At 40.4% G+C, this 67,415-nt stretch overlaps 3 protein-coding genes across 13 annotated transcripts in view; 1 reads left to right on the plus strand and 2 right to left on the minus strand.

The window, feature by feature from the left end:
• The window catches only part of LOC131365051 (uncharacterized), a 6,512-nt gene extending 862 nt beyond the window's left edge, over positions 1-5,650 (minus strand). The window contains exons 1-4 of the mRNA XM_058408644.1: positions 5,576-5,650; positions 4,661-4,939; positions 3,452-3,676; positions 1,690-1,785 (exon numbers count right to left, since the gene is read on the minus strand). Of these exons, the coding sequence (XP_058264627.1) occupies positions 1,690-1,785; positions 3,452-3,676; positions 4,661-4,939; positions 5,576-5,639 (664 nt within the window). The 5' untranslated portion in view covers positions 5,640-5,650. The remainder of the gene's footprint in view (positions 1-1,689; positions 1,786-3,451; positions 3,677-4,660; positions 4,940-5,575) is intronic.
• Positions 5,651-26,248: 20,598 nt separating this feature from the next.
• LOC131364349 (uncharacterized) lies at positions 26,249-35,715 on the minus strand. 8 transcript variants are annotated; one of them, XM_058407479.1, is made up of 10 exons: positions 35,605-35,715; positions 35,262-35,429; positions 34,517-34,597; positions 34,348-34,386; positions 31,577-31,705; positions 31,416-31,481; positions 30,332-30,406; positions 30,184-30,249; positions 27,710-27,775; positions 26,249-26,837 (listed from the first exon to the last, which is right to left on the minus strand). In XM_058407479.1, exons 1-10 carry the CDS (start codon positions 35,663-35,665, stop codon positions 26,779-26,781), a joined length of 810 nt encoding a protein of 269 aa, XP_058263462.1. In that variant the 5' UTR covers positions 35,666-35,715; the 3' UTR covers positions 26,249-26,778. The 8 variants fall into 8 exon arrangements, with proteins under 8 accessions (XP_058263462.1, XP_058263461.1, XP_058263460.1 ...); XM_058407478.1 differs by having other exon boundaries at positions 34,508-34,597; XM_058407477.1 differs by having other exon boundaries at positions 35,151-35,429.
• An 11,815-nt stretch (positions 35,716-47,530) lies between these two features.
• On the plus strand, positions 47,531-60,400 carry atf6b (activating transcription factor 6 beta). Of its 4 annotated transcripts, none has more exons than XM_058408466.1 (17): positions 47,531-47,893; positions 48,956-49,020; positions 53,263-53,344; positions 53,489-53,548; positions 53,873-53,955; positions 54,879-55,038; positions 55,245-55,340; positions 55,449-55,612; positions 56,712-56,891; positions 57,047-57,129; positions 57,213-57,413; positions 57,512-57,619; positions 57,709-57,808; positions 58,230-58,300; positions 58,409-58,508; positions 58,624-58,708; positions 58,810-60,400. In XM_058408466.1, the coding sequence occupies exons 1-17, from the start codon at positions 47,821-47,823 to the stop codon at positions 59,070-59,072; spliced, it is 1,974 nt and encodes a 657-aa protein (XP_058264449.1). In that variant the 5' UTR covers positions 47,531-47,820; the 3' UTR covers positions 59,073-60,400. The 4 variants fall into 4 exon arrangements, with proteins under 4 accessions (XP_058264449.1, XP_058264452.1, XP_058264451.1 ...); XM_058408469.1 differs by having other exon boundaries at positions 58,233-58,300; XM_058408468.1 differs by having other exon boundaries at positions 55,452-55,612.
• The last annotated feature ends 7,015 nt before the right edge of the window (positions 60,401-67,415 follow it).

Genomic DNA, 67,415 nt, shown 5'->3' on the forward strand with positions numbered 1-67,415 from the left:
GACCCCTGTGCACCACCGAAAGCACCAAAAAAGCAACAATGGGCACATGGTCATCGGAACTGGACCACGGACCAATGGAAGAAGGTGTCCTGGTCTGATGAATCAGGTTTTCTTTTCCATCACGTGGATGGCCGGGTGCGTGTGCATCTCTCACCTGGGGAACACATGGCACCAGGATGCACTATGGGAAGAAGACGAGGTGGTGGAGGCAGTGTCCTGCTTTGGGCAATGTTCTGCTCGGAAACCTTGGGTCCTGCCGTCCATGTGAATGTTACTTTGACACGTACCACCTACCTAAGCATTGCTGTGTTCACACTGCACGATGGATCGGTTTCACCCTCCGTGACTTCACAATAGAAAGAATCGCCACCAACTCTGTCTGCTCCGCAAACTGCGTTTCACAACCAAATGTACGTGAGAAATAATAAGGAAATAACGCAAAATCACACGTGAGAACTGATGTGCCTGGTCAAGCAAATGTTTCTGCTTTATTTCTCTTTAATGGAATTATAAAGCTTATTTATTCTGATATAAATTATATTTAAGATGTTTTTGTCTGATAAAAACCTATAAACTGCCCTGTATCTCGCTCTCTCATTGGCTGTAGGTCATCACCGAGGAATTTTTCAGTCAGAACTCCTTTCACACTGCAGACTTTGAGTCCCAGGATTTTGAATCACTCATCAGCGATTCTCTCAGATCGCGTCTTTGGTAATTCACACTGCACGATTGTCACTCGCGTGCACGAGCTCCGATTTGCCTCCGATTTCAGGCATTTGTCTGCGATTTTGCTAAACCTGTCAGTGACTGAAAATTAGGGCTAAAATTGTGCAGTGTGAACAAGGCATAACATTAACCACAGACATTTCCTCTGTTCTTTCCTCCTGCTTCACACAATGCTTTAGGGTTTAGTGCAGAAAATAAAACAGCACAAATAACCAGACACTACACTACTGAACACACTGCACTGTGCCTGAATTCCACCCAGACCCACTAGATCCAAACTGACCACTGCCGAGGCCAGACTCCCCAGCATTAGCCAGGAGACAGTATGTGTCCACCAGGGAATTGAGATACTCCTTCACCTGCAAAAAACTCACATTTTTACACTGACTTTTTTTTCCTACTTTTGTGATTATTTGTATTAATGAACCTCATGCATCTGCATCCAACCTCCAAGCATCTGCCTCGAGACTAAAGGAAGTGATTTATGGGAATTGATTTCACAACAAGGAAACAGTTGATTATTTTCCTGTAACATCACATGATGAAGTTTTGTATTTCTCCTACACCACAGTAATTTTCCAATGATTACAAATTTATTTATTAATATTTTGTACACATATAGCTACGTTGCTATGTTAACCTGTTTCTGTTCTCTGTGGTCACTGTGGCATAAGTTGTGAAAAAACAAAGCGTCATGCAGAGATGTGGAAGTTCACTGGTGTGAAAACCACAGAGACTGGTCCACAGATGTAGAAAATAAAAAAGGATATCATCCTTCAACACAACGAGTGTGTGAGTGTCTGTGAGAAAACACTACAGGACTGAACACTTGTTGGGTTTGACTGAACAAATCCTGATAATCCTCATTATTTTACCCAGAGAATATCAGGCTGTAGTGTGCAGTCAGACTTTACTGGATGTTTAACACTGAACTGTAGTCCTGATACCTGCCTTGTTTTTTACCTGTCTGGTTTTTCCCTGATTTCGTTTCCATTGCCTTTGTTGTGTGTGTCTGAGTCGGTGATGTTTGTCCGGTCTCCTGATTCATGACCGTCGAGTCTAGAACATAAAAGTAGATCAACATCTGAACTGGTCATGTTTGTGTCTGTTCCTTCACATTACATCAACATGCTTCTCATTAAAGAAATCAGGACCTTAACTGGATTTGTAGTTGGGCAGGTGATATGACAGAAATATCACAAATATCATGACTATCAAAGACATTGCAGAGGTGTGGACCGGACCTGGGTCTTCAGCAGGAGAACTTCTGTTCTACTCATGGTACACAGCTCCAGACCCAAAGGCAAGATAAAAATCAGACTGAGGATTTAATTAAGAGAATAACTAAAGCTAACTAACAGAGAAGTACACTAAGGAAAAAGGAAACAACTGGAAAACTGAACACACAAACCAAAACCATGAGACTGGGGACTCAAACACAAACTAGTACTGATTAACAAAGACTCAGCAAAGACTAACACAAAACAACAGGTATATACAGTATAGAGGAAGCAATCAGGAGAACCTGAGGGACACATGTGCATTGGGGTGGGGGTGGGGGGTACAGGATACAGGATCGGGGTGGACAAACACACGTGGAAACACAAAACATAAACTAAAGCACATGCTACAAAAACACAACAGTGACAGATAAAGTCCTGCTAGGTCCCCATCAGGTGGTCTGACAGGAAAATGTCCAAGCAGTCTATGACAACAGTGCTGATTGGTCAGAAGGTGTTATTATCAGCTCATGCACTGGGATGTGTAATTTTGATAACATAATAAATCATTGAGTAACAGATTTAACAGTACAGTAAACTTTTCTGTAGGAGATTCCAGTTCAAGTCCAAAAAATTATTCTTAAAAGTGTATCTGTATTCTGTACACAAATGGTTTTACTGTTAAACATTTAGGAAACGGTCACTGATATGGGACGTTAGCTGATGATAGAAAGCAGAAAGCTCAGTGAATTTATTCAATTCATCTACATACATCAGTTCCATGTGATAGTTTGTTTTCTCACATCCAACATGATTTCCTCTTATTCACTAATATTCTACTGCACTCTAGTCATGCTAAATTAGTCATGATAATTAGCATTAGACATACAAATTGCTAAGTGTGACTAGCGCTGCAGAATCTAGTAGTTACTCAGTGGTTTGACGTGTTATACAGAAGTTTTACAGTCTCACACGTCCTACACATACACTCATTAAAGATGGAAGTGAGAAATTTCATTGATTATTATTAAGTCTCTGTTATACACACTTTAGTGATGAATACAACATTATTTATTTATTTATTTATTTATTTATTTTTGTGAGAGGTTAGTTTCATAAAATGGCCGCCTCTGACTCCATTTCCCATCAGCCACCACCACTTCTAAACCTCTGACTCCTGATTAAACTCCAGTTTTCAGTTTCCTGCTGATTAGTTTGGTTATTTCTAACCTGCTGCTTGTTAAGTCTCTGGTGTGTGTTTGTGTTTCTCGTGGTTTTGTTTTGTTCATTTTATAAATTGTTTGTTTTGTTCTGAATTAAAATAATCTGCACTTGATTCAGTCTCGACGCCACTGATGTTTATTTTCAGATGATTTTACACAGGATTTATTTTTGCTTTCATATTTCCAGTGTGGTTTTAAACACAAACATGTTGAAATGTAACTTTACATGTTTTTCACACACGTGATTATGTTTAAAAAGTCTACAAGGTCTCTCATTCTCACCTGTAGTCCTGATACCTGAAGATCCTTCATCATCTTCTACACTGGTCATGAGAATGGTGTTTGGAGAAGCTCCATGTTCACTCTGAGTCACTCTGGTGCTGGTCACTCTTGCTGTAGTCGTCTGTGTGGACTGGTTCTTCTGTGTGGACTGGTTCTTCTGTGTGGACTGGTTCTTCTGTGTGGACTGGTTCTTCTGTGTGGACTGGTTCTCCTCTCCTACTCTCTCTGTAGGAATATAACTGAGTGTGAATACATTATTGAGAATGAACAGATGATGTGTTCTGAACAGATACAGATATGAACTGGTATTGCTGTGTGACTGTGGACTGGAATCCTGCTGAACACAATACAATATTCACTCAAGTGGGACGACTTTTATGTGAGTGTTAGTGATCAGAGGACAAACTACACAAACCACCATCATTATTACTCAAATAATATTCATATCTGTTTAGATAAACACTTTATCTGTTTACTCTGAATGATTTTATCATGATGTATAACATGTAATGTAAAAATGTCTGTAAGTATCATGAGGTGATATTTGTGTCATCACACAGCCCTAATACACACAATCACATTACTACACTCTTATTCACTCTTATATTTCCAGTTTGGTTTTAATTCATGTACAAACTGAAATCCTCTAAAACTGAAGCACTGTTAGTCATATCAGCTTCATGTTTTAATCCACATTAACCACCAACATTAACCACAGACATTTCCTCTGTTCTTTCCTCCTGCTTCACACAATGCTTTAGGGTTTAGTGCAGAAAATAAAACAGCACAAATAACCAGACACTACACTACTGAACACACTGCATGTTCACACTCTGACTACACTTAGAACACTGCTGTTGTGTGTAATGTCTTACATTGTGTTTATTGCATTGTTCAGATGTGTGTATTATATTTTGTGCACTGCTGGTTTTTACACTACATTTTGTTGTGGTAGTGATTTCTGTGTGTGTGTGTGTGTGTGTCTGTGTGTGTGTGTGTGTGTGTCTGTGTGTGTGTGTGTTCTCAGTCTGTATTTCACTCTACTGTAGACTTACAATGACAATAAACCTCTCTAATCTAATCTCTATCAGAGAAAGATTCACAAACAGCTGTAACCATGGTAACATGTAATACACACACACACACATACACACACCTGTGTGAAAGGAGAACAATGCAAAATCACACAGTTATGGACATTACACCCACCTTTTAACGGAGTGACCGTCAGATTGACCACAGGAACAGTGTTACAGAAGTAAATCCCCGAGTCTGAGGGAGACACTCTCTTTATCAGCAGTGATAAATCACTTAACACACTGTATCTGTGATCTGGATCAGGTCTGTGTTTAACAGTGATGTCTCCATGTTCAGCAGTGAGGATGGAGCTTCTCCCTTCATCAACACCTTTATCCCAAATCACTTTACCATCATTTTCACAGTAGAGAAACGTGTTATTCCCCTCTGTGAGACTCTGATTCAAGACGGCTGTAAAAACAAAAATACACACAGAAATGTGATCAGCAGAACATGACAAGAATATCACCATAGCAACCATCTTCAGATTTTACACAAAATTATAAATAATCATAAATACAAGACTCTTCATGTGCTTTACATCCTGATAATGTTGATGTTTATAATTCATAAAGTTTCCATTAATAATAACATCCATTAATTCCATTAATAACTACGGTGTGTGTGTGTGTGTGTGTTACATTAACATACTGAGTAACAGGGTGGTTTGATAAAGCAGAGTTACTGTTAGCAACCTGAAGTGGATTATTTTCCTGTAACCATTAATCCACGTCCCCAAGTGTTTTATTCCTTTTATACCCCAATTTTTATTTATTAAAGAATTACAGCTGACTTTCTCCATTTAAAGTTTCATGTTAATGTTGCAGAATATCAGAGAAATGAGTTACTTCCTGTTCTCACTAACATTACAGCAGCTATAATCAGTCAAATCCCTCAGAAAACTTCACCATAACCGTTCCACATGTTCTTTAATCTGTGATGGAGCTGTGAGTTCATTAACGATAACGTATCAGAATGAGAACATTGATCTAAACCTACATCAGTGGGAACGTGTGCTGTGTATAAAGTGTCTTGTGGTTTACTCACCGCTGTGAGCCGTGTGTACAGAGACACAGAGCAGGAGACAGGTTACAGAGAGAACCCTCATCATCTACTGTCTTTAGGAAACTGACCTGAGAGGGTTTGGGGTTGAGTTTTCAAACCACTAAGAGGAAGTGACATCAAACAGACTGCTGCACTGTGTCTAAAGAACAACATTCTGCTGGTGCTTCTGTATGAAGATCGTGTCTTAATTTAAAAAAAATAATAAATTCTACACATGAATTAGCTCCCACGAAAATATGTTCCATTTCACCTGGCCACATTTCACCAAGATAAAATTTTTTAAATTTTAAAAGTTGTTTATGAAACTTTTTAAATATTTTTAAGAATTATTATTTGCAACCAAAAGAAAGGATATTTAAATGAATTTGTGTAAATTTGCATATAAGGAAATTTGCCTTCAAGTCGTAAAAGGTCTGAGTTTATTTATGAAGAACACATTCTAGTTAAATGATGCTTGTGCTATGTAGTGCAAGCATTACTGTTATATTTCTGTCTTCTTCTTTCAGACATGTCCAAGTGTTTGGCTTTGTCCAGAGAATCAGGAAATCCTGTTGGGGAATTGATCCCACATGCAGGTAACCTGGAAAAGATTCAGATTTCACACTGATGTAGGAGGAGTCTAGAGGAGCAAACTGAGTCCTGTTTAGATCTCCATAGGGAAAATCCAACACATAACTAGTCCTGCACTGTTTGACTCACAAACATGGATCATAATCATAAACACTTCAGCTCTCAGGAAGTGTGTGCGATTCATTTTCTCATCATTCCCACAAACGTAAGTTGTGAAATTCCCCATTCACACTAGTTGAGAAATCAGTAGCAGGACCCACAGAGCATAAAATGAGCATAATCACTGAAATACTGCAGCCATGTCACTTGACATCATGTCCTGCTCAATAAGGAGAATACACTTGACTCTGAGTGCAGAATTGCATCATGGGTCACACGATGTCATGTGCATGTCACCATAAAACTGAGAGTTAACGTGAAACCACTGACACGTACACACATGATATATCAAAACACTCAGCTCAACGAGGAGAATTATGGGTATTCTAATGACATCACCTGCATGCGACAAGACTGCTATGAAGCCTGTTATATTAAAAACTCAAGTTAAGTAGCTCCCCCTACTGACTGACACATGCTGCTGCATGTCAGTGTCCAGTTTTGTACCACTTACACCAGGAGTGTCCTTATCCACAAAAATGGGTCAGGTTTTCATACTAATCAAGCGTAAGCCACACCTGATTCCACCTGTTTATCAGCTGATCTTGGCTTTTAATAGGCTCAGGTGTGGCTTCGTGGTTACGGCAGAGTCAGTGATGGAACACCAGAAGCAGCAGCTGATGACACACGGATGGAAAAAAACAAAGGAGATGTGAGTTGGTTGATTCAGTAAATTAGCTCAGGTCAGGAGAATCATATTTACTGTCTACACCTGTTGATGTTAGCCTTACATTGACTGAGCTAAAGTTAACGTACACTGTTGTTGCTAGGTAATTTCAGACTGTTAGCAAAATATTTAATGTAGATTAGAAGATTTTGTGTACCATGAAAACAAGTTCACTTTAAACATTTGAGCATTTCCTGTCAGGAAATCTAGCCATAGGGGTCACAGTCCAGTGACTTCTGTGCCGGTCCCAAGCCCAGATAAACAGAGAGGGTCAGGAAGGGCATCCGGCGTAAAACATTGCCAAATTTAACCATGAGAATCGTCAGTACTCTGAATTTCATACCGGATCGGTCGAGGCCCGGGTTAACAACGACCGCCATCGGTGCCGTTGACCTACAGGGCGCTGGTGGACATTGGGCTACTGTTGGTCAAAGAAGTAGAGGAGGAAGGAGAGTGCGTAGACAGAGAGAGAAGAGGAAAGGTAAGAGTGTAGGACTGAGAATAGGAACTCTGAATGTTGGTACTATGACAGGGAAAGGTAGAGAGCTGGCTGATATGATGGAGAGAAGGAAGGTGGATATACTGTGTGTACAGGAGACCAGGTGGAAGGGTAGCAAGGCTCGTAGTACAGGAGCAGGATTCAAGCTGTTTTATTATGGGGTGGATAGTAAGAGAAATGGGGTAGGTGTGGTCCTGAAGGAGGAGTTTGTGAGGAATGTTCTGGAGGTGATGAGAGTGTCAGACAGGGTGATGAGTCTGAAGTTAGAGGTTGAAGGGGTGATGTTGAATGTTGTTAGTGGTTATGCCCCACAGGTAGGTTGTGAGTTAGAGGAGAAAGAGAGATTCTGGGGTGAATTAGATGAGGTGATAGAGACTATTCCCACGGGTGAGAGAGTGGTGATAGGAGCAGATTTTAATGGACATGTTGGTGAGGGGAACACAGGTGATGAGGAGGTGATGGGCAAGTTTGGAGTTAAGGAAAGAAACCTTGAAGGGCAGATGGTAGTGGACTTTGCTAGGAGGATGGACATGGCTGTGGTTAACACTTACTTTCAGAAGAGGGAGGAGCATAGAGTGACTTACAAGAGTGGAGGTAGGAGCACACAGGTAGACTACATCCTATGTAGAAGAGGCAATCTGAAAGAGATTAGTGACTGTAGTGGTAGTGGGAGAGAGTGTAGCCAGACAGCATAGGATGGTGGTGTGTAGGATGAATTTGATGGTCTGTAAGAAGAAGAGGTCAAAGATAGAGATGGAGAAGAAAACCAAGTGGTGGAAGCTGAAAAAGGAGGAATGTTGTGAGGAATTTAGACAGAAGACAGGCAGGCTCTGGGTGGTCAGGTAGTGCTGCCAGATGACTGGGAAACTACAGGAGAAGTGATCAGGGAGACAGGAAGAAAGGTGCTGGGTGTGTCATCTGGAAGGAGGAAAGAAGATAAGGAGACTTGGTGGTGGAATGAGGAAGTTCAGGATAGTATTCAGAGGAAGAGGTTAGCCGAGAAGAAGTGGGGCATGGACAGGACTGAGGAGAATAGACAGGAATACAAGGAGTTACAGTGAAGAGGGAGGTGTCTAAGGCCAAGCAGAAGGTGTATGATGAGTTGTACACTAGGTTAGACACTAGAGAAGGAGAGAAGGACTTGTACAGGTTAGCTAGGCAGAGGGATCGAGATGGGAAGGATGTGCAGCAAGTTAGAGTTATTAAGGATAGAGATGGAAAGGTGCTCACAAGTGAGGAGAGTGTACAGAGGAGATGGAAGGAGTACTTTGAAGAGCTGATGAATGAGGAAAATGAGAGGGAAAAAAGAGTAGAAGAGGTGAACTCTGTGAAACAGAAAGTAGATAAGATTAGAAAGGATGAAGTCAGGAAGGCTTTGAAGAGGATAAAAAGTGGAAAGGCAGTTGGTCCTGACGACATCCCGGTGGAGGTCTGGAAGTGTCTAGGACAGGCGGCAGTGGAATTTTTAACTAGTTTGTTTAACAGGGTTTTAGAGAGTGAGAAGATGCCTGAGGAATGGAGAAGTGTATTAGTGCTGATCTTTAAGAATAAGGGTGATGTGCAGAGTTGCAGCAACTATAGGGGGATAAAGTTGATGAGCCATACAATGAAGTTATGGGAAAGAGTAGTGGAAGCTAAGTTAAGGAGGGGAGTGGAAGTTTGTGAGCAGCAGTATGGCTTCATGCCCAGAAAGAGAACAACAGATGCAATTTTTGCTCTGAGAATGTTGATGGAGAAGTATAGGGATGGTCAGAGAGTTGCACTGTGTGTTTGTAGACTTTGGATGCTAGTTTAATGTTAAACTCAACGTGATCTCTGTGGTTTTCATATCAGAGGACAGATGAGGTGGAGCTGCTTCAGAACAGAGAGGGTGAGACAGGGAGAAGCAGCAGCAGCACAACATTACAGGTAGGTTATTTACTGTATGTAGGGTTACATGATTTGGATTTGTTGGTGATAAAAGTGTACATGATTAGTAGTGAATACAGTTTGAATATTATCAAATTAAATGCTCTTCTTGTAGGAGCCAAAGTGTGTGTTTAGATGTTTAGAATATTTTGTTAACATGGTCATCTTCACATGGGTGTGGTTTCATATTATTTACCTGCTCACTTGTGTGGTGGGAGAGAAACAAAGAGTCGGGCCCTGATATTTTTTGTTGACTGTTTCCATATTGTTTTAGTTGTGATGAACTTTTGTTTATTTTTATTTGTGTTATGCTTTCATATGATTGGACAGATAAGGTGAAGAGGCTTCAAGACAGGAAATGTCAGTTCATAAAAGCTTTCTGCTGTTTCTATTCTAAACCCCTGGGGTTTGGTGGATGTGTCAGATGTCCTGTACAAGTCATTTATTTTACATTTTCAGCTTCAGCTCTCAGTTTAAAATAAAAGTTTGTTTAACAGTGGAAATTGAGGTTCATGTTCTTTAAATTTATTCTACACACAAAACATTAATGGTGAACATTTTTGACTTTATAATATTATCCTCTCAAGTCTTGGTGATCGTCCACTGTTAAACAATAAAGAAAGTAAGACATCTTTTTTATATACAAAGTTTAATAACCCACTATTCTTTCTGGCAGAATTATTATTATAATAAACCTAATTATTTCCTGGATGTTGTATCACCATAGTCGCTAAATGTATGTAAATTCAGGAAATGGAATTAAAATCGAAAACATTTTCCCCCATTTTGTGCCCCCCATAGAGTCTTTCTGTTTTTGCTTAATGCAGTTCTTCATTGCAGTTTTCCAATTAGATATTTTTGATCCCGGTTGTTTGCACTGCATGTTTAATATCTACAAACAGACTTTCAGTGAGGTTGCTTTATGTGACAAGTTCATTTTTACTCTTTAGCCCTTGCTCTGTGTCTTTATGTAGCTCTGTGTCTTTATGTAGCTCTGTGTCTTTATGTAGCTCTGTGTCTTTATGTAGCTCTGTGTCTTGATCTAGCTCTGTGTCTTTATCTAGCTCTGTATCTTTATCTAGCTCTGTGTCTCTATGTAGCTCTGTGTCTCTATCTAGCTCTGTGTCTCTATCTAGCTCTGTGTCTTTATCTAGCTCTGTGTCTTTATGTAGCTCTGTGTCTTTATCTAGCTCTGTGTCTTTATGTAGCTCTGTGTCTTTATCTAGCTCTGTGTCTTGATCTAGCTCTGTGTCTTTATGTAGCTCTGTGTCTTTATGTAGCTCTGTGTCTTTATCTAGCTCTGTGTCTTTATGTAGCTCTGTGTCTTTATGTAGCTCTGTGTCTCTATCTAGCTCTGTGTCTTTATTTAGCTCTGTGTCTTTATGTAGCTCTGTGTCTTTATGTAGCTCTGTGTCTTTATGTAGCTCTGTGTCTTTATGTAGCTCTGTGTCTTTATCTAGCTCTGTGTCTTTATGTAGCTCTGTGTCTTTATCTAGCTCTGTGTCTTTATGTAGCTCTGTGTCTTTATCTAGCTCTGTGTCTTTAAGTAGCTCTGCGTCTTTATGTAGCTCTGTGTCTTTATATAGCTCTGTGTCTTTATCTAGCTCTGTGTCTTTATCTAGCTCTGTGTCTTTATGTAGCTCTGTGTCTTTATCTAGCTCTGTGTCTTTATGTAGCTCTGTGTCTTTATCTAGCTCTGTGTCTTTATGTAGCTCTGTGTCTTGATCTAGCTCTGTGTCTTGATCTAGCTCTGTGTCTTTATGTAGCTCTGTGTCTTTATCTAGCTCTGTGTCTTTATGTAGCTCTGTGTCTTTATGTAGCTCTGTGTCTTTATGTAGCTCTGTGTCTTGATCTAGCTCTGTGTCTTTATGTAGCTCTGTGTCTTTATGTAGCTCTGTGTCTTTATGTAGCTCTGTGTCTTGATCTAGCTCTGTGTCTTTATGTAGCTCTGTGTCTTGATCTAGCTCTGTGTCTTGATCTAGCTCTGTGTCTTTATGTAGCTCTGTGTCTTTATCTAGCTCTGTGTCTTTATGTAGCTCTGTGTCTTGATCTAGCTCTGTGTCTTGATCTAGCTCTGTGTCTTTATGTAGCTCTGTGTCTTGATCTAGCTCTGTGTCTTGATCTAGCTCTGTGTCTTTATGTAGCTCTGTGTCTTGATCTAGCTCTGTGTCTTTATGTAGCTCTGTGTCTTTATGTAGCTCTGTGTCTTGATCTAGCTCTGTGTCTTTATCTAGCTCTGTATCTTTATCTAGCTCTGTGTCTCTATGTAGCTCTGTGTCTCTATCTAGCTCTGTGTCTCTATCTAGCTCTGTGTCTTTATCTAGCTCTGTGTCTTTATGTAGCTCTGTGTCTTTATCTAGCTCTGTGTCTTTATGTAGCTCTGTGTCTTTATCTAGCTCTGTGTCTTGATCTAGCTCTGTGTCTTTATGTAGCTCTGTGTCTTTATGTAGCTCTGTGTCTTTATCTAGCTCTGTGTCTTTATGTAGCTCTGTGTCTTTATGTAGCTCTGTGTCTTTATCTAGCTCTGTGTCTTTATTTAGCTCTGTGTCTTTATGTAGCTCTGTGTCTTTATGTAGCTCTGTGTCTTTATGTAGCTCTGTGTCTTTATCTAGCTCTGTGTCTTTATGTAGCTCTGTGTCTTTATCTAGCTCTGTGTCTTTATGTAGCTCTGTGTCTTTATCTAGCTCTGTGTCTTTAAGTAGCTCTGCGTCTTTATGTAGCTCTGTGTCTTTATATAGCTCTGTGTCTTTATCTAGCTCTGTGTCTTTAAGTAGCTCTGCGTCTTTATGTAGCTCTGTGTCTTTATGTAGCTCTGTGTCTTTATGTAGCTCTGTGTCTTTATCTAGCTCTGTGTCTTTATGTAGCTCTGTGTCTTGATCTAGCTCTGTGTCTTGATCTAGCTCTGTGTCTTTATGTAGCTCTGTGTCTTTATCTAGCTCTGTGTCTTTATGTAGCTCTGTGTCTTGATGTAGCTCTGTGTCTTTATGTAGCTCTGTGTCTTGATGTAGCTCTGTGTCTTTATGTAGCTCTGTGTCTTTATGTAGCTCTGTGTCTTTATGTAGCTCTGTGTCTTGATGTAGCTCTGTGTCTTTATGTAGCTCTGTGTCTTGATCTAGCTCTGTGTCTTGATCTAGCTCTGTGTCTTTATCTAGCTCTGTGTCTTTATCTAGCTCTGTGTCTTTATGTAGCTCTGTGTCTTGATCTAGCTCTGTGTCTTGATGTAGCTCTGTGTCTTTATGTAGCTCTGTGTCTTGATCTAGCTCTGTGTCTTGATCTAGCTCTGTGTCTTTATGTAGCTCTGTGTCTTGATCTAGCTCTGTGTCTTTATGTAGCTCTGTGTCTTTATGTAGCTCTGTGTCTTTATCTAGCTCTGTGTCTTTAAGTAGCTCTGCGTCTTTATGTAGCTCTGTGTCTTTATATAGCTCTGTGTCTTTATCTAGCTCTGTGTCTTTAAGTAGCTCTGCGTCTTTATGTAGCTCTGTGTCTTTATGTAGCTCTGTGTCTTTATGTAGCTCTGTGTCTTTATCTAGCTCTGTGTCTTTATGTAGCTCTGTGTCTTGATGTAGCTCTGTGTCTTTATGTAGCTCTGTGTCTTGATGTAGCTCTGTGTCTTTATGTAGCTCTGTGTCTTTATGTAGCTCTGTGTCTTGATGTAGCTCTGTGTCTTTATGTAGCTCTGTGTCTTGATCTAGCTCTGTGTCTTGATCTAGCTCTGTGTCTTTATCTAGCTCTGTGTCTTTATCTAGCTCTGTGTCTTTATCTAGCTCTGTGTCTTGATCTAGCTCTGTGTCTTGATGTAGCTCTGTGTCTTTATGTAGCTCTGTGTCTTGATCTAGCTCTGTGTCTTGATCTAGCTCTGTGTCTTTATGTAGCTCTGTGTCTTGATCTAGCTCTGTGTCTTGATCTAGCTCTGTGTCTTTATGTAGCTCTGTGTCTTTATGTAGCTCTGTGTCTTGATCTAGCTCTGTGTCTTTATGTAGCTCTGTGTCTTTATGTAGCTCTGTGTCTTGATCTAGCTCTGTGTCTTTATCTAGCTGTGTCTTTATGTAGCTCTGTGTCTTTATGTAGCTCTGTGTCTCTATCTAGCTCTGTGTCTCTATGTAGCTCTGTGTCTCTATCTAGCTCTGTGTCTCTATCTAGCTCTGTGTCTTTATGTAGCTCTGTGTCTTTATCTAGCTCTGTGTCTTTATGTAGCTCTGTGTCTTTATGTAGCTCTGTGTCTTTATGTAGCTCTGTGTCTTGATCTAGCTCTGTGTCTTTATGTAGCTCTGTGTCTTTATCTAGCTCTGTGTCTTGATCTAGCTCTGTGTCTTTCTGTAGCTCTGTGTCTTTATCTAGCTCTGTGTCTTTATCTAGCTCTGTGTCTCTATGTAGCTCTGTGTCTCTATCTAGCTCTGTGTCTTTATCTAGCTCTGTGTCTTTATGTAGCTCTGTGTCTTTATCTAGCTCTGTGTCTTTATGTAGCTCTGTGTCTTTATCTAGCTCTGTGTCTCTATGTAGCTCTGTGTCTCTATCTAGCTCTGTGTCTTTATCTAGCTCTGTGTCTTTATCTAGCTCTGTGTCTTTATGTACCTCTGTGTCTTTATCTAGCTCTGTATCTTTATCTAGCTCTGTGTCTCTATGTAGCTCTGTGTCTCTATCTAGCTCTGTGTCTCTATCTAGCTCTGTGTCTTTATCTAGCTCTGTGTCTTTATCTAGCTCTGTGTCTTTATCTAGCTCTGTGTCTTGATCTAGCTCTGTGTCTTTATGTAGCTCTGTGTCTTTATGTAGCTCTGTGTCTTTATCTAGCTCTGTGTCTTTATGTAGCTCTGTGTCTTTATGTAGCTCTGTGTCTTGATCTAGCTCTGTGTCTTTATGTAGCTCTGTGTCTTTATGTAGCTCTGTGTCTTTATCTAGCTCTGTGTCTTTATGTAGCTCTGTGTCTTTATCTAGCTCTGTGTCTTTATGTAGCTCTGTGTCTTTATCTAGCTCTGTGTCTTTATGTAGCTCTGTGTCTTTATCTAGCTCTGTGTCTTTATGTAGCTCTGTGTCTTTATCTAGCTCTGTGTCTTTATGTAGCTCTGTGTCTTTATCTAGCTCTGTGTCTTTATGTACCTCTGTGTCTTTATCTAGCTCTGTATCTTTATCTAGCTCTGTGTCTCTATGTAGCTCTGTGTCTCTATCTAGCTCTGTGTCTCTATCTAGCTCTGTGTCTTTATCTAGCTCTGTGTCTTTATGTAGCTCTGTGTCTTTATCTAGCTCTGTGTCTTTATGTAGCTCTGTGTCTTTATCTAGCTCTGTGTCTTGATCTAGCTCTGTGTCTTTATGTAGCTCTGTGTCTTTATGTAGCTCTGTGTCTTTATCTAGCTCTGTGTCTTTATGTAGCTCTGTGTCTTTATCTAGCACTGTGTCTTTATCTAGCTCTGTGTCTTTATCTAGCTCTGTGTCTTTATGTAGCTCTGTGTCTTTATCTAGCTCTGTGTCTTTATGTAGCTCTGTGTCTTTATGTAGCTCTGTGTCTTGATCTAGCTCTGTGTCTTGATCTAGCTCTGTGTCTTTATCTAGCTCTGTGTCTTTATGTAGCTCTGTGTCTTTATCTAGCTCTGTGTCTTTATGTAGCTCTGTGTCTTTATCTAGCTCTGTGTCTTTATGTAGCTCTGTGTCTTTATCTAGCTCTGTGTCTTTATTTAGCTCTGTGTCTTTATGTAGCTCTGTGTCTTTATGTAGCTCTGTGTCTTTATGTAGCTCTGTGTCTTTATGTAGCTCTGTGTCTTTATGTAGCTCTGTGTCTTTATCTAGCTCTGTGTCTTTATGTAGCTCTGTGTCTTTATCTAGCTCTGTGTCTTTTTGTAGCTCTGTGTCTTTATGTAGCTCTGTGTCTTTATCTAGCTCTGTGTCTTTATGTAGCTCTGTGTCTTTATCTAGCTCTGTGTCTTTATCTAGCTCTGTGTCTTTATCTAGCTCTGTGTCTTTATCTAGCTCCAGGCTCCTGAAGGAATGTTGTTTCATTTCACTGTCTACTGCCTCAGCCCTATGTTGTCTAAATGACAATAAAATTCTGTTGACTTGACTTGATGTTCACTTTAAGGCTGTTCCTGAAGCTTCAGGTTATTGTTTGCTGGAGCACTTATGTTTACATCTTTTCACTTTATTCCTTTATTCATGAATAATGGGAAGCTGTTAATTGTCATTAAACTGAATTTGATGCTCATTAGCACTGAGATAGTAGCTGGCACTGGAACACATCTGGATATCATCTGTTTTTGTGGCTCTCTTAAAGCCCTTATAGTAAAATCTCGCCTACACGAGTGGACCTTTATTGATTGGTTATTCAATGATTTTGTATTTTTCTGAAGATTCATATTATCAAGCCCAGTTTGAGGTAGGAAGGTAAGATAGAGGAGTAGGTGCAGTATGGCTGTCTGTGTTGTGTGCGTGTATGTGATACACAACAAAGAGGGTTTGTGCATTTGTGTGTTAATGTCCAAGTAGGCAGATAAGAGACCATGGTGGGTCATGCATGTTGTTCATGAGGCCAGTTCCTGGTGGAAAGAAACAGTTTTTATGGCATGAGGTTTTTGTCTTGATGAACCATAGTCTTATGCAGGAGGAGAGTGCCTTGAAAAGATCACGTCCAAGGTTAGAGGGTCAGCCACAATCTTAACTGCCCGCTTCAGGGTCCTGGAAGTGTGCAGGTCCTGAAGAGGTGGTAAATTGCAGCCTTTCACTTTCTCAGCAAAGTGACACACATTTGCAGTCTGATTTTGTCCCTGGTAGTGGCAGCAGTGTAGTTGGTGATGCTGGGTTCTTCTTAACTTTTACAACCATCTCCACTGTTTTCACAGCATTAAGCTCCAGGTGGTTCTGACTGCACCAGGTCACCAGATAATCAATTTCCCTCCTGTAGGCAGACTCATCAGAACTCAGAGATGACCCCAGTGAGGGTGGTGTTATGTAAAAACAGAAATTGAAATTGAGAAATTGTTTATATTGATGCTCATCTGATTCTACATCTGAAATACATGGGGTCACTTTTGTTCCACTTATAAAACGTTCTTGGAAAATGATGTCACTTTTCTATAAGTACACAGACAATCCCCTGGTGAGCGTAATGAACTGTTTATATCACATATTTTTGTTGACTGACATTTTACATCATAATGCTCTTTTTACCATCAAAAAGTTCCACAGGCTACTGATCAGCAAGATATACACTCATACATGCACTGACACTTTACTCCCTGTTCAACTGGACATTTATATTTGCCTTATATATAAATCTACATATATATTATATATTTATCTTACATTTGCACACTGTACATACTGTATTCATTTGCTACATCATTTCAAAGTTGACCATTTTATCTACATATATGCCTATACTGTATCTTCTATATATTAGAGTCTACACATATATATTTATTTATATATTGTTTTATTTTTCACATATACTATATATATACTATATTGTACTGTATTATATAATGTATTATTGTCAGGAACAGCTGGACAGTTCCCTGCCAGGCCCAGAGAGGGCGCTGGCAGGTGAACCCTGGAAGCCTGCTTCTTTGTGTGTCTTTTGTTACGCCCTTCCTATTGTTCCTATCCTGATTGTGTCACCTGTATCCCATTAGCCCTAATGTCTACCCCTATAAATAGGGATCCTTGTGTTTGTGTCCTTGTCCATGATTGTTATCTGTACCGTGGTTTCTGTTGGGGTTTTGTTTGTTAAGTTCCATGTCCAAGTTAAGGTCTAGGTTTTGTTTAGTTAACCACGCCATGTCTCGTGTTCCGTTTGTTTCCCTATGTCGCGTCTTAAATGTAATAAAAGCAGTGCTTCACTGAATCCTGCGCATGGGTCTCATTCCACCGTGTGCTGGCGTGTGCACACACACCACGGGCGTCTGGGTTCGGGCCCCGCATAGGGCGGGGGTCCCAGACGTTACAATTATATTTTTGTTTTTATATTTGTTTTTTATATTTAGTTTTTATAAAGCAGTTTTATATTTATATACATTATATATTATGCTACTATTTTTGCTACTATTTTTATTTTTTTTTATTTTTCATTATTTATAATGTTTACTGCTATATTGATACTACATATATATTTATATACATATATAAACATATTGACTTTCAAGTTATTTTCGTTTGTGATTTTCACCATTTAATTTTCCTGACTTTTCCCTGTATATTCTTAACTATATCCCCTATCTTTCATGTCCACACTTTAAATTTTTCTTTTTTACTCTCTTTTTTATGTAAGAGTCGTAAAAAGCATTTCACTACATGTCGTACTGTGTATGATTTCGTATGTGACCAATAAAATTTGAATTAGAAATTTGAAGACACACACACAGACAGACAGACAGACACACACACACACACACACATATACACACAAAAATAAACCAAAACACACATCACATCTGCTCAGGATATCATAAAGCTCCAATAAATGTTCACTGTTCGTTAACAAATCTGTTAGAGGGGTGCCAATATTTTGTTCAGTCTCAGTATCTACACACCTTCAAAGTGAACTCTACAGGACATTGGGCCCAAAAAGGCAGTGAGTGTGATTCTGCTTCACATGTTGAAGCTAAAAAATCCTGAAGAAATGCAGTGATGTGGAAGAGGAGCAGGAACCAGACATTAAAACAAATCAGCAGAGACGTGAAGGTCCACACAAACAACACTTTATTCCACAAACCATCAAATGAACTGAAATGTTTTGTCTAGAACAATGTATTTCAGCCAAAAAAAGATTATTGTATTATTATATTATTATATTATTATTAACTACACAAAATAAGCAAGATGGTGCTATTATTTTCTATTCAAACCTTCACTCTTTTTCATTTTTTTTTTGCTTTGTTTTTTTTTTCATATGATGTGTAACAAACTACATGATACTATATTTGCTTGTTTTTTCTTAACAAAAAAGATAAAATAAGATAAAAAATGAGAGTAGTAAATAATAGTAGTAATAATAATAATAATAATAATAATTTACCATTTCAATATACATTTTATGAGATTTAAAAAAAACAAATAGATGAGGACAAATAAAGATCCTGTGTCGTATAAAATACTGAACTGTACATTTACAAAAAAACTAAATACTTCAGCTGTGTGTTGTTTGGTCCTGATGCAGTTCCATGTGACTTGTGTGTTCTAGATGTGTGTGTGATTTGACTGAGAAACCTGATAGATCTGTAAAGGCAGAAAAAGCAAAAATTAATAACAAAAAAAGACAACTGAATAAATGCATTGCTAGCTTAACATCTGGAATTGCACAGTGGGATGTAAATAGTGAAAAGAAAAACAAAAACAAACCCAGCTAGGGTTAGCGATAAAGTTTTATTTGACTGTAACCTGTCTGTTAGGTTATTTGAATGTTTTTGAGAAAAATCTGCTTTTTTTTTTTTTTTTTTTTTTTTTGGAAAAGTGCTTTTAACCAACACGTTTGTTCAGTAAAAGATAATTGGTTTAATTAGTGTACATTTCCACCCTTACAGAGGAAAGCATCAGCGTTAAGTGGTGAGAAAAAGACTGGACCCAGAAAAGAATTAGACCCAGAGTAGTGAGGGAAGGAGGTGCTGAGTTTGAGAGAGAAGGATGAAGGAATTTTTACTTCTGAAACCAGTCGTTTATTTGAGTTTCTTTATTTTCTAGCAACTGTTTGCTTTTGCTTTCCAGTAGTTTGCAGTTTAACTGAGTTTAACTGTGTCCCACTGAAGATGAGTGTGAGAGTCACCACTGTTAGTTGCGTTGCTCAAAGGACTTTTGTTACTGAAATTTTTTGAGCTTGTTTACATTGTTATTGGACAAAAGACCAGACAGCACTTTAAATCCCTACATGGTTTAAAATATCTCTGGAACATGGGAGAGGATGTTTTCAGCTGTTTGTAGCAGACTGAAGGAGTGTGTTTCAGCAGGTCTGAGGGCAACTTGAGGACGTCGTTTTCTTGAACCTACAGAAAGGGGCCCTGAAAGGAGAAAGCTATGTCTCAGGCCTGCAACAGGTCAGGGCTGTGTGACTGGACTTAATTTATGCTACAGAGTCTTATTTGGCTGTATTTCTGTAGGTGATGTACAGTGTATTTATCTAATATCCTTCTATTTCTAAAGTTTAAGTACACATTTGTATTATTCTATCTTAATATATTTTGTAAATAAATTTTGTTGTTGATTGTTCGATCATCGTGACTAGATTATAGTTTAGTGTATTGTAATATCTAGTTATTTTATTGGAAAAGGAGTTAAAGCAACTATTAAATCATAAGACTAATTATTAGTAACCTGGTGCTCAGCTCTATGCAGTGAGTGTAGGGTAGGGGGTGCAACACTCACTTCTGGGAAATTCACTGCTCTCATGTCGTAGCTCAGACTACAGGAAGTTAACAACCTGAAATGAAATCATTTCTACTTATTACTGATAGTTACAGACTTTTCTCTGGGCGGTTTTGGGGCAGTGGTAGAAAAGAGGTCACTCAATAAGCTCAAAGTCATTCTGGACACTAAACACTGTGACCTCCGTGTCCTGCAGGTTATTTGCACAGAGTATTTACACTGTTTACTATTTACACTGTTTACTGTTTGCACTGCCTCTATCTACTCGGAGAATCAGTAAGTTGGATTAATTGTTCACTGCATTCTTACTCCACTGTGTCTCTGATGTCAGGAAATGTCTCTCAGGATTTTCTCATCTGCACACAACGGAGGCTGAAATAAAAAATGATTAAATCAACACCAAGTTATTTCTGTTAGAATATTAAATGTACAGTAGAATACAGTGATATATCGTTAGTGTTGATGTGTGTAGAGTTTTACCCAGGTTCGGTTTAGCTGGATGATTTGCCAGGGTGTAAACAGTTTTCAATGGTTTCTTACTTACTGTAAATAAATAAATAAATAAATCATTTGATAAATATATCACATTAGTATAAGTGTCAATAAAATTCAGATTTAGCAATGTTTATAAATCTCTAATTTTCTATATTTTAGTAGATTTACAGATAGATATTTCTCTCTCTTTCTGTAATTGTTTTGGTGTTTGTATTCATTAAAACTAGTGTGCTGGAAAAGATTAATGATGAATTTCTTGTGTTAGCAAAATATTTGTGCAAGATTCAGTAACTGGCTAATAATAAGAGCTGCTCTCTACACCATAACCCAAGACATTCAGCTAATATAAAACCACACAATATGTCTAAAAATAAACTAAACAAAACCAATATTTTGTCTTTTCTTTTTTGGTTGTTTTGTTTCTCTTCACTTCGAGTGTGTTTGTAATGAGGAGGTCAAACTGGACCTGAAGTCAGTGGTTTTAAATGTTTTGGCCTGTTCCAGGGGTGTACTAACTTTCTTACATGTTAGTTACTCTTCATCAGTTTGAGATTTTCATTGCAACAACAAAATATCCTATATACATAAAAAAACTAAAATTAGAAGTGTGTTTATTGTTTAAAGTGGATAAATTAAATAATTTTAGCACAGGAACTACAGGAAGTGAGTGAAATCATTTCCTGTTCTCAGTGACAGTGACAGCAGCTATGAACAGATGTTCCCTCACCAGCCTAACAAAAACCCTGCAGCTGGTCATGTTTCTGAGAAACTGCAAAGAAGTATAAACACCTCTGTCCTGGAGATGTGGAAAAATTACAGCTTCACGTCTAACTATTAGAAAGCATTGACTCTGAGAACGCACTGAAAACGTCTCCAGAAAGGACCACTACACAGGTCTCTAATGGCTTTATGTTCAGCATATGCACACAAATTCAAAATAATCCTCCTGACCTGGTGCTGTAGCTACAACATCGTCTATGGTTTCATAATAATGTTCTGAGACACAGGGTTCAGGAGCTGCAACACAAAATAGACAAATAAATAACAGCCTTTAGTGATAGTGTGTTAGCATTAGCACACAGCGGATGGTGTGTTTAATGTCGATGCCTTACTTTGGGCTTTGTAGCTTGTGTTCAATATCAGGACGAGCCCAGCCCCAGCCAACAGGGCGGCGACAACCAGAAAGAGAGAAGTACTGGGGTGCAGTGTTTCTCGTGAATCGTCTTCATCACTGCCTGAAATCATGAGAGTGATGTTAATAACTGAGCCACAGACAACAACTGCAGGATTAAAAAAAGCCCCAAACTATCAATAATAATATTATTATTATTATTATTATTATTATTATTATTATTATTATTATTATCAACATCATCATCAACAACAACAAACTGACAGTACCTGGGTTTTTTGGTTTCTCTTTCTCTGTATGTAAATAGAACAGATTTTGTGACAAATGAATAAATAAACAATAATAATAATACATTATTATTATTATTATTATTATTATTATTATTATTATTATTCATTTATATATTCATTTATTTATTTATTCATCTGTCACTATTCTATAATAATAATAATAATAATAATAATAATAATAATATCATCAACAACAACAACAACAAATTATTAACAGTACCTGTTTTTTTCGGCTTTTTTTGGTTTTTGTTTTTCCCTGAAAAACAGATTTTATGACAAATAAATAAATAAATTTATTATTATTATTATTATTATTATTATTATTATTATTATTATTATTATTATTAAAACCAAGTGCAGAATAAAAGACTGAAACAACCAGAAATCAAATCTTCTTTCACCCTCAAACAGTGAAGTGAGTTCTTTTCCTGTAACTGCATGTCCCTAAGCGTTTCCTCTCAAACCTCAAACAACAATTCCCTTTTTTTCCTTATCGAAACTCATCAGTCCTTACAGACATCATTGATTAGAGGTTATCAAGACTAAAGGAAAAGCTGCAGAGGGTTTAATCTTCGTGCACATGAACAAGAAAAGTAGATGTTTTACATTTAAACTGAACATATTTCAGCTCAAGTTATCAAAACTGCTTCTTTGTTCCCTGAGACTCCGTGTATATTTTCTCTCAGGTCTAATCACCATAATAGCTTTTAAAGTGAGGAATAGTTCCATTACAGCCTCTCTATAAACCCTTCTCCTTTTATCCCTCTTTAATTTAATAAGACAAAAAAACACTGAAACTATGGCTTCACGTCTGTTTCACCGACACTGGAGACTCCAGTCGTTTTCCAGAAAACGTATCCATATCAACCATATCAGTGATTACCTTTGTTTCTGCACTGTTACATGTTTATAATCTGATTTTTATTAATCTCAGATGATATTAGCGTCACAGTACGAGACACTGTGAATGAGATGTTACTATAGAAACAATAACGTCTAAGAATGATCGTATTATTATAAGCTTTATCTAATATAAATCTTTCTCAGTCAGAGCTTTACTTCACCTAACCTGAGGATTTCAGTGCAGTAGAGACGTCTTGATTCATGCCATTTGGTTTCATTTTTGCAGTTTCTGTAAGATAAAAATGTATAAAACAGGTTAATGATGTCACTGTCAATCTCAAATCATGAAATGAAACTAATTAAAGCTTTTACCAATCAGAGTGAAGCATCATCATTCACTGAGGAATCTTTAATATTATAAATAAATAAATAAATAAATAAATAAATAAATAAATAAGTGGGCGGAGTTAAGGCTCTGGGTTGTTGCTCTGAAGGTTGGGGTTCCAGCACTGCCAAACTGTCATGATGGGACCCTTGAGCAAGACCCCCAGCCCCACTCCCTTGTTCCAGGGTGCTGTATCATGGGTGACCCTGTGCGCTGACCCCAAACCTCCAAGAATGGGATATGTAAAGAAAGAATTTCCCTGTGCAGTAATGTATATGTGACAAACTATGATGTTGGCTTGATGAAGCAAGTAGTTGTAACATCCACAATACTTTTGGAGGTAAGAGGATACGAGTGTGTGATGTAATCAGAATACACATTATAATTTTGGGGTTTTTGATCGACTGATATGGGAAAACCACAAGTCTGGCCGGTTTGAAAATATAGACCTTCATCAAACCTAACAGCCTGAAGGAGGTGGCTGAGTTCACCAGAAAGAGCTGGAAATTTTGCAGACTTCACAGACTTTGGAATTCTGTGGGAATATAGACCACTTTGAGCTTCTGTACCAAAAACAAACAAAAAAAACGAATTCCGAACGCTTAAAAAAGTAATAGCAACTTAAGTCAGGCTGAACAACTTGGCCGAGTCTGGGGTGTGGGGTGTGTAGCTCTAGGATGAGTAACATTTAGCATATAAATGATATAATAGTAATAGTAATAATAGTAATGGCTATATATATATATATATATATATATATATATATATATATATATAAACATCAGTATATTTTGTTCAAAATTTATGAAAGTGATATCTTTAGATTCAGTGAAACATACAGAGTCGAATGATTCAGGCATTCTGGGTGTCGGCCAAATAACCAGCAGATCACCTCAAACACTCAATATGTGGTTTTATACCCAGATAATTTGCATGCATTTATTTTATGATGTAATTAGATACATTATATATCTGTAACAGAGGGTAAAAAGTTCCCACAGGTGATGCATTTATCTGTTACTCCTTTTTAAAGCTAAGTGTTTTATTGGAATATGTGGTACGCTGCTAATCAGTGTCTGATATAGATATAAACTTACTGATGTTTAAAAAATAAAAAAATAATAAATGCTTTTTGTAATGTATCTGCTTCACTTATAGAGAAAAGGCAAGCTCCGCCCCTGAAACAGTCCTACAATTCACGACAGTGACAGAAAAACATCATACAGTCACCTGTGTGAAAGAGAAACCTCACGATCTCACACACAGCTCGATAACAGGAGTCACGGTCACATTAACTGCAGGAACTGAGTTACAATAGTAAACCTCCGATTCTTAGATTCTTAATCAGGAGTGATAAATGAGTTAGTAACATGATTCGCTGACCTGGATCATGTGGAGCAGTCTGGATGTTCGCTCTCCCTCCATCAACATCTTTACTCCAGGTTCCATTACCATCTTTATTGGACGGGACGAGGGTGTCATTTCTCTCAGAGTGTGTCTGATTATGTATGGCTGTGACGGATAAACATGTAAATCTCCCACTTCCTGATGATATTATATGTCGAATGATGTAGTTTAGCAGCTAATGGCATGATACACTTAATTATTGATTCAATGAGATTCAGTTCAAGTCCAATTCACTATGATTCAAATCAGGCCTAATTCAATATAAATTAAATCATGCCTGACTCAGTATGATTCAGTTCAGACCCGATACAATATGATTCAGTTCAGACCTGATTCAATATGATTCAGTTCAGACCTGATTCAATATGATTCGGTTCAGACCTGATTCAGTATGATTCGGTTCAGACCTGATTCAGTATGATTCGGTTCAGACCTGATTCAGTATGATTCGGTTCAGACCTGATTCAGTATGATTCGGTTCAGACCTGATTCAGTATGATTCGGTTCAGACCTGATTCAGTATGATTCGGTTCAGACCTGATTCAGTATGATTCGGTTCAGACCTGATTCAGTATGATTCGGTTCAGACCTGATTCAGTATGATTCGGTTCAGACCTGATTCAGGACTGATTCAGTCCTGATTCAGGACTGATTCAGTCCGATTCAAATAAGGCCTAATTGAATATAAATTAAATCATTCTTGAATCAGTATGGTGCAGTTCAGGACTGATTCAGTTCAGTTAATTTTAGGTTTCCACTACATCAAAATATTTGGAGCAGAGTCTGAATGGCATATGATGTGAATTGTATCTAGACTTGTAAATCAACTGCAGAGTGAAATATGTTTATCTTTACATGCCTGGGTAAAAGATCTGAATCAATAACAAAACCACAGAATCCTTTTTTTTTTAAACAATCCCATCACTCTCACAGACACACTTCATGGATTTAATGCTTTTCCACACTTGCGTTTCAGTTTATCAGAACTGGACTGTGAGATCATAAAAAAATTCATTTAAGGAAACAAACCAATTAAAATGAGAAAAAGATTTTAAATCATGACAGAATAAAAATAAGAGATAAAAGAAAAACTGTGGTATTAGCAGTGAAACAGACTAGACGATTATTCGCTTCTGTTTAATGACACAGTGCTTCATGACAATGCTGAATAATAAATAAACTGAGAAGTAAACACAGGAGTATAAGTCTGTTGTGGTTTACTCACCACACTCAGCCGTGTGTACGGTGATACAGAGCGAGAGAGCGGTTAAAGTGAGCAGCCTCATCGTCCACATTCTTCACCAAACTGATAAGATCATTTGGGTTGGCTTTCAAAATATAAACCTTTAAGAGGAAGTAAAGATTTCAGAATGACGTGTAGCCAGATGCGTGGGTTCATTATTACTTCTCTCTGAAATAGTCATTTCCGTTCCCACCTAGTGTACAGTAGAGTGGCAGGGTTTACTCTGAGCAGTACTGTGATGGCAGGGTTTAGTGGAAACCCTGTCTGCTGCACTTTCCTCAAAGTGCTTACAGTAACTTACTGATGGAATCATGTTACAACTTACTGATGATTTACAAACATGTTATTGCTCTGTTTGTGTTATTAAGTTTTGTTAAAACCTTACTGTAAATTTAATTTCATAAAACAAAATACCACTACAGACAGTAAATCATTGCTGTAATTAAAAAAAAAACCTTCTTGAAATTTACTAAAAAGGCTGGCAAAACATCTTGTAATTTTCTTTTTAATCAATATTATTTAATAGTTATTCTATTACTATTACTACAAAAAAACAGACTGTAACTTCATAAAAACAAAATGATTTTATTACACATTTTCTGTAAAACTGAAATTCTTTAAAAAGTAACATCCTGTGGAAATGATGTAAATACAACCATATTTAAATAATAATAATAATAATAATAATAATAATAATAATGTTTGATTGTTTAGGTGGAATTTGGTGCCGTGTGTCATAGGAATCTGAATTCTTCTGCATCTGATGCAGTTACACTGTCTGAATGATTAATGACTGAAAATATTATTATTATTATGAAACAGAATTCTGATAAAAATCTGAAACAGAGCCACTGACACACAGACACGGTGAGTCAGATGATACGACTGAGACAAACATTCAACTGTTTAATTTATTTATTTTTAATAATACAAATAGAAGAAGAATATGAGCTGAAACATGTTGTATGAGAATGAGGTTCAAGCTTTATTTCAGCATGAGTCAAAAACAAGGACGTCATAAGTCTATTACTATATCTTTGAATTCCACAAAGTCACAAAAACAGGAAGCGAAAAGTCTGTGGAAACTTGCATTGGTAATACAAATAAATATGGATGTGGGATTATGTGTAAGGTCCAAAACGAAATAGAGATGATTAGAACTGCAAGTGTATGAGTTTTATATATACTGTACATACATTTTATATATATATATATATATATATATATACTAAATCTATAAAGACAAACTTCAGGTGTTTTTTACTGGCTTCTGGATCTTGGTGTAGACAGGCTGAACTTGGTCCTGATCTTGAAATAAACACAGGAGTGAAATTTGACATGGTAAATAATTAACAGCACATTAATAAACATCACTTGTCACACAGCATGTCATAATGATGGATGAACCAAACTCGGCATCTCCATCTCCAAAAGTAAGAAGCTTGTTAGCAATGTTGTACTGTAGCTGTCTAGTGAATACCTTTGATGTTCTATATATACTCTATATATACAGTTTTTATATTTAAATGTTTAATGGTTTATAAAAACTTCACTAGCTAGCCTAAAATCCTACTTAAAGTAAGCTAACATGTTTACCTGATGTAAATATTTAATATATTTGGGATTTTCAGAGACGGATGAGGAAATTAGATCATTGCTGGAAATTTAGTCATCAGTGACCCAGTGGGCAGTGAGTCAGAGTCTACACCAGAGAAACAACTCATGTACACTATACACTGATTCACTAGCTAGGGAGCTAGAGATCTGATTGAGACACAGCCCCAATCAACACTGACTCTCTCAGGTTCTCACTCACCTGGTCACTAATCACACTCACTACACTCACCCGGTCACTAATCACACTCACTACACTCACCCGGTCACTAATCACACTCACTACACTCACCCGGTCACTAATCACACTCACTACACTCACCCGGTCACTAATCACACTCACTACACTCACCCGGTCACTAATCACACTCACTACACTCACCCGGTCACTAATCACACTCACTACACTCACCCGGTCACTAATCACACTCACTACACTCACCCGGTCACTAATCACACTCACTACACTCACCCGGTCACTAATCACACTCACTACACTCACCTGGTCACTAATCACACTCACTGAGTGTGTGTGTGTGTGAGTGCGTGTGTGTGTGTGTGAGTACCTGTAGTGATGGACGCTGGAGCGCCTGCCAGGAAATACACACACTCGTTCTCTCTCTGCTGATCACCTGATAAAGCAGAGCAGTTTTCATTGTATTCTTTTCTCAAGGCAACAGATATATAACACGTTTCCTGCTTTCTGTTTTCACACTTTTTTTTCAGCTCTAAGAGCACATGCCCAAGTGTTATAATTATTACTCCTCTTAAAGCACAACAGTTTTTTAAAGACTGACCGGTTACTATAGAAGCAATAACATATTAGACTTCTGTTCCCAAAAACCATGTGACCAAAACACAGGATTAGTTCATTAACAGTTGACCATAAAAACACACTAAAGTCCATCATATAAACATATAAAATGCCTTGTTTATCTTAAATATTAGGAGAAAGCAAAGACATAATCCCTAGAGGCAAAGCCACATAGCGTGCCTCATTGGTCTAGGAGATAGCTACTGCTACAGAGCACAAAATGCTGCTTCAAGATCGGACTGCTTTTGTTGTGGCCGCCAAAGCAGACAAAAAGCGAGAAGACTTACACCATGCGCTCAATCAATGGGCATTAGTGCTAAGATCCCGAACTGGGTACAGCAGGTGCAGTCTCTCCTACTCTGCCGACTTGTGGGGTGGAGGGCAGAAAGACCAGATGACTGGCTAACACCAGACTCATATCCAGGGTCAGAAACTCCTCAAAGGCTGACTACATTGGTGAAGCTGAGAGGTCCCATGAGGGAAGACACAGTCTGCAGGAGAGCCTCAGCCATCTGGCACCATGCAGAAAGAGAGAGACCAGAGAACAGGCACATGACTCGCAGCAATGGCTGTCACATATACCTCAATGTACAGGATGAGAGGCCCTCAAAGAGTCATGTCTGAAGAAACAGCACTGTACTAACAAGGCAGTGAACTAGATCCTGATGTGGCTGATAACACCAGAGACAGAAGTTCGACATAGTCTTGGTTGGGAGACAGGAGTCTAGGTGCTGGTCCAGCTCAGGGACCAGACCAAGAGGTTCCAAATCTCAGAGCGGGGTGGAGAATCACCCCCTGCACCTGAGCAAGGAGGTTCCTCCTAACAGGAATCACACAAGGAGCACCATCCAGAAGGGACATTAGGTTCACAGACCAGACTCAGGTGGGCCAAAGAGGAGCCACCAGTTACAGGCAGAATCTGTCATGATGTTCCCTGTCTAGGAACCCCATGAGCATAGGGAAACATACAGATGGGGCCTCAGCTACATTTGCAGACCCCAAAGGGAAAGAGAACACGGGGGACAGTGGGTCTACTCCCCAGGGCCAGGTCTGGTGCACCAACCTGAACAGAGGGCACAAACACAGACCATCCTAATGATTGATAGAGGGGACCACCAAAGGTAGCCCATGAGTTTCAGGAGGAAGTGTTTCAGCACTAGAACCACAGCCCCCATCTTCAGGCAATCTGTGTACCATGAAAGACAGGAACCCTCCCAAATGCCATGGGTGGGGCCGCTGTCTAGAATTGCTCCCCAACCCGAAAGTGGGGTGTCTTCTATAAAAGTCTTGCGACAGTGACAGACCCTAGGTGAGAAACTGGGGTCTGTCCACATAAGAAGGGTATGAAGCTCATGACACACAACCTTATGACCCTGAAAATGGTGTCTGCAGGAGTGAAAAACCACTGCTCCTGAGCCAGATTTTAAATGGTGTCATGTACCAGACCCAGTGAAATATCTTTGGCCTCTACCGCCACCCTATAAACCTGGGCAGCAAAGAGGCATTGTCCTAGTCAGATGTCCTTTACACCAGAAAGCAGTGTAAGCCTGGTACACCTGCAAAAGAGATTGGAGACTCTTCAACCCTAGGCATCGCCACATCTATGTTCAACTACGCCCACAATGGCTGAATAACTGTCACCTACTAAAGATTATTCCACATCCTTGACACCTCCTGAAGGTGAAGCAGTGAAATCCAAGTCACGGGTGAGGACAAGAGAAAGGGGATCAACCATCCTGTTATGGAAGTCTGCCTCAGAAGATGTGGATCTGAGCCATTCGGCGCTAGTGTTTGGCTGGAGAAAAAGGTCATGTGAGAGCGGAGCTTACTGAGAGGAAAAGTTTTGCTCTTCTTCCAAACAAACAGTGCAGAGAATGTGTGAGGGGGGACGGATGCATGCACTCGCTCGTCATCTTTCCTAATCTTATATATATATCGACAGATGGGACAAAGAATTGACACAAACATACACAGAGCTCTTCCAGAAGACAAAGAAGCTGGAGTAATGTGACGTAGATGCCCTTTTATGGTGTTGCTGGAACGCACCGCTTCATCACATGACCTACCCGAGCCGATAAATTTTTGGGATTTAACACAGAGCTTCACACACAACTTCCACAAGAAGCATTCCCATAGCATCAGCCATGACACAGTATCAAGTTCCCTCAAAAGGGAACTGTTTTGTTGATGAAAATGATTAAGTGCTAAAACACTGGGACTCTGTACCTGTGGTGTTGGACGCTGGGTTTTGTGCCAGGAAATACACGGTCTCACTCTCTCTTTGCTGTTCACCTGATAAACATCATATTACTGCTGATTAGACAATTCTACAAGCTATACAATAAATAAAACATTATAGTAATTATGAACTCACCATCTTGTGAGGCTTCTGGGAGATCTGTGATGGAAGTGTAGATGTGTGCCTGGTTCTGTGTAACACTGAATCCTGCTAAAACATACAACAGATATTATATTGTTATAATATTTGTACCTTCTGCTCCATCATATGGGATCCATTCTCATATGGACTGTATGTAAGCTGTGAAGACCTGAAACCCATGGAGCATTAGGATTGAGATAGAGAAAACTAATCTAAAGATCAAGAAAATTAAAGTAGTTTGTTTTTCCTTTCTACATTTGAAATGATCTCATTAACTGATTAGTAGTCTGGAAAAAATTGTCTTTTATGGTGCTCTGAACTGAAGCAGGTCAGTAATAAGTCCAGCTCTGTAGATTCACACAGCCAATCAGTTATAGTTATGTCACATGATCACACAGAGTGACACACCCCCTGGATTTACCTCCATTCCATTTCTGTGATATTTAAGCAAAACATCAACAGTGAAAGTCATGTGTTCTCAGTAGCAGGTCTGATGAACCAGAACAAAGTGGATCATTTAGTCTTTTTACTCTTACAATCATTTTCACACTAAAATCTGTCTACACACGTCTACACACATCTACACAGGTCTACACACGTCTACACATGTCGTCTAATCAACGTGCAAATTACACGAAAGAACAGAAAGATAGATGGTTTGAAGGTTTGGATAAAAGAGTCACAACTCTTCTGTTTACTGTGTTAACTGTTCAGAGGAAATGTAGCATTGAATTTTTAACTGTGTGTGTGTGTGTGATTATTTGCTGTAACTTTTTTACATTTAGTGTATTAAAAAAAAAACTTTAATACTGAGGCACTGAGACATCAGGAGATTATGTACTAATCAACCCTAATAGTTTAATTGTTGGGCTTCTGATAGATATCAGACTTTATTTCTTTCATCAAATCACCAGCAGCTGCCACTGGGTCATCTCCTACTCACATCTGTATTTGTACCTGTTTAGAACAAACCATCAATTTACTCAGAGTAAAATGTGTAACCCAAATACTGAGATTGCTGAATATTAACTAAAAGATTACATGATAAAAATAAATTCAAATAATATTTAACACTCACCAGGTTGTTCAGCTGCTGGAAGGTTGTTTATAGAGTCATACACATGAGCCGGTTTTTGTTGACCTGCTGAGGTACAGAGCAGGAATAATACTGTAGAATCACACAGTTAGGCTAAATGTAATGAGCTACAGGGATTTTCTACTGAATTCAACACTTCTCACTTTTCCTTTTAGTGAAAAATCTCCACCGAACCAACAGCACCACCACCATGCAGCTCACTCCGATTACACCAGCAACAGCTATCCACCAATCTTCATCATCGTCATCGTCGTCATCACTGGTATCAGAGACTGGAGTAGACATTAAGTTGTGAGCATTAAATAAATGTTGGTTAAAAGGTTTCTCTTGAATTGTAGGCACGTGTAAAAGTAGAGCAGAGAACAATAATCGGTGCTGAGTCTCTGTGATTAGAGTTGGTTAAAAATGTAGCTTCTCAGATTTACTATGACTTAACTGTGGGTGGAGCATCAGAGGATGTCATTCATGAAACTGTTGCTAGCAGCAGCTACACCATGGGTTCTGATGACTAAACTGCAGGGATAAGGGCTTAGAGCCCAGTGGATTTCCAACCGTCTCAAGAAAGCATTCTGACCAAGAAAGTTCTTTTCCTCTGGACCGAGGCACAACGATACAACGAGGTCCCATGGTCAAATCGCTGGGTTATACTCCACACACTTCTGAGATCCTTATTGGACTTTTCCATTCCTTCCTTCCTGCCTTCCTCACTTGTCTGTTCCTTCCTTTTTTCCTTCTTTTCTTCCACATTAAAATTTAATTGTAATGATAATATGATGCATTAGGACCATAAGAAATTTTTAAAATGTTGCCCGGCACTCGACTCCCTGGAAGACTTTCTCACCCACTTCAAGGAAGTCTTCGGAGCCAGCTCAACCGTCCTCTCCGTGCATGAAGAGTTGTTCCGCCTCCGGCAAGCCAACCATTCCACGCGAGATTACACGCTTTGTTTCCGGACGCTTGCAGCATCTAGCGGCTGGAATGAGGCGGCGCTACTCGCGGCCTACCGACGCGGCTTGCGGCCGGCAATCCAATGGCAGATGGCGGTATACGCCATCAGCCTGGAAACCTTCATGCAGAAAGCGCTGAGTGTTTCTCAACACCTGGCCACAATCGTCGTAGAGCAGAGTGATAACATGGATACCTCACCCCGCAAGGACTCCCCAGCACAGAAGCTCATCTTGACGGAAGAACTCCACTTGTCTCGTGGCGAACGTGAACGCCGCCTCCGTCAAGGTTTGTGTCTATACTGCGGAGAGCCAGACCACTCGCTCCAGACCTGTCCAGTCCATCCCCCATGCCCAACGGTGAGTACGCTCCACTTAAGTTCTATTATCTGCAATCCCCGTTACTCTCACCACTACCCAGTGTCTGTGCTGTTCGATTCAGGCGCGTCAGGGAACTTCATCTCATCCCGCCTCCTAGCCACCTGCCATATTCCACGTCTGAGAAGCCCGACACGCTACCAGATCACCACAATCCAAGGAAAGCCGCTGGGCTGTGGACTTGTGCAGTGGTTAACCCCCGAGATGACTTCACATTGGCTGCCTACATGAAGAGACGCTCTCTCTCCTAGTGGTGGAGGAGTCCAGAGTAGATGTCGTCCTGGGACGCCCCTGGCTGGCGCAGCACCAGCCCAACATCTGTTGGAGCACTGGAAGCATAATCAAATGGAGCGATCACTGTTTTCACACCTGTCTAAAAGTGCTTCCAATCCCGGCTCCCAAAACTGCTCTCTTGGGGTCCACAAGCATCGAGAGCCTGCGGCAACACACCGAGGTGAAACTCCCTGAAGAGTATAGGGGGTACCAGGACGTATTCAATAAAGCCGCAGTAGCGAAACTGCCCCCACACCGATCATGGGATTGTGCGGTGGATCTCCTGCCCGACGCTAAACTGCCCAAGGGTCGCATTTACCCTCTGTCCATCCCGGAGCAAAAGGCAATGGAGGAATGCATTCAGGAGGCGATCAGCCAGAGATTCATACATCCATCCACTTCCCCGGCAGCTTCCAGCTGCTTCTTCGTAACCAAGAAGGACGGTGGGCTTCGACCTTGCATCAACTACCGGAGTCTGAACGTGCAAACGGTGAAATTCGCCTACCCCCTGCCACTGGTCCCAGCGGCCCTCGAAGAACTACGTGGAGCTCACATCTTCACCAAGCTCGACTTACGGAGCGCCTACAACTTGATCCGCATTCGGTGAGGTGATGAGTGGAAGGCGGCGTTCATTACACCATCTGGACACTACGAGTACCGTGTCATGCTGTATGGACTTTCCAATGCCCCATCAGTATTTCAAAATTTCATGAATGAAATTTTCCAGGACATGCTCCACCGGTTCGTCATCGTATATATCGATGACATCCTAATCTACTCCCCAAACTGGTTGGAGCATGTTCGCCATGTCCGGCAGGTACTCGAGCGTCTCCGCCGTCACCACCTCTACTTAAGACTAGAAAAATGTGAGTTCCATCAGCCCGTCATCAGGATCAGTCTAAGGTGGAAGTGGTGAAGACCTGGCCGCAACCCCAAACCAAACTGTAACGGACATGCCGGCCCCAGCTGCACTCCTGCGCTCTTGCTCCCCTGATTACTAATCGCGCCACCTGCACCCAATTACCTGGAGCCTATTTAAAGCCCTCACTCGCCAGCGTCTGTGGCGAGTATTAAGATTCTGTAGCTCATGTTTGTTTGTCTGTCTACCTGCTTGCTTTTGTCATAATCTAAGTTAAGTTTTGTCTACCTGGCCTTAATGCCAGTTTTCTGATTTACGTTCTGCCTTTTTGTCTGCCTGAGTTAAAGTGGCATTCCACTTTCTCTCTGCCTCTGGGGTCGTCTTGTTACAATTATTTATGAGCTGTGTTTATTGGTGACATTTTATTATCTTCTAACAGGATAATATTTTTATTACTTACTGTTTTCTGTTGAATCTTCCTCTGACTTTGATGCGCTACCTGAACACAGAATATTGTTTCCCTCTGAATCATGGGTCTTACAGTCGTGACATCTGAATGTATTTGTTTTTATTTTTAACATTTTAACATCTTTTAATAGGATCATATTTTTATTACTTAACTTTTTCACCTGAATCTTCATCTGTCTTGGCTTCCTTCTTTCCTTCCTTTCTTCTTTTTTTCCTTCCCTCCCTTCCTCCTCCTGACTTGACTTCCACATCACAATTTAATTATAAAGAACAAAAAAGTATGATTTGTCAGGACATAATAAATTGAAATAGAAATGTTGCCATGGTAACAGTAACCCATCTCCATCACCCCTCCCTGTTATTCAGTATGTTACTGGATCATCACCACACAGTCTTATTTATGTATCATTAGTTAAGCTGGCCTAAAGCTACACCAGAAATGTTAAAGGTACTTCAACCCTTCTCCCTCTGAATGGTCTTACAGGTGTGACACCTGAGTTTCAACTAGGTGGTAAAATTTATGGTTTACTGCTAACATTTTATTATCTCCTAATAGGATAATATTTTATTACTTACGGTTTTCTGTTGAATCAGTAACATTTTAACATCTTTTAATAGGAAAATATTTTTTATTTATTAGCTGAACCTTCATCTGTCTTAGCTGTGCTACCTGGATGCAGAATATTAAAATTTATTTATTTACTTATTTATCTATTTTATATTTATTCTTTAAATTAATTCCTTCCCACTAATCAGCACTCTTCTATCTTCATTTCAGAATTTCCCTACACTTACTATGTAACGGAGTGACCGTCAGATTGACCACAGGAACAGTGTTACAGAAGTAAATCCCCGAGTCTGAGAGAGACACTCTCTTTATCAGCAGTGATAAATCACTTAACACACTGTATCTGTGATCTGGATCAGGTCTGTGTTTAACAGTGACACCTCCATGTTCAGCAGTGAGGATGGAGCTTCTCCCTTCATCAACACCTTTATCCCAAATCACTTTACCATCATTTTCACAGTAGAGAAACGTGTTATTCCCCTCTGTGAGACTCTTATTCAATATGGCTGTAAAAACAAAAACAACAAGGACTAAAATGAACACAATTCTTGGTAATATCTGCACAGCTTATTTTAATTTCTGAACTTTCTGATTTTTTTCCACATCCTGCAACCTGTAGAGTAAATTATCAGTAAAATGTAGCTGAAGGTTCCTTGTTTTAGTGTGTATTATTTTACTCACCACTGTGGGCAGTGTAGAAGGAGCCATAAAGCAGGAAACCAGTTAAAGCAAGAAAGAACATTGCTGTCTCTTGTCTTTGCAAAACTCGTGTGAGATTCTTCAGTCTGTGATCGTGGCTTTAAAATGGAACAAAAATAGAGGAACTGTACCGCGTGCACACTGACGTGTTCATAATAAAGAAGTGTTGTTTCCATCTGTATTGCACAATTAGACTGTGTAATCTCTCTTACAAGCCTGAATTACTTCTGGGAGAGAATAAAAAATTATATTTTGGATTTCACTCTAAATTTGTTAGGAATTATAAAACTACTAAATGTTGGAGGAGAAAATAAAGGAGGATGAATAGTTACAGAAGATGCTGTTACAGAGTGCTGGTTTTATGGCTACTGCATCCAACTGCATGTGTTTCAGAAAGTCACCAGACATGTTATCCCTTTAAATTCCTCAACATTTTTGTGTTATTTGAAAATATATAAATTCAGTAAATTCATAAAAATGTGAAGGCAATAAATGCTATTACATTTCCCATATTATTTATAACTTCCTGTTTCAGTCCCAGGTGCTAGTTCTAATTTAGGAAATAGCAAAAAACACAAAACTGTTTCTGCTTGAATTAAATACAGAAGTAGACACAATGAAGCAAACGCTGGTATAATGTGATTATTAGCCAGTTAGCTCTTGAATGTTACCCTTTCCGGACATTAATAATTGTTTTATTTTTCTGTTGGTAAAACTAAAAGGATTTCTGTAAAATTGATTAATTTTAAGTGAATTTTTTTCCATTGACTTTAAAGACAGAAAAATAAAACAGCAACAATTAGACATCTGTATATATCTATAAAGTCCTGTATATTTATATCTCCTGAGACCCAGGCCATTAGCGAGCCCATGCAGTTGGGGCATGCAAAATCCAGGTTGATGAGGAGGGAGAGACATCACTGGTGTGTAATGGCTTCTACTGTGGAGACGTGAGCATCTCAACAGGCAAGAATGGGAGCACTGACACCTGTCCTGTAACAGCAAGTCAATCCCACAATGAAACCGGTTGTTTATGCTCCCCTCATGTCCCTCTAGGGGCTCCCCAAGGATATTGTAAGTGATTGTGGCTCCTGGTTCAATTCTCAAGTGTGGACCAGCTTCATGGAGAAGTTGGGGATAAAAATGAGTTTGACCTCAGGCTGCCACCCAGAGTCCAACGGCCAAGTAGAGCCTGACTGGTAGCCAGAGACTTTAGACACCCCCCCAGGTATCACTTCAGACGCTCAGCCCCAGGTACACAAGCCTCTTTCAAATCTCTAAATAAATATGTCTCTGTATATATGTTGCATTACTCTGCAGTATGTATAGTAACAGAATAATAGTGACAATCATAATGGTCTGAGATACACAGTATGATCAGTAGATATTGCACAGTGTGTCTCAGTGTAATGTGAGTAGCAGCATGAATGTGATGTACATAGGCAGTGTACAGATACAGTACATTCAAGACTGGGGAGTTATAAAGTGTGGTGCTTTTCACTGTTTATACCTGTATACAGTGTCCTGCACATTAAGAACTGTATATATATATATATATATATATATATATATATGTGTATGTAGGATGTGAGCCTGAGATTCTTCTGTCTGGGTTTGACAAAGTGGAAATGCTGTGGTGTATGTCACTGCAGACCCTAAAAATTATATTTCTGTAGTAAGCACATCCTGTTTTTCTTCAGAAATAGAATATGTCGGATGTACTTGCGTGTATAGAAACTCAGTTCCTACAAACAAATTTGTCTCTTCAATTTTTAGAAACTAGAGTGAGTGTAGACTGAATAAAATTAATTCAGCATTATCTGTTTAGATTACACTGGAGTCCTCAAGTATTTGTTGCATGTTTACATATTTATTCATCTGTACATTAACACAAAACTACATAATCACATGACATGAATGTGGAAATGACTTGATGAAACAAAACTGAGTAAAAATATGAAAGAATAATGTGAAACAGTGCAGATATTCCACACCACAGTAATGTTTGGTGTGATAATTATGACAGTTCCAGACAGAGAGCTCTACGTTACATTCGTCTATAAAAGCAGGGAAGTTTAATATCTACTGTTTACAGCAACAATCCAAAGGAAAGGAAACATGGAAATTAGATCAAATTTAAAAAAAAAAAAAAAAAAAAAGGATGACGCTGTGTATTAATGTGTGAGATTGTATGTGTGTGTGTGTGTGTGTATTAATGTGTGAGATTGTATGTGTGTGTGTGTGTGTGTATTAATGTGTGAGATTGTATGTGTGTGTGTGTGTGTGTATTAATGTGTGAGATTGTATGTGTGTGTGTGTGTGTATTAATGTGTGAGATTGTATGTGTGTGTGTGTGTGTGTATTAATGTGTGAGATTGTATGTGTGTGTGTGTGTGAGATTGTATGTGTGTATGTGTGTGTGTGTGTGTATTAATGTGTGAGATTGTATGTGTGTGTGTGTGTGAGATTGTATGTGTGTATGTGTGTGTGTGTGTGTATTAATGTGTGAGAATGTATGTGTGTGTGTGTGTGTGTATTAATGTGTGAGATTGTATGTGTGTGTGTGTGTGTGTGTATTAATGTGTGAGATTGTGTGTGTGTGTGTGTGTGTGTGTGTGTGTGTGTATTAATGTGTGAGAATGTATGTGTGTGTGTGTGTGTGTGTGTGTATTAATGTGTGAGAATGTATGTGTGTGTGTGTGTGTGTGTGTGTGTATTAATGTGTGAGATTGTATGTATGTGTGTGTGTGTGTGTGTGTGTATTAATGTGTGATCTGGAGTCATGGGTGTGAAGCCAGACAGTAAATTTGTGTTGTTGGGATCATCTGGTCTCCTGCAGAGAAACACAGTGTGATTACTGATTTCTCTCATCACTCTCACACAATGCTGTTGTAATAGCGATGTATAGCGATGTTATTCTCTTCCTTTCTTTAGTCAAATAAAACACGAGTCTATATAAAATCACTGAAAAAATTCAAGCCTGTTAATTCTGTTACAAAGTTCTGACACCGGAGACTCCTTCCCTGTTAAATTAACGTCTCCTTATAAAAATGATTTTTATTATTTATGTTTTTAATGTTTGGTTAATATAATTATACATAGACAATGTTTAATTCTTGAATGATTTAAAAATAAATAATTGTTGGTGAATTACTGAATTATAATAATGAATAAAACACCCCACCCCATCACTCAGTATTTTACAGGAACACACAGACAGTGTTTATTATTAATGTAGCATTAGTTAAACTAGTCTTTAAAAAATAAAATGGACGTGTTAAACATGTAATGAATTTCAATTCCAAATAATTTTCCATCTTGAGTCTAGTGATCCAGATACAGTATCTGCATTTAAACTAAGATTTATAAAGAGTGTATTGATAACAATTTTAATGTGTGACAGGAACGCTAGAAACATAGTTCTAATCTGCAGAGTGTAGATGTTTAAAATGATTACCTTCTTCTGCTGAACCTTCCTCTGTGTTACCTGAATACAGAAAATCAGTTTCCTCTAAATCGTCTTCCATCCTGGTTCTTACAGTCGTGACACCTGAATGTATTTATACATGTTGTGTTTTAGTAACATTTTAACATCTTTTAATAGGATAATATTTTATTTTTTAGGTAAATCTTCATCTGTCTCAGCTGTGTTACCTGGATGCAGAATATTAATAATTATTAATATATTAATAATTCCTTTCCACTACTCAGCTACTCATACTCAGTTTGTAATGCACCTAAAGAGCTCTATAAATACAAACAGTAAAAATGTGCTCACTGTTTACTAGTTGAACAAGCAGTACAATTTTTATGATTTGGAGTTAATCAGTGAAACACACTAAGGTCCAACACCCGGAGGCATCGCTGGGGAAGTGAGGACTTTACTTATTAATACTAATTCTGACAGAGGGAGTGTCTGACCCACCTGCTTTGAACTGGAAACACCTCTCCAGCTTTCTTTTAGTAGAACATGTTAGTCCTAAAAGTGATATTTCCTGTGTATTTGTCTCTGTTTGGCTTAAAAGTATAGAAATGTACAAGTTACACTTACTATGTAATGGAGTGACCGTCAGATTGACCACAGGAACAGTGTTACAGAAGTAAATCCCCGAGTCTGAGAGAGACACTCTCTTTATCAGGAGTGATAAATCACCTAACACACTGTATCTGTGATCTGGATCAGGTCTGTGTTTAACAGTGATGTCTCCATGTTCAGCAGTGAGGATGTCCACTCTCTGTCCATCAACACCTTTACCCCAAATCACTTTACCATCATTTTTACAGAAGAGAAATGTGTCACTCCCCTCTGTGAGACTCTGATTCAAGACAGCTGTAAAAACAAAAATCCACACAGAAGTTGTTCTGTTTCTGATCTTTTCTGATGCTGTAGAGTAAATTATCAGTAAAATGTAGCTGAAGGTCCCTTGTTTTAGTGTGTATTATTTTACTCACCACTGTGGGCAGTGTGGGCGGAGCCATAAAGCAGGAAACCAGTTAAAGCAAGAAAGAACATTGCTGTCCTTATGTTATGTCCTTATGAAGCTCAAATGAAACTCTTCAGGCTGTGATTGTGGCTTTAAAATGGAACAAAAATAGAGGAAATTCACCACATAGACTGACGTGTTCATTCTTTTTATAGGTAGCTTAAGGCTAATGCAATCTGATGTACAAGCCTATGTAACCTCTAGAAGAGATTAAACAATTATATTCTGGGTGTCACACTAACTGTACTGATCACTTTTTTACATTTAGTATGTTTAAACAGTAAGATAATATTTATAAATTATATCACAAATCTAACAGAGATACACTATGTGCACCCCTGACCATCACACCTGTATGAGGTTCTTCTCCAAACTTCACAAAGTCTGAAGCACACAAATATAGAACATCTCTGTGTGCTCCAGAGGCATGAATCCATGGATCCAACCTGCCTTGTGTCAATAGTCCAGGCTCAAGCTGGTGTAATGGAATGTTTCCATGGCACACTTTAGGATAGTTAACACCAATCAATCATAGCTTGAATGCCACAGACTATCCGTGGAACCCTTCCACCAACCAATCCATGGCCAAGCTCAAGGTGGCATTCACCACAGCTTCCATGGTTAAACACTGTGACCTATCCATGCCCTTTATAGTATACAGGAGGTCTCCAAGTCTAGGGTAGGGGCCATGCTTTCCCATCATTTTGGCATAAACCAAAATTGCATCCTGTAGCCTTTTACTCCTTCAGATCTCTCAGGCAGAGTGATGGAGTGCTGTTGGTGGTTCAGCTTGCAATGGAGACACTGGCTCAAAAGAGGCTGAGCAGGACTTTGTGATATTTACCAACCACCGAAATTTGGAGTATCTAAGAGCTGCTATGTGCTGGCAGGCCCATTGGTTTCTGTTTTTTGCCAGCTTCAATTTCAACATCTTGTTTCACCCTGGCTCCAAAAATACTAAGGCTGATACCCCTTTACACATTTACTCAGCTTAGTCACAGTCCTACTCAGATTAGCTCATCTTACCCCCTGCCTGCATTATATCACACACTGCCAAGCACCTAGTTCTCCTCATCCTGTCCTACAAACCAACAATAATTACTTGGCCCACACATCAGTCACCACAGGCCACCATGGAATCCAAAGAACTGATTGTGGGAAAAGTACTGATTGCCCCAGATGTGCTGGGGCATTAACAGAATGCTCAGTATTTGCCATTGGGAATCCCTGGCACACTTACCAGCCAGTAAGCTAGTCCTCTGCCCACCCATCAGCATCCATTTCCTTTAAGACCTTCCCCATTCTGTCCTGCAACACCATTAGTTAAGTCATAGTGGGTTATTTTTGGCTCCCCAAGGATATTGTCAGCAAATGTGTCTTTGTCTTCACATCTCAAGTGTGGGCCAGCTTCCTGGAGAAGTTGGGGATGGACATGAGTTTGACATCAGGCTGCCACGTGGAGTCCAATGGCCAAGTAGAGTGGGCTAACTGAGATATCAGCAGTTTCTCTGCATGTCCTGTGACACTATCCTTGAGGACTGGTCCCAGTTCCTGCTCTGGGCAGAGTTTGTTTAACTCCCCATGCCACATATCCAGACAACTCACACCTTTTCAGGTGGCTGCCTAGCTGTGAACACCTGGTTAAATGCAGTGAGCAGGTGTGGGAGGCCACCCACAGAAGCATGCCGCCCAGACACATAAAGCCAAGGCTGACCGCTGCCATGAACCAACCCCACAGTATCATCCTGTGACTGTGATTGGTAGCCAGGCACTTTAGATGCCCCACAATGACCCCAGGTGTCATTTTAGACATCAAAAGCACTAGGTACACAGGCCTCTTTCAAATCAAAATCTCCAGCCCTGCTCATGCAGCCAGTCCACGTTCCCTGGAGCCCTACCAGCCAGTCTGAAGCCCAGAACCCCTGGAGCCCTACCAGCCAGTCTGAAGCCCAGAACCCCTGGAGCTCTACCAGCCAGTCTGAAGCCCAGAACCCCTGGAGCCCTACCAGCCAGTCTGAAGCCCAGAACCCCTGGAGCTCTACCAGCCAGTCTGAAGCCCAGAACCCCTGGAGCCCTACCAGCCAGTCTGAAGCCCAGAACCCCTGGAGCCCTACCAGCCAGTCTGAAGCCCAGAACCCCTGGAGCCCTACCAGCCAGTCTGAAGCCCAGAACCCCTGGAGCCCTACCAGCCAGTCTGAAGCCCTCAACATCTCCACCCCCGCTCGACAGGCCAACCCACATCAACATCTATAACTCCACATCAACATACACCCTACAAAACATTTTTCTCTTTGATTTTTTAGAAGACTGAACATAGATTGAATAAAATTAATTCAGCATTATTTGTTTAGATTATACTGGAGTCCTCCAGTATTTGTTGCATGTTTATTTACTTATTCATCTTTACATTTACACAAAACTACATAATCACATAACATGAAGGTGGAAATTACTTGATGAAACTTTCAGGAACATGTGGACAGGACTAGTGTGAAAACTTAGTCAAAGGAGGTGAACCCAAATGCAGATAACCAGGTCACAGTTCTGGAGGAATGTTTATTTATCTATAATTTGATGATAATGCAAGTCAAATAATCCACAAGACAAATCCAGAAAGTCAGCTCAAAATGTGCAAAAGGTGTGACAGTAATTCCAAAGGATAAATCCCAAAAGTCCACAAAGTCAATCCAGAGATCATACAAAAGTTTTACAGGGATCCATTCAAAATACAAAAAGGCAATACTTCCAAAAAGTAATTCTCACTGGTCGACTAAGTAAATCCATAAGGCATTGAAAAGAGCATATGTCAAGAAATCAAAACAAATGAACTATACCAGATGCACAAAGTTGTTTAAGCAGCAATCCATTAAGCAGAGAACGAGACTGCCCTAGACTTGGTTACACCACAGGAAACACTGCGCAGAGTACTCAGGAAAAGGGAGACTAAAATACACAAACAAGACACAGGTGACAGAGACTGAAACCCAACAAAATAGGCAGTGGGGGCCTCTAGTGGCCAGAAATAAAGTCCACAACCCTGACAGAAACAAAACTGAGTAAAAATATGAAAGAATAATGTGAAACAGTGCAGATATTCCACACCACAGTAATGTTTGGTGTGATAATTATGACAGTTCCAGACAGAGAGCTCTACGTTACATTCGTCTATAAAAGCAGGGAAGTTTAATATCTACTGTTTACAGCAACAATCCAAAGGAAAGGAAACATGGAAATTAGATCAAATTTAAAAAAAAAAAAAAAAGGATGACGCTGTGTATTAATGTGTGAGATTGTGTGTGTGTGTGTGTGTGTGTGTGTGTGTGTATTAATGTGTGAGATTGTATGTGTGTGTGTGTGTGTGTATTAATGTGTGAGATTGTATGTGTGTGTGTGTGTGTGTGTGTGTATTAATGTGTGAGATTGTATGTGTGTGTGTGTGTGTGTATTAATGTGTGAGATTGTATGTGTGTGTGTGTGTGTGTGTGTGTATTAATGTGTGAGATTGTATGTGTGTGTGTGTGTGTGTGTATTAATGTGTGAGATTGTATGTGTGTGTGTGTGTGTGTGTATTAATGTGTGAGATTGTATGTGTGTGTGTGTATTAATGTGTGAGATTGTATGTGTGTATGTGTATGTGTGTGTGAGAATGTATGTGTGTGTGTGTGTGTGTGTGTGTGTGTGTGTGTATTAATGTGTGAGATTGTATGTGTGTGTGTGTGTGTGTGTGTGTGTATTAATGTGTGAGAATGTATGTGTGTGTGTGTGTGTATTAATGTGTGAGATTGTATGTGTGTGTGTGTGTGTGTGTGTGTGTATTAATGTGTGAGATTGTATGTGTGTGTGTGTGTGTGTGTGTGTGTGTGTGTGTGTATTAATGTGTGAGATTGTATGTGTGTGTGTGTGTGTGTGTGTGTGTGTATTAATGTGTGAGATTGTATGTGTGTGTGTGTGTGTGTATTAATGTGTGAGATTGTATGTGTGTGTGTGTGTGTGTGTGTGTGTATTAATGTGTGAGATTGTATGTGTGTGTGTGTGTGTGTATTAATGTGTGAGATTGTATGTGTGTGTGTGTGTGTGTGTGTGTATTAATGTGTGAGATTGTATGTGTGTGTGTGTGTGTGTGTATTAATGTGTGAGATTGTATGTGTGTGTGTGTGTGTGTGTATTAATGTGTGAGATTGTATGTGTGTGTGTGTATTAATGTGTGAGATTGTATGTGTGTATGTGTATGTGTGTGTGAGAATGTATGTGTGTGTGTGTGTGTGTGTGTGTGTGTGTGTGTGTATTAATGTGTGAGATTGTATGTGTGTGTGTGTGTGTGTATTAATGTGTGAGAATGTATGTGTGTGTGTGTGTGTGTGTGTGTGTGTATTAATGTGTGAGAATGTATGTGTGTGTGTGTGTGTGTGTGTATTAATGTGTGAGATTGTATGTGTGTGTGTGTGTGTGTGTGTGTGTATTAATGTGTGAGATTGTATGTGTGTGTGTGTGTGTGTGTGTGTGTGTGTGTGTGTGTATTAATGTGTGAGAATGTATGTGTGTGTGTGTGTGTGTGTGTGTGTGTGTATTAATGTGTGAGATTGTATGTGTGTGTGTGTGTGTATTAATGTGTGAGATTGTATGTGTGTGTGTGTGTGTGTGTGTGTGTATTAATGTGTGAGAATGTATGTGTGTGTGTGTGTGTGTGTGTGTGTGTATTAATGTGTGAGATTGTATGTGTGTGTGTGTGTGTGTGTGTGTGTGTGTGTGTATTAATGTGTGATCTGGAGTCATGGGTGTGAAGCCAGACAGTAAATTTGTGTTGTTGGGATCATCTGGTCTCCTGCAGAGAAACACAGTGTGATTACTGATTTCTCTCATCACTCTCACACAATGCTGTTGTAATAGCGATGTATAGCGATGTTATTCTCTTCCTTTCTTTAGTCAAATAAAACACGAGTCTATATAAAATCACTGAAAAAATTCAAGCCTGTTAATTCTGTTACAAAGTTCTGACACCGGAGACTCCTTCCCTGTTAAATTAACGTCTCCTTATAAAAATGATTTTTATTATTTATGTTTTTAATGTTTGGTTAATATAATTATACATAGACAATGTTTAATTCTTGAATGATTTAAAAATAAATAATTGTTGGTGAATTACTGAATTATAATAATGAATAAAACACTTGGGGACATGCTGTTATAGGAAAATAACCTCATCACCCCACCCCATCACTCAGTATTTTACAGGAACACACAGACACAGTGTTTATTATTAATGTAGCATTAGTTAAACTAGTCTTTAAAAAATAGATGGGATGAGCATGTAATGAATTTCAAACCATTTCCATCTAAATCTTTTTCCATCTCAAGTCCTGTGATCCAAATATCTGCATTTAAACTATTAAATGCAAAGATTTATGAAGATTAAGAAATGTGTATTAAAAACAATTTTTAATGTGTGGCTCTGACAGGAACGCTGGAAAATAGCTTTAATCTTTAATATAAATTATATCACAAATCTAACAGAGATACACTATGTGCACCCCTGACCATCACACCTGTATGAGGTTCTTCTCCAAACTTCACAAAGTCTGAAGCACACAAATATAGAACATCTCTGTGTGCTCCAGAGGCATGAATCCATGGATCCAACCTGCCTTGTGTCAATAGTCCAGGCTCAAGCTGGTGTAATGGAATGTTTCCATGGCACACTTTAGGATAGTTAACACCAATCAATCAGAGCTTGAATGCCACAGACTATGCGAGTATTGTCACTGTGAGGACCCCTTCATGGACATCTTCTAATGGCTTCTACCAGTTTGATAATGCGCCATGTCAGAAGTCATCCCAGACTGGTTTCATAGACATGACAATGAGTTCAATGTTCTCCAGTAGCCTTCAATCACCGGATCTAGGAAGGAGGTAGAGCGTTTTCATATTCAGTTCCTAAACTTTGGAATAGTCTTCCTGACAGTGTTCTGGGCTCAGACATAGTCTCCCAGTTCAAACACAGATTAAAGACATATCTCTTTAGCCTGACATACACAATTCATCCCATAACCTTGTACTCCAGTACATCTGATTAAATGCACATTATTATCTAGTACTGCTAATATCATGAACGGCAGCTACGCTAATTCCTTTCCTGTCTCCAGCTCCAGTAGACAGACGCCAACCCTGCAAGGATCCCGAGGCATCCAGAGATGAACCAACTTCAGCTGGGTTCTGCTTCATTAGGATTTGGATATTCAAAGAAACGCTGCCAGCCCTATGTGGACTTCGAGAACAACAACAACCTCCTAATTAATACACACACTAACGTTCTACATCACACTGTACACTGTACATAACCACAGAAAGGACATTGTTCATAATCACACTCTTCGGGATTTATAATAATTTATAATCACACTTTCCGGTGTCACCCAAATGAGGATGGGTTCCCTTTTGAGTCTGGTTCCTCTCAAGGTTTCTTCATCTTACCATCTAAGGGAGTTTTTCCTTGCCACAGTCGCCTCAGGGTTCTTACTAGGGATGATTTTGTCTAACATCTAGGACTTTTTGTATGTTTTTTGTTTCTTATGTTCTGTAAAGCTGCTTTGAGACAATGTTCGTTAAAAGCGCTATACAAATAAAATTAAATTGAATCTGAATCCAGGAGGAGACCTTAGATTTGTGTTAGAACAGGAGATTCACATCATGAAAGGTCAGCTGTAAAATGTGTAGGAACCGTGTGATGGAGTCACCATGGACCACAAGCTCAGAGGAACATCTTGTGGAACTGTTCTGTCAGGACCTACTGTTATTCCTAATACAGTGCTCAGTGTGTGTGTGTGTGTGTGTGTGTGTGTGTGTTCAAAAGTATTCGTACTGTTGACACAAATTAAAAAATTAGCCCGAGATGCTAGCAAGCCGATTATTTTACATCAGGCGAATATCACAGCCACCTAAAAAGGGGTCTTTAGATAAGAGTCTCTTAACGGTACACTTGACGCTTAAATCAACAAACTTACATTTTATTACTATTATTATTATTATTATTATTATTATTATTATTATTAACACTTTAGAACAGTATTATATTATTACATTATCAAAAGTATTATGATATTATTGATCTAAAATATTCGCCCAGAAGAATTGTTTATTACAGGAATTGCAGTATATTTATTTGTGTTAAATTAAAAAAAATACTTTGTGATTAATATATATAAAAGAAATATACAAAAACAATATTTTACAAACTCGAAAAAGAACAAGTTCCGTCCCCTTTTTTCTCTAGTTCAGCCCACCGATTGGTCGATCTGACCTGACGGCCGCTTAGTTTTAAAATCCGATTGGTCCGCCTTGTTGTCCGTCTGTTTTTCCTGCGCTCTGATTGGACAATGTGAGAAAAAGGAAAGACGACTGCCTTTAGGCAAATCAATTTCCTGGTTTGTGTGTGTGTGTGTGTGTGTGTGTGTTTTAATGCGCGTGTGTGTGTGTGTGTGTGTGCTGTAGAGTGGATTATTATTATTATTGTTATTATTATTATTAGAATGCAGTATAAATATATGTAAATAATTAGAGATTAGTCATTAGTGGACTCGACGGTAGATTAGACCCAGGTGTGTATGTTGTAGATGCTGGAGGTGTTTGGTGAGCAGAGTCACAGCCTGTCTGTTTATTATAGGAGAAAATCACAGTTTTTACATCATTTAAAGTCTTTATTTGACCATTATCAGTGGCTATGACTGCGGAATTACTGTCTGATCTGGACAGTCGCTTTTTCGCGGATAATCTCCTGACAAGCGAAGACTGGGGTGAGTGATGGACGATTTGCTTTTACACAATAAAGTCTAAATTCTAACATCATCAGATTTAGCTTCAGTGTTAAATAATCTGTGTGTTTTAATAAACAGGAGTTTTGTCTGAGCTGAGTAATATTAGTTAGTGTCTGATCGATGTCTTACAGCTTCAACAACAAACCGGAAAAAATGGCGATAAGTGAGAAAAAAGAATTATTCACTAAAGGAACAGTGCTGAGGGTTAAAGAGACCCTTTATTTATCGATAAACATTGTGATCAGTTGTAATACCGCAATAAAAAAGATGAACGCGATGAACTGTACCATAATAACCAAGACGATTGAGTGAAATGAAGTTATGACGTCATAATACAGCGCAATAAATTATACATTAGAATCTCCTAAAAATTCATAGACTCAGGTGTGATGCTCCGAAACAGCACAGTGTCTCCTTTCACTTGATTTTTATTCCACTTTACACTTTCTATCATTAGCAGACACCCTTATCCAGAGCGACTTTATCTCATTTTAAACAGCTGAGTGTTTGGGGGTTAAGGGCCTTGCTCAGGGGCCCAGCAGTGGCAGCTTGGACCTGGGATTCAAACCTACAGCCTTCTGATCAGTAGTCCAGCACCTTAACCATCGAGCTACCACATCTCATTCCACAACCTTTAATCTGAAAAGCTGTTACAAAGCACTGACAGCGGAGACTCCTTCCAAAAACAACACGCATAGCGACGATTACGCGGGTTTAACAGGGAGCAGAGTGAATGAGCCGTTACTATAGAAACGCTAACGCATCAGAACTGGTACACTGATATATAACCTGTAATTTGTAACATGAATGAACCTTGAACATTAGCACTGAGGAGGAAAATAAACATAAAAAAACAAGGCATTGTACGGGAGAAAGAGGATGTTGGTGATGAACTGTAACACTGATTAGCATCGGGTCTGTTAGCATCGTTGAGGTAAATGGGTTGTGTAACATAAAATCTCATGCTGAGAGACGGTCTGTCTGTCTGTCTCTCTCCCTCCCCACTGTCTGTCTGTCTCTCTCTGTCTATCTCTCTCTCAGATGCCTGTCTGTATCAGTGTGAGAGTATGGAGGAGGGTGAAGACAGGCTGAAATATGACACGTTGGTGAGTCCTTTCTCTTACACACACACACACACACACACACACACACCTAAGCTGTAAGCACTGAATGTTCCTTGTGTGTGTGTGTGAGGAAACAGCTAACATTACTCCTCCATTATGTGGTGTTGGAGTCATTGTGAAGTTCAGGAGCTCTGGTATTCCCCTGGACGCTTCACTAGAGAGTTGATGCTGGACCTGGAGGCAGTCTGAGGGTTACGTTCCCTCAGGATTAGCCACAGCTGTTAGCCGGGACAGCAGCCGAGGCTAAACCAGGCTGAGGACCGCTGCTCTGATCTTTGCATTAGCTTTAAACACAAAGCTGGTGTAAATATCACACTGTGAGGATTAGAGACCATACAGTGTGCTTCAGGATATTCAGACAAACACACTGTATAGGAAATGTTGAAATATCTACACAAATAAATCCTCTTAATGACAGAAAAGGAGGATGAATGGAAAAATCTGTAAATATTGACTTTACAAAACATCTAATCAGATAGGACTGAAGCATTTGAGCTGAAGCTGCAGAGTCTGAATCGTTCCATCTCTTTTATTTGCTGCCTGTATGTAATGAGCTTCCTCCCCAATGTGAAGCTTGAAACAGGAAGTGATGTGACAAGTTGAACCAGTCACATAATTGTCTCAGAGATCTTCCACATCTGAAGCTTTGAAGGGGATCAGAGATTGAAATGTACCATGTGTACAAAAAAGTGTGAAAGCACTGTGGATTAGCGCAGTCGTCTGTTTCAGTACGTTATTTGGATTAGCCCTGGAGAGGCTGACTGGTTTTATGAGGCTGGAGTGACTGGAGTAGCTCAGTGGTTGTGGGAATGTCCGTTCTACATTACCTCCAGTGGGGTTTTTGATTTTCTTTCACACATTTTCTGCTCCCTAGATTTGTGTCTAGATCTTTTACGTTTAGATTTCTGGCATTTGGCAGAAGATCTTATCCACAGGTTTACATTTTATCTCATTTTATACAGCTTGGGGGTTAAGGGCCTTGCTCAGGGGACCACCGCATCTACCACAATGTTTGCTTAGATTATCTTAATGCCGAGTTCACACTGCAGGATTTTCAGAGTGGTTAGGCTGTGTTCACACTGCACCGCTATCTGTGTTAGCATTCAGTCTGTGTTCACACTGCACCGCTATCTGTGTTAGCATTCAGTCTGTGTTCACACTGCACCGCTATCTGTGTTAGCATTCAGTCTGTGTTCACACTGCACCGCTATCTGTGTTAGCATTCAGTCTGTGTTCACACTGCACCGCTATCTGTGTTAGCATTCAGTCTGTGTTCACACTGCACCGCTATCTGTGTTAGCATTCAGTCTCTGTGTTCACACTGCACCGCTATCTGTGTTAGCATTCAGTCTCTGTGTTCACACTGCACCGCTATCTGTGTTAGCATTCAGTCTCTGTGTTCACACTGCACCGCTATCTGTGTTAGCATTCAGTCTCTGTGTTCACACTGCACCACTATCTGTGTTAGCATTCAGTCTCTGTGTTAGCATTCAGTCTCTGTGTTAGCATTCAGTCTCTGTGTTAGCATTCAGTCTCTGTGTTAGCATTCAGTCTCTGTGTTAGCATTCAGTCTCTGTGTTCACACTGCACCACTATCTGTGTTAGCATTCAGTCTCTGTGTTAGCATTCAGTCTCTGTGTTAGCATTCAGTCTCTGTGTTAGCATTCAGTCTCTGTGTTAGCATTCAGTCTCTGTGTTAGCATTCAGTCTCTGTGTTCACACTGCACCACTATCTGTGTTAGCATTCAGTCTCTAATGTGTTCACACTGCACCGCTATTTGTGTTAGCATTCAGTCTGTGTTCACACTGCACCGCTATCTGTGTTAGCATTCAGTCTCTGTGTTTACACTGCACCGCTATCTGTGTTAGCATTCAGTCTCTGTGTTCACACTGCACCGCTATCTGTGTTAGCATTCAGTCTCTGTGTTCACACTGCACCGCTATCTGTGTTAGCATTCAGTCTCTGTGTTCACACTGCACCGCTATCTGTGTTAGCATTCAGTCTCTGTGTTCACACTGCACCGCTATCTGTGTTAGCATTCAGTCTCTGTGTTGGCATTCAGTCTCTGTGTTAGCATTCAGTCTCTGTGTTCACACTGCACCGCTATCTGTGTTAGCATTCAGTCTCTAATGTGTTCACACTGCACCGCTATCTGTGTTAGCATTCAGTCTCTAATGTGTTCACACTGCACCGCTATTTGTGTTAGCATTCAGTCTCTGTGTTCACACTGCACCGCTATCTGTGTTAGCATTCAGTCTCTGTGTTTACACTGCACCGCTATCTGTGTTAGCATTCAGTCTCTGTGTTAGCATTCAGTCTCTGTGTTAGCATTCAGTCTCTGTGTTAGCATTCAGTCTCTGTGTTAGCATTCATTCTCTGTGTTAGCATTCAGTCTCTGTGTTCACACTGCACCGCTATCTGTGTTAGCATTCAGTCTCTGTGTTCACACTGCACCGCTATCTGTGTTAGCATTCAGTCTCTGTGTTCACACTGCACCGCTATCTGTGTTAGCATTCAGTCTCTGTGTTCACACTGCACCGCTATTTGTGTTAGCATTCAGTCTCTGTGTTCACACTGCACCGCTATTTGTGTTAGCATTCAGTCTCTGTGTTCACACTGCACCGCTATCTGTGTTAGCATTCAGTCTCTGTGTTCACACTGCACCGCTATCTGTGTTAGCATTCAGTCTCTGTGTTAGCATTCAGTCTCTGTGTTCACACTGCACCTATCTGCACACGCTATCTGTGTTAGCATTCAGTCTCTGTGTTCACACTGCACCTATCTGCACACGCTATCTGTGTTAGCATTCAGTCTCTGTGTTCACACTGCACCGCTATTTGTGTTAGCATTCAGTCTCTGTGTTCACACTGCACCGCTATCTGTGTTAGCATTCAGTCTCTGTGTTCACACTGCACCTATCTGCACACGCTATCTGTGTTAGCATTCAGTCTCTGTGTTCACACTGCACCTATCTGCACACGCTATCTGTGTTAGCATTCAGTCTCTGTGTTCACACTATATGATGGATCAGTAACAGGAGCTTTCACACTGTATGACTTCACAGTAGGAAGAATCTCCCACACCTCTGTCTGCTCCACAAACTGTGTTTCACAGCCGAACGTACGCCAGAAATAATAATGTAATAACGCGAGATCACACGTGAGATCAGAGTTCTCGCGCGAGACTGGAAATGTTGCCCCGCAAAAAGTTCTCCATCCAAATGGACAGTGCAGGAAAGAAGGATTGTGCGTTCTGTAGAATTGACCAAATGAATAATTTTGCAGTGTCCAGCTGCTGATGCGGCTGGTCAAGCAAATGTTTCTGCTTTATTTCTGTTTGTAACTGTAAAGATTTATTCTGATATATCTATATTTGAGACATTTACTTCTGATAAAAACCTATAAACTCTATTAAACCCTAATATTGTGCTCCAACTGATGCTTGCTGATATTGTGGTCTATAACTCCTCCCCAAACTGACCGCTGCCCTGTATCTCACTCTCTTGTTGGCTGTAGGTCATCGCCGAGGTATTTTCAGTCAGAACTCCTTTCACACTGCAGGACTTTGGGTCACCGACAGGTCCAGATATTTAGCATGACAAATATTTCACGGGAGCGGCGACTCGCTCAGATCACGTATTTTATAATTCACACTTCATGATTGTCACTCGCGTGCACGAGCTCCGATTTGCCTTCAGTTTTGCAAAGCTAGTCAGCAACTGAAAATCAGGGCTAAAATGTTTCAGTGTGACCTCAGTGTGTTAGGATGGTTATCCTGGATTAGCACTAGGACAGTTGTGGTGGTTGGATCAGGTCTAGAAACTTCCGAGTGAAGGTGAAGAATATTTTAAGCTGTAGAATCTCTGCAGCAGTGTAACTAGTGCTAGTGTATTAGCAATACCTGATTAGCCGTAAACGCTAGCTGGTTCTAGAAAGAGTGGACGATTAGCTGCCTTCATTCTCCTTCCCTTGGTCCTTAGCAGAACAAAATACAACAAATGAAACAGGAGACTGGACACTGAGATGTCGAGAGAGAGCACAGAGCAGTGGACGCTGTGAGAGAGTCAGCTGGTGGTTAGAACATCTGTACAGCTGGATGGTGAGGATGAGGAGGGCTGGAGAGCAGGAGGGATGTGGATGTGACCCTCACAGAAATTCACACAAACCTCTTGGAGAAGCAGCTAAGTTCATTTCAGTCTCAAATTCTGACTTCTATCTCCACAGCTTGACAATGACCTCGTGCTGACCCTTGACCCCGACAACCCTGTAGCACCATGGAAACACATGGAGAACAAACTGCTTGCAGGTGAGCAGGAGATGATGATGATGATGGTGATGATGATGAAATGCAGTTATAGTGACCGCATTACACAGCGATGTTCCTGAGACTCTGATGGTGTGGTCACTGTCAATGTTAGATGCTTTAATGGCTGATTTTCTCTCTTTTCAGGTGACATGTCAGTAATGAAGGATGAGATGACCATAACACAACCTCTGCCGGTGGACATGTGTGAGTGTGTTTGTGTGTGTGTGTGTGTGTGTGTGAGAGACTGGACGTATTTGTGAGAATGGACAGGTGTGTGTTTGTGGAGGGGGGGGCTGGATGTGTGTGTGAGTGAGAGAGAGAGAGAGAGAGGGAGAGAGAGATTGGACATGCGTTTGTGAGTGTTTGTAACTAGTGTGTATGTATGTAAGACAGGACGTGTGTGTGTGTGTATGTGTTTGTGTGTGAGACCGTGTGTGTGAATGGTTATGTGGGAGTGTGTGCTAGTGCAAGCTAAGATTCTGCTTGTTATCCTATGTTTATTGGTGTGTGTGTGTGTGTGTGTTTTAGTGTTTCAAGTCAAAGCAGAGCCTCCATCTCCTTCGTCCTCGCCAGCTTCAGACAGCTCTCTACCTTCCTTAACTGAAGCACAGGTACACACACACACACACACATCTACTTACACTTTCTCACACATCTAATTACACTGCATCTAATCTACAACTTTACAAGCTATGTCTCTCTCTCTCACACACGCACACACGCGCGCACACACACACACACACGGCTTGTTTGCATGAACCCTCCCTCTGTTGACTCTGCAGCTGAGTAAACGTTTCCTTGTCCTTTACTTCCTCTGTCTTTCTGCTCCTTCTTTATCTTTAGAAATTTCTTTACTCACATCCTGAAGTTTTTACTGTATCCAGGATCTTCCACCCCTTCTCTTCTGTGTGTGTGTGTGTGTGTGTGAGAGAGAGATTAAAAACTGTCACATTAGGTGATAAATGAAGACTTCAGATACTATATATATATATATATATACTATATATATATATATATATATATATATATATATATATATATATATATATATATATATATATATATATTTAAATTAATTAAAAAAATATACATATCAGTTTTATATATATATATATATATATATATATATATATATATATATATATATATATATATATATATATATAAAACTGATATATATTTAAATTAATAAAAATAATCAGGTTTATTCTCACATTAATAATTAATATAAAACACTTCTAGAAAAAAAGTAAAGCTTAAGAAATTTTCAATTTTATCTTCACATCTGTTGGATGCAATTATTTATAAATAATTTATTTTTAAATTATTTTAGATATAAGAGTTTTCGGCTTACATTTTCAATTCATGGGTTTATTGAGTTTAATTTCTTAATTAACTAATTTATTAAGCTCTTCATTATTATTATTATTATTATTATTATTAAAAGCAGTGTCGGTGAGAATCATTAATCATTTTAATAAATGACCCCCAGTCGTGTCTTTCTGCCTCTGTATGTTCATAAAGTCTCTCTCAGTTCCAGGTGAAAGGTGAGAACCCCCCCACACCCCCCTACATGTATGGGGATGTTCTCTCACCCCCGGTGGGTGCCATGGAGGTTACTGTGGCCAGCACAGCCCCGCCCCCTCAGCAAGCTCCACCCACACTTCCTATTCCCACAGTAGCACAGACCACAGGTACACACACACACTTCTTAATGTCTGAGATAAACTGAATCTCTTGAGAAAACTGCTGGTTATTAAGTGTGTGTGCGTGTGTGTTTGTGTGTGCGTGCGTGTTTGTGTGTGCGTGCGTGTTTGTGTGTGCGTGCGTGTTTGTGTGTGCGTGCGTGTTTGTGTGTGCGTGCGTGTTTGTGTGTGTGTGCGTGTTTGTGTGTGTGTAGTGAATGCTGGCTCCATTCTCAGCAGTAAGCCTGTGCTACAGCCGAGGCCGGTCTGTGTGGCTGCTAAAACACTGATCCTGCAGGGAACACAACCAGGTACAGGCTCCTCCTCCTCTCTTTACTGTCTTCTGATTGGTCAAAAACACCTAAGAGTGATGATGATCCTACAGATCACTTGGTGTGTTTTGTGTGTGTGTTCTGCAGCAGTGGTTCTGTCCCCGTCGGTGTGTCTGGGTTCTGCTCCGGCCATTGTTAAAATGGAGCCCGTGTCTCCCAGCATGCACTGCACCAGCCCTACAGCTCCGCCTACCACCAAGCCCATCATCCCAGCATCCTCTCTGCCTGGCAGCAACTGCAGCGACATTGATGTGAGTGAGTGAGTGAGTGAGTGAGTGAGTGAGTGAGTGAGTGAGTGAGTGAGTGAGTGAGTGAGTGAGTGAGTGAGTGTGTGAGAGTATGTTTGTGTGTGTGAGAGTGTGTGTGAGAGTGTGTGTGAGAGTGTGTGTGAGAGTGTGTGCGTGTGCGTGTGAGTGTGTGTGAGTGTGTGTGCGTGTGAGAGTGTGTGCGTGTGAGTATGTGTGTGCGTGAGTATGTGTGTGTGTGTGAGTGTATGTGTGCGTGTGAGTATGTGTGAGTGTGTGTGTGTGTGTTGACTTATTTTCGATCACTTAAGTGCTTACCTCATTCCCTACACCTCACTATTCCCATGAATTATCATTTTTATTATTAGTTTTTTGTACAGTTGAGTATTCCATACACTTCAGTATTCCAAACACATTAGGTTTCCACCATGAGCTAGGAGTCAGTAACTGTAAGGAATAAAGTATCAGGGGGAGGGACTGGAGTGGCACACTGATTATTCTGTTATTATTATTGTGGTGGTGATGATGATGTTGGTGGTGGTGATGATGGTGGTGATGATGATGGTGGTGGTGTTGATGATGATGATGGTGGTGGTGTTGATGATGATGATGGTGGTGGTGTTGATGATGATGATGGTGGTGGTGTTGATGATGATGATGGTGGTGGTGTTGATGATGATGATGGTGGTGGTGTTGATGATGGTGGTGGTGTTGATGATGATGATGGTGGTGATGGTGGTGGTGTTGATGATGATGATGGTGGTGATGGTGGTGGTGTTGATGGTGGTGGTGGTGTTGATGATGATGGTGGTGATGGTGGTGGTGGTGATGATGATGATGATGGTGGTGGTGGTGATGATGATGATGGTGGTGGTGGTGATGGTGGTGGTGGTGGTGATGATGGTGGTGGTGGTGATGGTGGTGGTGATGATGATGATGGTGGTGGTGGTGGTGATGGTGGTGGTGATGATGATGATGGTGGTGGTGATGATGATGATGATGGTGGTGGTGGTGTTGATGATGATGATGTTGGTGGTGGTGGTGATGATGAATTTGGTGGTAATGTGATGAGCAGTTGGCTGACTGTGCTCCTCCTCTTCCTCAGATGAAGGTTCTGAAGCGTCAGCAGAGGATGATAAAGAACCGCGAGTCTGCGTGTCAGAGCCGGAAGAAGAAGAAGGAGTATGTACAGAACCTGGAGGCTCAGCTGAGGGAGGCGCAGCAAGAGAACGAGCGCCTGCGCCGAGAGAACCACGCCCTGCGGCTCCGACTCGCCACCAAAGAGGTCAGAGAAACACATGATTAGATGGTCAGACATAGAGCTGGGTGGATGATAGATCAGACGGTCAGTTAGACAGTCAGATGATCCGACTGATGGACTGAAGTTTTGACAGTTACAAATAGGCAAATAAACTGTGTGTGTGTGTGTGTGTGAAACAGGGTGCTGAATCGGGCACCAATAAGCGAGCGGTGTGTGTGATGGTGCTGCTGCTCTTCATCACCTTCAGCTTCGCTCCTGTCAGGTAAAACACAGACGACGCCTCAGCAATTAACCTGCTAATGAAAAACTTCACAAACATAATATAACATCATCCCTCTCTCTCAGCATCACGGACAGGAAGTTGCCGTCTGCGCTGGAGGATGGGGAGGAGCCTCACACGGGGCGACGCCTACTGGTGTACGAGCCGGACCACGTGGTGACCGACAAAGCGGCGGAGGACAGGCTGGATAGTGAGGAGGACATAGGAGAGGACAGGTGGAGGAGAGGAGAGGTGGAGAGGGAGAACGCCGAGACCTTTCACTTCAGGTTACAGCTCAGATTATTCATCTTCATCTTCATCATCATCATCACAGTCGTCAATATTCATTCAGCTTATTAATGACGTTCTCCGTCTCTCCACACAGGAACGTGAGCAGTGTGTTCAGTGAGGTGAAGGATCTCGTCCTGCAGGACATCGACCGGCTCTTCTCCTCCTCCGACTGCAGACAGTTCAATCGCTCTGAATCACTCAGGTTGGCATGGCGACCGGGGTCAAAACCTTCTCATGTGTGTTATAATCGCCAGGAGTTTATTTATTTGTGTGTGTGTGTGTTTGTTTCAGGTTGGCTGATGAGTTGCGTGGTTGGGTTCATCGGCATCAGATCAACAGGAAAAAGACGAACCGCAAACCTAAAATCGCACAGAAGGCAAAAATAGCACAGGTATGAACACACACACACACACACACACACAAGACATGCAGTGTTTAGACAAAGAGGAGATGTTCAGACAGACTGACGGCTGAGGGATAAACAGTCAGACAGTTAGATGGAGAGTTAAAATGGTTCCTTTTGGTGGAAATGTCACTAAAATGCTCTTGAAATGGTTCCTCTGGTGGAACCCGAAGATGTAGTTGAAAATGGATGTACCACATGGTGGACTTCAGATGTTCTTCTGTGGGAAACTTGAATGGAAATGTTCCTGTCATGTAAAACCTACCTAAATAGTTCCTGAAATGGTTCCTTCTGTGAAAATAAGGCCAGCATGTTCCTGAAACAGATTAAATATCCCTGAAATGGTTCCTCTGGAGGAGCTGTGTATATTATGTGTGTGTGTGTGTGTGTGTGTGTTTCTTTTCTCCAGCAGAAAGCTCAGCACAGGAAGACGAACTTCTCACGCTACCTCCCCATCGAGACGCACCGCTCCATTGAGAGGTGGCAGGACTACATTACCCAGCATGCATTTCAGATTAGTGTGTGATAAAGGACATTATTATACCTGTGTGTGTGTGTGTGTGTGTGTGTGTGTGTGTGCGTGTACAGTCAGCTGCAGCTCTTACCTGGTCCTGAGGTGAGCTACAGTGACTTCCTGGATGCCATCGATCGACGTGAGGACACATTTTATGTTGTCTCCTTCAGACGGGTGAGACACATGGCATGCTCACATGCTTATCAGCAATTTATAAACCCTTACTGGATTAATTAAAAATTAAATCTATCTCTCTCTCTCTCTCTCTCTCTCTCTCTCTCTCTCTCAGGATCATCTGCTTCTCCCTGCGATCAGTCACAACAAAACCACACGTCCCAAAATGTCCCTCGTTATGCCTGCCATGGCCATCAACGGTAACAAATCTTCAAGAAAAATCTGCGTTATTTATAAAACACTTTGACTGCAGCAGGATTGATGTGTGTGTGTGTGTGTGTGTGTGTGTGTGTGTGTTCAGAGTCGGTGTATAACTCGTCTCAGGGTGGATATGAGCTGATGATGCAGGTGGACTGTGAAGTCATGGACACAAGAATAATCCCCATTAAATCCTCCGTGGTCCCACCCTCACTCAGAGACAAGCCCCCGAACCCGCCCTCTCACCCCCATCACCACGGTAACCACACCCGACCACCACATGGAGGCGGGGCCTCGACGCCCAGGCAACCCTTACCTGTCAGGAGGAGGGGGGCAGAGTTTCTGATCACACAGTCAGGATCGTAATGAAATGGAGAAAAAGGGAAAACACACACACACACACAATGTAAAGATTTTTAAAATCGCAGAATTCTCCACTATTCTTCGCCCAGCTCCTGCAATTCCGTTCTCCATGTTAAACTGTAACTCTGTGATTTTAAGGTAAAGAAACGTAGCAATATTTAAAAATCTCTAAAGATACCTTTGTTTCTATGGCAACAATGATGGCCATCAGTTTACAGATTCCCAAACATGCAGAATTCCAAAGTACGTGTCTCAAAACTCTTAGAATTCCACAGTACAGGTCCCAAAACTTCCAGAATTCTGCTGTATTGGTAACCAAACTCCCAGAATTCCATCCTGGAATTCCATCAGTGAGCTTTACAGCTGTGTAATCTCTCTCATTTCCCATGCATGATTCACTGAACTCCCAGAATTCCCCTGTATGCATAGCTAAACTCAGAATTCCGATATTCAGTTCCTTCTCCCAGAATACTGTAATACCCCATTCCCAGTATGGGTCAGTAAACTCTCAGAATTCCCTCATATGTGGGACATCCACTTCCCAGAATTCCAGTGAGAGCCCTTTAAGGAGTGTGTTTTGTAAATTTGTGTCTTTATTTTTTTACTTGATGCCAGTTCATCGCTGTTGTTTTTGTTTGTTCTGTTTAATTATGTGCGTGTTTATGATTCGAGAATTTTTCTGTGTGTTTATTTAAATGAGAAGCTTGTGATCGAAGGAAATATCAGTTACTGTGTCAGGAAAAAAACCCACCCGGACGTTCATCAGACTGTATCCCAGATACTCCTGTGTGTGTTCGAATCCTCTCTGATGGAACGACGTCGCTTTAACATCACGGATCTGAATCAGGGTACAGGGACCACTGTTGCAACCCATCCAGCCAAGTCGAGATATTTGTGGGCGGAGCCGAAATCCTGATCCACGCCCACAGGGAGTTTATAAATCCTGACACGAGCGGTTGCTGTAGAAATGCATTAACAATGTGTGAAATTGTAATATAGTGTAAATATATATATAAAAAATGTGTTTTTATCAAATAATCGTAGCTGCGCAAGATTAAGACTTTATTAAGACTTTATTAAGACTTTATTACTCCAGTCACGTGTAAAGGGAGATTTGTTCACATTCATACGTTTGTTAATTAGACGCGGCCACTTTAGATCACGATTACGACGTCATCACTTGTAAATAGGGAAGTTTGTGACACCATGTGCATTTCTACGCTTGTACTTTTAACACCTTTTAAGAATTTTTTATTTGTTTGTTGTTTTGTTTTTGTTTTTTAACCGTAAATAGTCTGATTTTTCCCTCAAATAAAATGTAAATGAAGGTAGATCCTGACTGGATGGATGGATGGATGGATGGATAGGTCTACAGATGGATGGGTCTATGGATGGATGGATGGATGGGTCTACAGATGGATGGATGGATGGGTGGGTGGGTCTACAGATGGATGGATGGATGGATGGGTGGGTGGGTCTACAGATGGATGGGTGGGTGGGTCTACAGATGGATGGATGGATGGGTGGGTGGGTCTACAGATGGATGGATGGATGGGTGGGTGGGTCTACAGATGGATGGATGGGTCTACAGATGGATGGATGGATGGGTCTATGGATGGATGGATGGATGGGTCTATGGATGGATGGATGGATGGGTCTACAGATGGATGGATGGATGGATGGGTCTACAGATGGATGGCTGGATGGATGAATGGATGGGTCTACAGATGGATGGATGGGTCTACAGATGGATGGATGGATGGATGGGTCTACAGATGGATGGATGGGTCTATGGATGGATGGATGAGTCTACAGATGGATGGATGGGTCTACAGATGGATGGATGGGTCTACAGATGGATGGATGGATGGATGGATGGATGGATGGATGGGTCTACAGATGGCTGGATGGATGGATGGATGGATGGGTCTACAGATGGATGGATGGGTCTACAGATGGATGGATGGGTCTACAGATGGATGGCTGGATGGATGGATGGATGGGTCTACAGATGGATGGATGGGTCTACAGATGGATGGATGGATGGATGGGTCTACGGATGGATGGGTCTACAGATGGATGGATGGATGGGTGGGTCTACAGATGGATGGATGGATGGATGACGTTTTCACAACACATGAGGTATATTTACGTTTATGGTACATTTTTCCTTTTTATCTTATGAACCAGGAGAACATAACATCATTAGAATCGCTGGAGAAAAGTGTATTTTGTCTGATTTTTTTTTTTTTTTTTTTTTACAAAAGATCTCACAAGATATTGGTACAGAAATAGAGTTTCTAACTCATCCATCATGTGTATAACGGAGGAGTGTTTATAATATTCATACAAAAAAACACGACGTCATTTATTACAGGTCAGGTATATTACATTTACGGAATTTGGCAGATGCCCTTATCCAGAGCGACTTTATTTCTTTATACATTTGAGGGTTAAGGGCCTTCTTCAGGGGCCCAACAGTGGCAGCTTGGTGGACCTGGGATTCGAACTCATAACCTTCTGATCAGTAGTCCAATGCTTTAACCACTCCCCGCCCATATATTTATTTATAATTCTATACAGATAGAGAGATTCCGATATAGAGGCATGTGCTGAGTTAATATGGAAATGTATGAACTGTATGAATGAATACCAGAGAGGAAGCTGTCTGACTTCTAGCACATGCCTCTATATTATATATATATATATGAGTGTGTATAATATAGGACAGTTCCTATAGAGATACTTCTCATCAAACATTCCTTTTAGATCATCACACACACAAATGTCTTTATGATTGCTGTACATATGTTTTGCTGTTTGTTTATTTTTATAATTTATCAGAGGAAATTGTTTTAATTTTTTGGCTGTGTGAGTTGATGTATGAACCACTGTGCTCTTTTGTTGTTGTTTTCGACAAATAAGAACCTGCCAAATAAATAAGTAAAAATTTGACAGAATTGTCTGTCTGAGTCTCCTGGTAAGTTCACCTGAATACATTTGCATTTATTCAAGGGTTTGAATTTTCTTCAGACGTCTCGTCACTGGAGAGGACAGAGATTCAAAAGTGTGTGTGTGTGTGTGTGTGAAAGAGAAAGAGATTAATATTTCTCTTTATTAAACAGTGACCCAGGTTTTTATAAACATTGTTAGAATGTTGGCCCATTGCTTGCTGCATGATTATGAACTGTTCCTCCGATCTACACCTCTGATCGCTCAGTGACGATTTGGATCGATTGTTTTTTTAACATGAAGGTTATAAATAAAATTATAATAAATAAAATGATAAATAACAGATTATTTGTTTGGACGTTAACGTACTGAGTTTAGCGCCAATGAACCACTAGATGGAGCTGCAGCTTACAGCATGATGCAGAAAGTCACACACACACACACACACACACACACACACACACACACACACACTAGAGTGTTTGCTACTTTTTTGTTAAAGAGTTAAAGTTAGAAGTTTGAGTGTTCCTCAGTCTGTGCCTTAAACTATCAGGTAGTTACAGGAATTATAATCAGTTACTTAATAAGGTTTAATTATTATAATAATAATAGTATTTTATCATAAGATAAGATAAGATAAGACTTTATTAATCCCAAAGGAAATTCTTTTGCCAGAGACTGCTTCAGATAAGAAAAAAGTGTTCAAAAGTACAAAAAAGGCACTAGGGAACTAGAACATACTGATACATAATCAGATACTGAACATGACATTATATTAACATACATTACAATAACATACCATTTATTATTAATAATAATAATAGAAGAAGAATGAAAAGAACATTTAAAACAAAAAAAACCCTAAAGGATAAACTCTCTCTGTGTCTCTCTCTGTCTCTCTCTCTCTCTCTCTCTCTCTCTCTCTCTCTCATTTGTTGCAGGTGCAGTGATGCTGAACGCTCATTAGAGTGTCCTTAACATGTGTCCTAGTCTATTAAAGATAAAATGTGTGTGTGTGTGTGAGAAAAAGAGAGAGAGAGAGAGTAAGAGAGAGACAGAAAGACAGAGAATAAGTGATGATGTCATCGCTCTTGAATTGATGTTACTGTCCTCTTTAACCTTTGGCTCTGATGCAGATTTTAAAATCAAGCGCTGATGAGAGAACGGCTCTGTCTGTCTCTCTGTCTGTCTCTCTGTCTGTCTGTCTCTCTGTCTGTCTCTCTGTCTGTCTGTCTCTCTGTCTGTCTGTCTGTCTCTCTGTCTGTCTCTTTGTCTGTCTGTCTGTCTCTCTGTCTCTCTCTGTCTCTCTATCTTCCTCTCTCTGTCTGTCTCTCTCTCTGTCTCTCTATCGTCCTCTCTCTGTCTGTCTCTCTCTCTGTCTCTCTATCTTCCTCTCTCTGTCTGTCTCTCTCTCTGTCTCTCTATCTTCCTCTCTCTGTCTGTCTCTCTGTGTTTCCATTGCTTATACAGCTGTGGGCTATTTTAAATCTACACACACACACACTTCCCGTTTCTGTGGTGTTCTTCCTCATCTCTTTTTAGTCCACTTAAGGCCTCTGCTCCATTTAAGGACCTGAGCTGATCATCAGCATCAGCTGCACTCATTTGCCCTTTGCTGTAGGACACACACACACACACACACACTTCAGACCAGATCACAGATTGTGAGCATGTGTTGACAACAGAGACAGAAACAAACACACAGACACACGACTGTTTGATTAAGTTTAAAGGATAGATGTGCTCAAAGTTTGGGATTAATGAAGACTGGTGTTTGTGTGTGTGTGTGTGCCCGTGTGTGTGTCTGTGTGTTTGTGTGTGTGTGCCCGTGTGTGTGTCCGTGTGTGTGTACGCGTGTGCGTGTGTGTCTGTGTCTGTGTGTGTGTGTCTGTGTGTGTGTGTGTGTGCCAGATGTCCCCATGCAGATACAAATAAAGGATTTGAAATAGATAAAAAAGTGATATGTTATTAGTATTTAATGATAAGTGATTAGTGATTAGTCATAGGTTATGAGTGTTTGGTGATTAGAAATATATGGTTAGTGTTGAGTAATACCAGTATTAGAGTGTTTAGTGCTATGTAATGTGAGTTTAGTGATGAGTTATAAGTGATTAGTGTTTGGTTGTAAGTGATCAATGGTTAATTGTTAGTGCTTAATGATTATTGATTAATTATTAGTGATATGTCATTTGTGATTGGTGACTAGTATTTAGTGATGAGTTATTACTGGGTTAGGATTAGGGGGTTAGGATTTGGAGGTTAAGGTATGGGGTTTAGGATTGGGTTTAGGGGTTAGGGCTAGGACTAGGATTAGGGGTTGGGGTTAGGGGGTTTGTGGTTTAGATTTAGGGGTTAGGGTTAGGACTAGGGTTAGGTTTATGGTGGTTATAAGTGATTATACATGCAGCTGGAGAGCCGTTTCTAAACATTACTAATTCCTCACTATATCTAGGTCATGTCCCAAAACCTCTCAGGTTGGCAGTCATTAAGCCTCTTCTTAAAAATCCTAAACTAGACCCAAATGAAATAACAAATTACAGACCGGTTTCAAACCTTCTGTTTATATCTGAAATATTAGAAAAGGTGGTGTCAGCTCAAATATGTTCCTTCTTACAGGAAACAACATCTTAGAATAATTTCAGTCAGGTTTCAGGCCCCATCAGAGCACAGAAACTGCACTAGTTAAAATCACAGATGACCTGCTTTTAGCTCCGGACCAAGGCTGCATCTCCATTTTAGTCCTGCTTGATCTTAGTGCTGCATTCCACACTATAGATCATAATATTCTCATAGATCGCTTACAAAATCACACAGGTATGCAGGGACAGGCATTAAAATGGTTTAGATCCTACCTGTCTGATCCATACCACTTTGTAGATTTAAATGGAGAACTGTCCAGTGTAGTGCCAGTGAAATACGGGGTCCCACAAGGGTCAGTTTTAGGACCTCTGCTTTTCACAGTATACATGCTTCCATTGGGTCACATCATTAGAAGGCATGGGATTAGTTTCCATTGTTATGTCGATGAAACCCAGTTATATATCTCATCAAAACCAGATGAAATATCTAATTTGTCTAGACTAACTGAATGTGTTAAAGATATTAGAGATTGGATGACCGAAAATTTCCTATTATTAAATTCTGATAAGACAGAGATATTACTTATTGGCCCAAAAACTAGTACACAGAAGCTCTCGCAATTCAGCTTACATCTAGAAGGATGCACTGTTACCACTAGCTCAACAGTGAAAGACCTGGGTGTAATATTAGACAGCAACTTATCCTTTGAAAATCTTTCAATATTACAAAAACAGATCAAGACCAGATCAAGAAAATCTTACCAGACCAAGAAGATCAAGAAAATATGATCATATAACCCCAATATTATCATCCCTGCACTGGCTACCTGTTAAATTTAGAGTTGATTACAAACTGGCACTACAATTGGTTTATTTTATAATAATAGTTTATAATTGGTTTAGCTCCCACCTATCTCTCCAGTCTTCTGACACGCTACAATCCACCACGCTCTTTAAGATCACAAAAGTCCGGACTTCTGGTAGTTCCCAGAATGTAAAAGTCTACAAAAGGGGGTAGAGCGTTTTCGTATTTAGCTCCTGAATTTTGGAATAGTCTTCCTGACAGTGTTCGGGGCTCAGACACAGTCTCCCAGTTTAAAAGTAGTTTTAAATCTCTTCAGCCTGGCATACACATAATTCATCCCATAACCTTGTGCTCCAGTACATCTGATTAAATTCACATTATCATCTAGTGCTGCTAATATCATGAACGACAGCTACGCTAATCCCTTTCCACCTGTTACATATTCTGGGTCCATTTGTACGCTACTGGCCGAGAGTATGAGGCCCAAAATGGTGGTGCAGAGAATGTGGAACTCACACTTCTGGACTTTCATGAAGAGGTGGTTCTGGAGCATGACCTGAACATGACAAATGTGCTCCTCCAGGGAGAGGGAGTAGATGAGAATGTCATCTAGATAAATGAAGATGAATTGGTTGATCACAGAGCGGGTTGTTAAGGAGCGCATGGAAGACAGCGTAAGCAAGGCCAAATGGTATCACTTAGTATTCATATTGGATGGTGGGTGGGTTAAAAGCTGTTTTTCATTCCTCGCCCTCCACGAACCAGGTGATAGGCATTGCTGAGGTTGACCTTGGTGAAGATGGGTCCCCCTGGAGGAGTTTGAAGGCAGATGACATGGCACTTGACAGTGATGTTATTTTGCCCCCAACAGTTGATATATGGCCACAAGGACTTTTTTTTCCACAAAGAAGAACCCTGCCCTGGCAGATGAAGAGGGGGGATTTATGATGCCAGCGGCAAAGGAATCCAGAATGGACATGTACATGCCTCCTGCTCTGATCCCCAAAGGTGGAAAAGGCATTCCCTGGGAGGCATGGTACCTGGCAAGAGGTATTGGCACAATTGTAGGACGGGTGAGGAGGCAGAGATGAAGCCTTGGCCTTGCTGAAAACTGGCCCAAGGTTGTAGTACATATGTGGAACAGAGGGGGTGGATCGGGAAGACCTGCCTATGGGGCACCTGACTATAGGACACCACTAAATGGGAATGCTGGGCTAAGGCAGCAAGTGTAACAGAAAGTCCCCCAACTGAGAACCTGAGCACTAGTCCAGATTATGTGGGGGTTATGTGTTTTCAGCCAGTGAAAACCGAACATGATGGGGTTTGGAGTGATGAGTTCTCTGTTCCAACAGTCGAGTTGGGTGGTGATCCAGGGAGTTCATGACAAGCTCATCCTCAAACATGGCGACAATTCCCCAGTAGAAGGCGTCATAGAGGGCTGTCAAGTTTCACCCGGAGTCTGTGGACTCTGTATGGATGTCCAAGGCATACTCTGCAACAGGGTACCCACCCTGGGAAATCTCAGGCAGGGCCCAAGCAGCATCTTGCTGTGCTGCTGTGGTGCCGAACACTTTGCAGAGTTCTTTTGAGAAGGCATCGTAGGAGGCTCAGACAGCAGATTGGTGTTCCCACTCAGCGGTGGTCCATAGACAGGCTTTTCCAGACAGAAGGGAGATGACTTAGGCCACCCTGGCTCATTTTGATGGAAAGGAGGATGGCTGCAACTTTAACACGATGGCACATTGCATGATAAATGCTTGGAAGAGAGCCGGCTCCCCGGAGAAGTGTTCTGGGTGGGGCAGGTTATGAGCTAGGGGCGTGGCAGCCATAGGGCGGGAGAGCTTGTTCACTCTGTGAGCAAAGTCCTGTGTAGCCCCAGATAACTCCTGAAAGTAATGTTCGTGGGTAGAGGATGCTTGGTTCAAGGTTTCCAGTTGAGTCTGGAGACTCTGGGAGCATGCTGGGTCCATGTCTGGCCTTTTAGGGATGGCAGGGGGAACCCAAATGCAG

The sequence above is a fragment of the Hemibagrus wyckioides genome, linkage group LG14 (assembly GCF_019097595.1).
Source record: "Hemibagrus wyckioides isolate EC202008001 linkage group LG14, SWU_Hwy_1.0, whole genome shotgun sequence".
In the NCBI taxonomy this organism is placed as follows: Eukaryota; Metazoa; Chordata; class Actinopteri; order Siluriformes; family Bagridae; genus Hemibagrus; species Hemibagrus wyckioides.

What these genes read in the sequence shown, in the direction of transcription:
- LOC131364349 (XM_058407473.1), bottom strand. Translation starts at nt 35,665, where the DNA reads ATGTTCTTTCTTGCTTTAACTGGTTTCCTGCTTTATGGCTCCTTCTAC. An exon ending in TCCAGCAGCTGAACAACCTG is followed by an intron (nt 30,407 to 31,415) that starts GTGAGTGTTAAA and finishes TGTATGTTTTAG; the next exon opens with CAGGATTCAGTGTTACACAG. An exon ending in TCCAGCGTCCATCACTACAG is followed by an intron (nt 26,838 to 27,709) that starts GTACTCACACAC and finishes GTTTATTTCAAG; the next exon opens with ATCAGGACCAAGTTCAGCCT.
- atf6b (XM_058408466.1), top strand. Translation starts at nt 47,821, where the DNA reads ATGACTGCGGAATTACTGTCTGATCTGGACAGTCGCTTTTTCGCGGAT. An exon ending in GGCTGAAATATGACACGTTG is followed by an intron (nt 49,021 to 53,262) that starts GTGAGTCCTTTC and finishes CTATCTCCACAG; the next exon opens with CTTGACAATGACCTCGTGCT. An exon ending in ACCTCTGCCGGTGGACATGT is followed by an intron (nt 53,549 to 53,872) that starts GTGAGTGTGTTT and finishes TGTGTGTTTTAG; the next exon opens with TGTTTCAAGTCAAAGCAGAG.